Below are 72,089 nucleotides of genomic sequence, written 5' to 3' on the forward strand. Positions count from 1 at the left end.
ATCAAATAGAACCTTAGACTTATCACGCCTACTTTTTTTTTTTTCTTCTGAGTAAGACAACAAGCAATGGTGCTGTGGAACATCATCTTGCAGCGCAAGGAATAAAATTAATTAGAGAACGACTTTGTTTGAAAGCTTCCCATTTCTTAATAGCTAAGCACAAAAAGTCAAGGTCACCAGTTAATGCATAAGAAAACCTTTCATGAGGTGGACTATTTCTTTGATCATTAGACAATAGACATTCTTCCACGGAGCAAAGTAACTACACGTTTGAATTTTTTTTTTCTGGCATTTTGAACTTTTGGAAGGTAAACCAATCTGTGAATTTCTCCCATACTAGGAAAGGATTGCAAAAAAAAGGGTAATCCAATCTTTTGCTGGTCCTTTTGTGCCTTCTAGACAAAACTACTTCAGTAAAGTAAAGAGGCTAACATATATGTTTTTTTTTTTATTTAAACCTTTTTTAGTGTAAGGGGGAGGGCTAGTTCGAGTCCTCCTACTTACACTCTTTTCTCCCGAATCACCTAAGTTATTTCTTTCCTAGTTTACGATATATGTTTAAAAAACTTTACTGTAAAATTTTTTGTTGTAAAATATCTTTATTTGCACTATTTGTAAGGTGATTTTCCAAATGTGACTGAAAAATGACAAAACGGGCTGTGACCAATGACTAGTGAAAGGGAAGAGGTGGTGCCCGGCTTGCCTGCGGAGGGCAATGTGTGGTGTCACTGGTGTGGCAGGGACTGGGAAGCTATGGAAGAGAGGGGAGGCGGGAGGGAAAGGAGGGGGAAGGTTGTGGGGAAAGGTGGGATTGGTGGTAGGGTTACTATATATGTGTGTTTCATAGATAGAAAGTTCTTTATATATAGGTGCGAAACAGAGCAATGTTGTTGGAAAAGCTTCAAATGCAAATAGAGCCATAGTGTGGAAGAGTACTATAGAGATATTAATAGTTGTTCGATCATTTTTTCTTTTAACGTTTGCAAATCAAATATATTCAAAGTTTAAATTTCGATAGATGAAGAATAATATGTAGAATAAGAGAAGGCAAAGTAATTGAAAAAAAAAGAATTTATGCTTTCACTTTTCAAATATGGCAAACAATTTGAAGTACCTGAATGTGTAATATATTACTAATTCGGTCTGTCTAACTGGTGTCCTTAATATATATTTTAAATGTCATATTTTGGAAATGTAACATTAATTAAAGAAAGTAAATAAATACAAGGGAGGTAGGGAAGATTAAATAGGGAAAGTATATACATGTACGAGAGGGTAATAATTATTAGTATGTATATATATATATATATATATATATATATATATATATGAGGTAAATTAGGTGAACATTAGATGTGTTAACGAATAACCTATCAGCACCCGTTATATCCTTATAATTTGCTAGGATGGAATGGAGGCTTATAGTTAACTAATATCTCGATTAGTTATTGGATTGATTGAGTTTAAAAATAAATGAAATGCTGCCATTAGTATAAAGTAATAATTTAAAATTGTATTTTTTCCTAACAAATGAGGTTTTTTGGTGTTTGTCTAAAACTTTACTGCAACTCACTGTAGAAATTGTAGGAAAATTTTTTTGAAGTGTGTACATTTTTGAATATTTTGAAGTGTATAGTTTAAAAACTTTGAAAATTTTTTTAAGGTTACTGTAATTAAAGTTGTAAAAAAACTTGTAGCAAAATAAACTTAGCCAAACTAAATATGCCTTACGAGTGGTAGATGAGAAGGTGTGGCAGGAATCATTTCCTGACTGGCTATGTAGTTTAGCTAGTAAAGATGTAGGAGCACATGCTCCTGTTTTGTAACTTTTGATTTGTCTAATGAAAGTGTTATCGTTTGAAAAAAAAAATAAAATAAACTTAGCCAAAAACTTGTTTGCCAAACAGCTATTAGGATTTCTATACACAATTTGCTATGTAGATGGAAACAACCACACTTATAACTAAATTTGGTACCATAGCGGTTGCACCTGGAACTGCACCATGTATTTAATGGTCGAGATATTCTCTGTAGTTCCAAAGAAATAGGATCCCTTATAACTATTCTTGCTTCAGATTCGATTTAATTTCACTGTTTCAAACTACTAACAATCGGGGCTTTTTGAAAAGTGCTAATTGTGCACATTATAAAAAATTTTAAATTAGAAAGAAAAATGTCATTAAAATTTCCTTTTTTTTTTTATCTCTTTTGTAGTTGATATAATTACCTATATTTGAGCGAAATGTTTTATTTCTATTGAAGAACTTCTGCATTTCTATGTTCTTCCAGCAATCTTTTAGTCCAACCTAACAGCGTATAACGTTTAATACTTCAAATTAATTTAAAATTGTCGTTCACGCAAGCCACGATTGACTTTTCAACAGCAAGTGGTCCAAAAACTCGAAAGACTTGTTTACTAATCCACTTTACCATGGAAAATTAAATTCCTTGAAATGCATCTACAACTTTTTTTAATGGACGTTATAAATTGCTTCTCCTGATCAAAGAAGAGCCAAGCCACAATTTTGAGCTACTCTGCTTTGAATTTCATGGGACTGTCCCATTGCAGATCGAGTCACAACAAGAAAAAAGACTACAAAATGGTACAAGTGAATGATGAGGATAACATGTTGCTGAATCTGCCATCGCATATTATCATCGACATCCTATCCAGACTGTCCACAAAAACTCTCTCCAGATGCCGCTGCGTTTGCAAGCTCTGGCAGAAGTTACTTTCAGAGCCCGAGTTTTCCAGTTTTCGCATCTTAAGACCACCTACTACCAGCCTTATGATACATAAGAACTCCGATTCTTCCTTCAACCTGGTGGAATTTGAAGATGAGCCTAACTACCACGACTTTTACTGCGTACCAGGGACAAAATTCGAGCAACCCCCCAAAGGTCTGAGACAGAATTGTATGTCCATGTTCGGTTCTGTCGAGGGATTGATTTCTTTTCACGAGTTTGGTTTCCAGAATCCAGATACAGTTTACTTATGGAATCCGGCTACGCAAGAGTCCATCACTATTCAGAGCGCTGGAGGTGTAATGGAATTTCCTAATGTAACGAGCTATGGATTCGGATTAAGCTCGAAAACTGGAGAGCACAAGGTGGTTAGGATTTACCAAGAAGTTCTGGAGGAGAATTTGTTGCATGTAACCAGATCTGATTGTCATGTTTACACACTTGGATCAGAAGGGTGTTGGAGATACACAGGGCATGCCCCATTCCTCTATAGTTGTCGAGCGAACGGAGTTTTTCTGAATGGTAATCTGCATTGGTTGATTCGTGATCCTGATGGCAAGGAATTCATTTCTTGTTTTGATCTAGACAAGGAGTCATTTCAGCCCTTTCCAGCTCCTCCTGAATTGGACGAACTAAATCTTGCTAGCTTGGAGCTTTACCAAGATTGTCTAAGCGTGTGTGACAACACTTCAGACTTTGATATAGTCATTTGGGCGATGAAGGAATATGGGGTCAAGAAATCCTGGTTTAAGCAGTTTGTTATCGACAAGCATCCTATTGATCTGGTTGGTCAATACTATGAAGTTGTTCGGATTCTCAAAGTTTTCAGGGATGGAGAGATTTTGCTGATGTGGAGGGATGATCAGTTGATTTCATTTAACTCTAAGACCAATTCTTTGCAACGTATTGACATGAACAGATTCATATGTGCACCCGATGAAAGTGATGAAGAGCGCTTTCCTTGCATTGAAGCAGTCAATTATGCTTCGAGCTTTATTTCCTTGAGGAGATTTGATGTGGAGATGGTCGAAAACACTTTTTAAATTTGAAGTCTACATGTATTTGGGGATTGAAACTTTGGTTTTGGTTCGATCTCTATGATGAATGAGTATGTTAATATGGATGTTTATAGTATAGAGTTGCTATTTGTAATACTAAAGGGGGGGAAATTAAATGTTAAGAGTAATAGCTTTATTATTTTGTAGAAATAAGGTTTGCGAGGCAGAGGAAATAGAGGAACTAAAGATCAATTTTAGTCAGGAGGCAAATAGATGGTTAAATAAATACATTTTGCACCGTTTTAATCTTTTAAAGATGGTTGGAAAGTGAGGATTGGGCTAAAATCAAATGGTATGAGACACCATCAAATAGTATTCCGACACCGTTCCTTTTTTTTTTATTTCCGAGTAAGAAAAATAACTAATATAAAGTTAAAAAGAGTCGTCAAATACAATCATCGTAATATTAGTAGTATTGCGACACTAGTCTGGCAATATACCATATAGAGCAATAAGCAAGGGTTTCTTCTCGGCAATTTAAAATAAGTTGAATAAAGATTTTATTTCACAAGATATATGAGAAGTCTTGACACGGTCTCAATTAGTTTGGCAACTTTAAGTCTTTGAGCTGAAAAGAGTAGAAGGAAGTGTAAGTGAAAGATTTTGGTTTGAACAATCTCACTTACACTTAAAAAAGTTAAAAAAAAAAAATTTAAGTTGAAAAGATCCAGTTAACTGGACCAACTTTAAAATAGAACAAAACATCTTGCTACTTTTATATAATTAAACTTTCACTAAGTAGATGGGTAAAAACTCGAACTATTAAGACCAAGTCTTGAACTTATTTTTTTTTTTTAAAAAAGGAAAAAAAAAAAGAGAGAGATGATTCCTCATTGTGTTTGACGATTGACTTTCTTTGTTGGTTTTTAAATAACAATTAGCCGAAATAAAAAAACTAATACACGAACACACTTAAAAAAGATCCGTGAATACCCTAAATACACACATATTACCATTCTCCCCCTCTACTACCACCATAGCCACCGTCACTACTCCCCTTCCTACCACTTCCCACTCCTAATCCCTCATCTCCACCATTGAACACCCTCCTCTTTCTCCCTTTTCTGCCATCCTAGTTAAATATGTTATAATTTAAAAAGAAAGAATATCAAATGGATGAATTTAAATAGTTATTGAAGTTTACCAAAGGACTAACTCCATTCTATATCTTCAAACTTATAGCACTTTCTCATTTGCACTTTCAATTTCTATTTTGAACACTTTGTACTATGATCTCTCAATTTCTGATACTTTGTAACTTAAATTCTCAAATTAGTCATATTTAAGTCCAATTAATAGCAACATTAATAAAATTAACAGAATAGAGGATCATAGAAATCAATGATGATATTGTGAAAGTGGTCAAAAAGGAGTAAAGGGATTGTAACAAGAACAAAATACATTGTCATTAATTTACACCGTCTGTTAATAAACGATATTAGTTATTGAATGAGACAAACTTTTGACCTATTTGTTCCAACTGTGATTCTTTGCTCCTTTTAACAACTTTAAGTACATTGTTATTGATTTTTATGATTCTATATTTTGTTAATTTTGCAAACATTTTTACTGGTTGGATCTAAATAGGACAAATTTGAGAGTTTATAATACAAAGTATCCAAAATTGAGAGTTTAGAGTATAAAGTGTCTAAACTTGAAATATAGAGAGCAAAATAAAAAAATAGTATAAGTTCAAGTGTGCAAAGTGGAGTTATTCCTTTAAGGAAATACAACTTCTTGAAGTTTTGTTGAGCTGACTTTTCGAAATTTTTGGTTCCGCTATTAACCAATCTTAAGCGTACTTGAGAGAACTTTTTTTAGGTTCAAGTTTCCAATCAGGGAAAGAGTCTAAGCAAGACATTCAACTTCCGACAAATGAGAATACTATTCAAGTAAAATCATTCAACGCCAGGCAAAAGAGAATGCCATTCAAGCAAAATCTAATACTATAGAAATGATAAATTTTCATAAAATAAAGAGCTGAGAAAAAATAACTATGCGATCATAAAGCTCAAATCCATAGGCTTTGTGTTTGGATTGCATTTTCCGTCATTTTTCATGGAAAAAATACTGTAGTGATTTGATATATGTGAGGGAAAAAGGTGATAGGGAAATGTGATCACGGAAAACGACAATATTTTCCGACGAAAACAAGCAATCCAAACAAGGCCAGGCGATTTGATATATGCGAAGGAAAAAGGTGATAGGAAAATGTGATTACGGAAAACGACAATATTTTCCGACGGAAACAAGCAATCCAAGCATGACCTTAAAGTTTCGACTCCATTGGGATTGGACGGCTTATCATAAACTTGTTTTTGTATATGGAATGTACAGTAATTACCTCCAAAAACACCCCGAAAAACAGTTCAAATATACAAAATCTCAAATGCACTTAACATCAATACCCAAAAACAATATAATAAAAAAACTCTCATATCTTTCTTCTTCCATCTACTATCCACCACCACCACCCTTTGCCTCCACCCCTCTCTCCTTCATCTCTGCCACGACCCTTTCCCATTCTCCTCTTTTCTCCCTCTTCCTCGCCCTCTTTATTCCTTCTCCCTCTTCCCTCCTCCCTCCCCTCCCTTCCCCTTCTGCGGTGACCATCTCCTCTCCCTCATAACTAGAGAGGTAGGGAGGGAGGGGAAGGGGTTATCGGGCAAGCGGAAGGGAGAGGAGGGGAAGATGGAGAAGAAAGGGGGAAGGGAAGGGAAGAGAGAGAAGGAAGGGGAAGGGAGGGAGAGGAGAGAGAACGAGGAGGTAGGAGTAGAGGTGCTATCGAGCCGAGTCGAGCTCGAGTAGCACCATACTCGAGCTCGAGCTCGATCAAAATTTGTGTTACTCGAGCTCGAGCTCGAGCTCGATTGAGTAAAAAAATTTGGACTCGAGCTCGACTCGATGAAATAAAACTAAACTCGAGCTCGACTCGTTTGAGCTCGAGTAAGCTCGAGTAAATATCAAGCCCGAGCTACTCGAGCTCGAGCTCGAGTTTTGAAATAAATCTATAATTTTTTTAAAAAATATATAATATATAATATAATATAAATAAAATATGAAAACTCGATTAAGTTCGGCGAGCACTCGAGTACTTATTTCTTGAGCTCGAACTCGACTCGTTAAATTTAACGAGTAGCTCGAGCTCGAGTCAAGCTTTTGATCAAGCTGCTCGCGAGCAGCTTGACTTGCTAGCACCCCTAGGCAGGAGGGTGGCGACGATAGAGGAGGGAGAAAGAGAGGATGGTGGATTATTTTTAACAAATTTATAAAAAGAATACCTAAAAAAATTTTAATTTATAAAAATGCCCCAAAATCTGTCTTCAAAAACATCAAATCCAAACTAACATCTACAATAAAAGATTTTCACATATACTACTTTAGTAAAGATTTTGAAAAACACCACCAAAAACACTTGATATGGAGTCAAAGTTCTACATGTTTTTAGAAAAATCAAAACTATTAAAATGTTCTAAGAGCACCCCTTAAGTTTTTAAAACCACATCAACTTTAGTTTAGGACACTTTAACCCTTAAAATATGAAATCTATACTATTTTAGTTTTTCAACTTCAACTTTGGATATTTTACCCCATCAAGTATGAAATCCAACCCATTGAATTGTCAAAAATGTATTAACAGAATAGTAGACAAGTGATCTTCAGTGGGATGGATTTCATACTCAAGGGTTAAAGTGTCCAAAACTGAAATTTAAGAACTAAAATGAAAGTAAGCCTATAGTTTGAGGGTCCAAAGTGAAATTTAGCTTGAACTCTATACATAAAAACCAAAAGTGCCATTAAATTAATGTTCTTCCCTATCTGATCATGTGGTATTAGTTGCGGAACATAGAGCGTTAACACCTTTCTTCAATTTCTTCTTCCAATCTTGAATCCTCTATTACGGAATTATTTGCTTCTTTTATTGTGTCCATTTCTTTTGTTATTCTAGCAATCTTTTGGTCCAATTGGACAATCACAAGTTGGATATTTAATGAACCATCCATATTTTCAATGAGTCTACTTAACCGTGAAATATTCCTTCAAATTTGTTTTACAAGTGTTTGAATAGTAAATTATTTACACAAATTTATCTACTTGTCTCATAAACATATTTTTTAATTATCTTTATATTACTTACATCACATTAAATAAGTGTTATAGTATATTTTATAAAAAATTATCCCAAATAATCTCCTATCCAAACACAATTTTGTCATGAAACTTCAAAAGGCAACTTGCAACTAAGGTCAAAAAGTGGAGGTCGCTATTTAACACGTATGAAAACTTTTTTCTTGAAGTGGACGACTGTGTCTTCGACCCTGAAATGGATGATAACTTTAGTGACTTGGTCCTCGCGTCATAGTTTTGTTACCTTTCGCGAAGCAAAGTAACAATCCAAAAAAAAAAATCAAGGGAGTTTTGCTTTTTTAAGTTTTGGAATGTGAATCAACCTCTAAATCAAGAGTCTGTAATCTGAAAAAAGAAAAACAAAATAAATAAGATCGAATGGTCTCTAATCAAGATTGAATTTTGGTTTATTAGGTGGGAGTTTAACTTCCTGACTACAAACCCCACGATTAGTGACTTAAAAAATGGTTAGTTGTTTCTTGAAATGATTGCTAGAGTGGACACAGTGATTGTTGTCCAATCATTTACTTTTGAACCTTACACAATTCAAATTTTGAAAGATTAGAATAAGATGATCTGGAATGAACAAGATGGAAAACAAAAGAAATGAAAATTGTGCTTCGACTTTTCAAAGATAACAAATATTTAGACACCCGAAAATCCAAAGTAGTTCGTTATGCATTTATCTAATTATTTGATGCCCTGCATGTAACCAAACATATTAAAGATCTTGAAAATGTATAATAATTTAAAGAGTAAATTTTATATACACTAACAGTATATATATTATCACCGTTAGATTCATGATGCATGTATAAAAGTTGGATTTCAAATTCAAATTTTGCATAGTTATCATTCATCCAAGACTGACAGTGAATACACTGTCAGTGTAGGAAAGATAAATTCTAATTTAAAAAGGAAAAAAAGTTAAATGAATGAATTGTATTAGATATTGAAGTTTAAGGAAAGAACTATTTTTAAAGTTTTTGTCCGGCGAGCTTTTTGAAATTTTTGGTATTTTTGTCCCGCAGACTTAAGATGAGAGAATTTGTTTAGCTTTAAGTTTCTAATCAAGGAAAGAGTCTAAGCTAAGCTAGTAAGACAATCTAATTTATTCAAGAAAAGGCTAATGCTATTGAAATCTAAATTTTGATTTCGAAGAATTTGAGAAGTTTTTCAAGATCCAACTAAGTTAGTAAGGATATTAGTAACGTGATTGTAAGATACTTGGTTTGACTCTTTAATCCTTCTTTTTCTCCCTTTTCCCATTTTAAGGTTTGAAATCATCTCTTGAATTAAAAAAAGAAAAAAAAAAGAAAGAATTTGCAAAGAAATCAAATCCATAGGCTAAAATTTTGATCTTAATGTTTTTGTTAAAAAGTAAACTTTAAAACTATTACAGTATACTAGAAGCATGCCTTTTGTTTCAGAGTAAGTTTTTATTGATTGTTTCCAAAATACCCAACTAGAAAACTCCATTCACCGAAAGTAAAATGCCCGTCGAATACATGCTTTGTTATATAATCACACCAACTTTCAACCCAAAAAAAAAACCAGAATATTATATAATAAAACACAATACTCAAGAGTCTTCAAAATTTTTTACTAAAAAAGTCTTCAAAATATAAAATAAACTTGAGAATTTAGAGTTTTGAACAGAAACGAAGTCTAATACTTCCATATATAAAATGCATGAACGGCATAATAAAAAAATAATCAAAAACAATTAAGAGGGACAATTTAGTAACATTCAATTATTACCAGATTAGCGTGTCAACATGCAAATTATCCTAAACCGGCTTATATCCGTATTGTTAACAAATCCATCCAAAAGTGGGTTAACATCATTTTTCACTTCCATTTTCCCCCAAAAAAACTGTTTAAATAATTCCTCTATCAAGGAACCGTTATCTTCTGTGTGCCCATAAAATTCTGGACAAATTACATTTTATCCCCCTGTGATTTAGTATTTTTTTTTACATAACCCCCTCATGATTTTGATTAAAGTGTCAAAATGACGGAAATAGTCATTCGTAACGGAACTTCTAAAAATGTCAAAATTACCCTTATAAATACATGAAACACTAACCCCGTATGATTTTTATATTTTATCATATAACCCCCTTATGATTTAATACTTTACTATATAACCCCTTTATGGTTTTTAAAATATACACATAACCCCTCTTGGTGAATAAGTAATTTTCAACTTTACATAAGGGCATTTTTGACATTTTAGGTGACTCCGTTACGAATGATTATTCCCGTCACTTTGACACTTTAATCCAAATCATGAAAGCTTTTAAAATCATAGGGGAGTTATATAAAAAAAAAAAATGCTAAACCACAGGGGGTAAAGTGAAATTTGCCCTAAAATTCTAGCAATCTTTTGGTCCAACTGGCAACCACAAGTCCACAAGTCCGACAGTTAATGAAATTATTTATCCAGGTTGGTCAATTGCTTTGTCCAACCGAAGGAGATCCAAAGTCCCTTCAAATCTGGTTTAATCTAGGCCTATCGGGCTGACCTTTTCTTTCTTTCTTTTTTTTTTTAAATTTGTTATTACTGAGGTTCTAGATAAAACGAAGACCTGGAACAGCAAGTAACGTTGCTGTTACTTGCTGTGGAGTGTCATTTTGGAGCGCCAGGAACAAAATTAATTATTTACTTGTCACGAAACTTCAGAAGAGAACAACTTTGTTTGATAGCTTCCCATTATCAGTAGCTAAGTGCAATACAATAGCTAGTGCATATGAAAATCTTTCATGAGGTGGACCGATTCTTTGATCAACAATTTGTTGCTTTTAGGACTTGGTCCTGACGTCATAATTGTTAATTTTCATGAACAAATTAAATACAAATTTTTTGTTTGAATTGCTATTTTTTTGAGTGTTTATAGAAAAATATATTGTAACGATTTGATGTATATTAAGTGAAAAAAGTGATTGAAAAATGTATTCATATAAAATGTGAAAATTTTTCCTTTAAAAATTGCAATCCAAATAAGGCCCTCTCTAGCATTTTGAACTTTTGGAAGGTGAGCCAATCTCTTAATTTTCTTCCATCCAAGGAGTTTGTAATCCAAAAAAGAAAATAAAAGGTGTAATCCTATTATTTGATGCTTCGTCTGTATATATTTTCATTTGGTTTGGTTTTTTTTTTTTTTTAGTGTTTTTAGGGGGGGGGGGGGAGAAATGCATTTTGGGGTTAGACCAATTTGGTCCTTCGTATTTGGCCAAAACAGATAGTTCACAACGTATTCAATTTCAACCAAATTAGTTCTGATATTTTGATTTACACAAATATTGTCCATAAGATAGAGTAATCGACTGAACTGTTTCATAATGGTTGATGGGAAAGTAGTTTTAATGTGTGGGTGATTTGGATAATTTGAGTTTTTCTTTATTTTGATATTTTATGTATTTTTCGATATTCTTTCGAGGAGAGTTTATGTTGATGTGTTTTATGAATACAAAGTATTTTAAGAAATAGGAGCCAATCATAGCCATGTTTTTGGAAAAAATAAATCCAAATAGAGCCATATATGTATAATGTGGAACAATCGTGTGGAGATAGGGATATTTGTTCGATCACTCTACACATTTTGAAGTCTAGAGATATATTCAAAATCCAAATTTTGACGGATAAAAATAACATGTAAGAGCAAGAGAAGACAAGGCATCAAACTGGAACCGGACGAAAAATGAAAAATATGCTTTTTCAAAATGCTAACATTCAGGAGACTTTATGAAACCACTAGTCGTGGAGGTTAATGGCTAAGAAGTTGAACTCCCACCTCACATACCAGGATTCAATCCTGACCGGCAGATTTGGGATAAGGAGGGAGTAGGGGAATGAGTAGGGGTGGCAATGGGGCGGGAGACACCTCCTCCAACCCCCGCCCCATTGCATTTTAATTCCCCCCGCCACCGGCTTCTCCCGTGGGGGCACCTGTGGAGTTAAAAAAAATTTTATTATATAATTTCATTATAATTAAATTTGAACAAATAATCAAGTACTAAAATATCAACACATCATCAAATTATTATTCATTGTAACTTCATAATTGAAACTCATAAAAATAATTAAACAAAGGTTATTTGAATACAATCTAATATGATAAAACAAATATAATTAAAATAATCAAGTTTTCATTTTTGATACAAATACAATCACTAAATTATTATTGTGTTTTTTTTTTAGAAAAAAATGTTATTGTATTAAGTGTAGTTAGGAATTTAACATAAATGTATTAATAAATTTAGTATCAATCATTAATAATTTTTATTAATAGACATGTATAATTAGTAGTATAATTGATAATATCATTATATATATAATTATGTACATATATATATATTTTTTCAAATGGGTGGCGGGGCGGGGGAGTATACCCCCGCCCCATTTCTAAACGCCCCATTTCTAAACGGGGGAAAAAATTCCCCCTACCCCCGCCCCACCCCCCTCCCCAATGACCCCCCGCGGGTGCCCACCCCCGTTGCCATCCATAGGAATGGAGGAGGTAAAAAAACAAAAAAAAAAAATTTAAAAGAAGGAGGCTCTATGAAAAGTGCTGATTGGAGCGCTTACTAGACAAACTTTATATTAAAAAGAAAAATGTCATTAAAATGTATTCCTTTATCTCTTTTATAGTAGTTGATATAGTTACCTATAGTTATCTCTTTTAGTCCAACCCCTTATTGTATTCTAAAGTAAAATTCTTATCTCATACCGGTTGGCAAAAGCCGCTATTGACTAATTCAACAGCAAGTTGTCCAAACTCCTAAGAAGAAGAACTGAAAATTCCTTTATATGCATTCTCCAAATTATTCTATGCACACTATAAATTGATTCTCTCAATCAAAGAAGAAGAACTGAAACACAAGTTTGATCACCATTTTGAGCTTCTCTGCTTGTAGTTTCATGGGACTGTCCAATTGCTGATCGAGTCACAAAAATCAAGACTACAAAATAATACAAGTGAATGGTGAGGATGACAAGTTCTTGAGTCTGCCATCACATATTATCATCGATATTCTATCGAGATTGTTAACCAAAACTCTCTCCAGATGTCGCTGTGTTTGTAAGATCTGGTAGAAGTTAATTTCAGGACCCGAATTTTCCAGTTTTCGCATCTTAATACCACCTACTACCAGCCTTATGATACAGACAAACTCCAACTCTTCCTTCAACCTAGTGGAACTTGAAGACGAGCCTAACAGCCATGATTTTTACTATGTTCCAGGGACAAAATTCGAGCAACCACTGAAAGGTCTGGGGGAGAATTGTATGTCCATGTTCGGTTCTGTCAATGGACTGATTTCCCTTCAAAGATTCGGGTACCAGATTCCGGATACAGTTTACATATGGAATCCGGCTACGCAGGAGTCCATCACTGTTCAGAGTGCTGGAGGTGTAATGGTATTCCCTAACGTGATAACCTTTGGATTCAGGTTAAGTTCAAAAGCTGGAGAATACAAAGTTGCTAGGATTTACCAAGAAGTATTGGAGGAGAATTTGCTGCATGTAATCAGATCTGACTGCCATGTTTATACACTTGGATCAGAAAGACGTTGGAGGTACACTGGGCATGCTCCATTCCTGTATACTTGTCGAGAGCACGGTGTTTTTCTGAATGGTAATCTTCATTGGTGGATTCGTGATCCTGATGGAAAGGAATTCATTTCTTGTTTTGATCTAGACAAGGAGTCATTTCAGCACTTTCCAGCTCCTCCTGAATTGGATGAACTAAATCTTGCTAGCTTAGAACTTTACCAAGATCGTTGAGTGTGTGTGACAATACTTCAGACTTCGATATAGTCATTTGGGTGATGAAAGAATATGGGCTTAAGAAATCATGGTTTAAGCAATTTGTTATCGATAAGCATCCTATTGATCTGGTTGGTCAGTACTATGAAGTTGTTCGGATTCTCAAAGTCTTCAGAGATGGAGAGATATGGCTGATCTGGAGGGACGATCTGTTGATTTCATTTAACTCTAAGACCAGTTCTTTGCAACGTATTGACACAAATAGATTCTTGTGTGGAAGTGATCAATAGAGCTTTCCTGGCATTGAAGCAGTCAATTATGCTTTGAGCTTTCTTTCCTTGAGGAGATTTAAAGTGGAGATGGTTGAGGACACCTAAATTTTGAAGTCTACATGTATTTGGGGAATCGAAATTTAGTTTGGCTTGGGTTTTATGAATGAATAAGTTGATATGGACGTCATAGCTAAAGAGTTGCCATTTATAATGCCTAAGAAAAAGCAAAGATGGGAAATGACAGTGCCATAGCTTGATTATTTTGTTGAAATTTGTTTTGCAAGGCCGAGGAAGAAGAGTAAATTAATAAAGATCAATTTTATTCATGAGTCAAATAGATGGTTTGTGAGAACCCGTGAATTTCCTTATTTTCTAGACTTTATTTTATTTAATTATACACCTTTTATGCATTTTCTTTATTAGGAAAAATTTTCTAAATAATTTTATGAGTAAATAGGGTTTTAAAAGTATTTTTCTAGTATAAGTTAGTTTATGAGGTTTTAAGAGTATATACCCGATGTGGTACCCACTAGTGGGTACGTTCGATAAAATTCGGCCAATTGGGTTAAGTTTCGTATACAGGGATTAAATTACTAGGTGCTAAGAGATAATTAGGACTTACCTAAAAGGATTAATGTTAGAGAGACAAGAGGATAAGGTTAAGCTTAAAAGGGGGCTAGGTGTCACTTTTTTATTGGAGCTTGGATTTGGACCATTTTATCACCTTTACTAAATCACCAAAAATTGACCCAAAATTCATCTTCTTTACAAGCTCCTTGGCCGAATTCCATATGGAGAGAAAAGAAAGAAAGCTTCAACCTTCAACTTCCATTTCTTGCACAAATCTTGCAATCCAACCATCCAAACTGGAAATTATTCCATAAAACCCTCTAGCTAGGTAGGATTGAGGAAGTTGGTGGAGTTGTTTTGGAAGCAAGAGACCTAAGCTACTACCTTTTGTGAGTTATCAAGGTATGGTGTGTAAATATTCATTGTTTGTTTCCAATAATGGTGAATTCATGACTTGTGATGGCTAAAAAGATGTTTTAGTGAAAGCTTTTATGATGTTTGGTGGAGAATGATGAAATTTTTATTTTATTCATGATTTTTCTGTTTTTATATGTTTATTATTATGTGGCTATGGATGATAGTTGGGAATGGTTTAGAATGAAGCCTTAAGGCGTAAATTGTGGCTATTTGCAGAAAATTTCCGCTTTGAAAGGAAATTTTGGAATTAGGGTTTCAATTAACCTCCATTCTGTCCGATACTGTTTCCCCTAGTTAGAGGCTGAATTAGCCTTGGGTTAAAACATGAAAGTTGTAGAGAATGATATTTTATAGTTTCCTGCAAAATTTCAACTCAATCGGAGCAACGTAGCCTATGAAAAAACTGAAATACCCCTGCTGCCCTGTTTCTGTCCGAACCTGATAATCAGCTTCTGTAATTGGTTGTTTTGACCAGGAATACTACTGATTTAGTTGTCTATGTCTTCTTAAGACTTATAGCCTTGTATCTTAGCTTCCAAATGGCTTTGGAATCACTTGAATTGGAATTGTATATGCTGAGATATGACTGAATGAATCAGGACTGCCACAGTAAACTTCGAATTGGAAACTCTGGGATTGTTTTGGTAAATTTGACCTAGATACATTGCAAACTGGACTGAGTGGCCTTCTTCAACATTGTAGCCCTTTTCCTTAGCTTCAAAACGGTGTAAATTACACCTCAATCCGATAAGTGTAGCCCCAGTTGTGTCCGTTCCGCTAAATGACGTAAAACTGTCTTTTGGCTTTAGGGCATAAACTTCATTTTCGGACATTATCCTAGCTTGACTTTATACTTGTACCACTTTGAGCCTATTGAACGGCTATTGAAATGAGATTATTTTGTGTGTGATTTTGGGATTGATTGAGGAAAACAATGAAGCCATAAATGGCTGGAAAACAGGTAAATACAGAGGGTATGCTGTCAAAAAATTTTAGGACTACGTGATTCTTTCAAGTTGAGTTGATCTTGGTAAAAATGATGGGTTTTGGGAGTTGTTTGTAACCCTAGGACCAACTGTTATCTTTTTTGCTCAAAAGTCATATTTTATTCTTTTGTACTAGTACTTAACCTGGAAAGGCGTGTGACATGTAGTCGAGTCTCGTTTATGCATTCAATTTACTGGATTTGTGATTGTGGGAACTATAATTGTTTACCTTGGTTATTCTAGGGTTTCTTGGTGATTAGAGCCCTACCTTGGTTGAAACTTTTGACGTATCCTTGGTTTAACTGGTGAGTGCACCACTCCCCTGAATTATTACTAAACTGGTTGTCTGTACTTGCAAATTGCTATTTGAATGTCTTTCCTGACTGTTTATCTTGTATGAGACGAGGGTGTACTTTATCACACTCGTTCTCTTGCTTGTACTGAACGAACTGGAATCTATTACTTGTACTTGGACTAGTTACTTGCACTTGTTATAAGATCGTTTGGAAGTGTGTCCAACGATCTCCCTGTTAAATTTGAGCTCAACCTCATGGGGAGTTAATTAAATCGAGCCAGCAAGGCCTTGGTCGAGATAATTGCCAATCCATGGGTACCTGTTCCTGGGGAATCTTTGGGTATTGAGACTCTTGATTCCGGTATACTCGAGTATTACCATTCCTGTTCCTGTTTGGCGTTCGGGCCCGGTAAGGGGTATATTTGGTGAATGGAATTTTGGCGTTAAAGTGGTGTTCTACTGAACTGGTTTCTTTATGTGAACGTTGACGGAGAGTCAACGAGGCTGGATCAAGTATTGCAACGGGGAATTGGCTCCTGAGAACCACCTGTATCCTTTGAATTGTGATGATCGTTTATTTCGGTTACTTGATGCGGATATGTGTCCCATAAGTGTTTTCCCATGATTTCTACTGTTATATTTTGGTACCTCATTGAGCTTCTAGCTCACCCCGTTCCATTATCCTTGTTTTCCTTACAGGAAATCACCTTTTGGAAACTATGATGTTTTGAAACATGAGTTGAGCTAGTTTTGTATTCTATTGTATAGCTCCTCACTGGTTGGAAAACCTTAAATGTATTTTAACCAAACAATTCCCTTTTGAATTGTAAATTTGCAACCATGTATATACAAAAGTGTTTAACCATGTTCATGAGTTGGTTTGGTTTGGAAATGTTCTTTTCTAGGGTTATCTAAAGTTGTTGTACTTGTTTGGGTTTCGGACAATGAATGTTATCTTATCGAAGTTCTTTTGAGCGGTTGGTAGGGTTTACGTTCGTTCTGGATCCGTAGCCCCGGCGAGAGTTGGACAGGCGGTCCGTCGAACCCTTTGATTCGCCTTAGGGGGACATGGTTAAATTCAACTCGCCCCATCTTAATCTTCAAAATCGTTGTCACAATTTCTTAGGCAAGATATTGGTTGCACTTGTATTTTGATGCTTTTTTTTCTTTTTTCTTTTTTTTTTATACATCCCATCCTTCTCCAAATCCTTCCCACCCCTATGGTCAATTACAGAATGTGAACTCTAAACCTAACAGTGAGAAGAATTGTATTTGGATTGTATATAGCAACATTTGGTTAATATTTTGAAGTTTAAAAATAGTTGGAGAGTAAAAGTTGACTTAACTAATATAAAATGAAAAAAACAACAAATTTGGGTGAAAATCTCTATATAATATAAAATGAAATTTCAAACCAATCCAAACTTTAATTGTATGTGTTTGAACTCAATATTATGACAAGCCAAACCATTCTTTATGTTTGAGCCCAGTTTCTTTCAAAAAATTATCATACACAAGTCAAATTCAAACATTCCTTTAAATCTTCAAATTAATCTTGAACATACCTCTGTCCAATTTGTTGAGACTTGTTTCCACTCCTACGGAAGGGCCAGAGGAAAATCGAAATAATCCAGAAGTCGAGACAAACTCAAAAGAGTTCCTTTCTTACACAAATAATAGTAGCTACTCTCGTAGGGAACTTTATCAAAATACATGTATTTGTTACTCCAAAGAGATCATTGGTATCAAAAGTTGAAGTAAGTGTACGTGATGCCTTCATAAAAAGGACTTTTAATTTTTTATTTTTGGTCTAATGGAGGACTCCAAGTTTTATATAATGGGCATCAACTTAGCAAAAGAGAAAAATAAATAAGAAATAAGCTGATTAACTTGGGAAAATAGAAAAATGAATAAGAAAGAAGAACTATTCTTTTAGTTACTCAAATGATCTTGAGTTCTGTGTCTATGAGAGGGTGACCCTTATTTATAAGGGTGTATAAAAGAGTTCATATTACATCAACTAACTATAATTTTATAATCATTTTACCTCCTTAAACTATATCACTATTATCAGTTTACCTCCTAAGTAATTATTACATTGTTATTATCAATTTATTCGTTTAGATTATAGTGATACAATCACTTTAGTTCCTAACATTATTTTCTAGGTATTTTACCTCATCGTTAATCTAACTAGTATCGTCAAAAAATTTTAAATATATTTACCCTTTTTATATTTAATTAAAAATAAAAAAGTTGGAACGGTTATTCTTATTTTTTTCACTTTAAGAGATTGAAAAATATAAAAATAAAATGGTTTTCTCAAATTTATTTTTTCATGCTTATTAATACTAGGAAAAGAAAATGAGATAGAAAAGAAGAAGAAAGAAAATTAGATTTTGCAAAGAAAGAAAATAAAGAAAAGTCTAACATTATTGTATTACATTAAGGTTGTCGGGATTAGAATTGGAATTTGGTAATAAACAGAAAAGTGAAATAATTTTAAAATAATAAAAGTATTTAATTCTTTCTTATTTGTAATTTTTAAAAAAAGAATTGAGCTCTCTCCCTCTCCCCCTCCCCCTCTCCCTCTCCATCTTTCTATTCTTTTTTTATATTAATAAGATTGCCAAGAAGAAAGAAATTAATACTTTGATTTTTTTTTCTTAATACTAAAAAGGAGAAGAGTCACTCTAAATTTTTTATTATTTTTATTATGCAAAGAGAAGGGTATTTTCTTCTAAAATTTTTTAACTTGCTAAGTTGGTTTAATGGTATGATAAATTACCTTAAAAATAACTCCAGGGGATAAATTGATAATGAGACTATAGTTTATGGGGATAAAGTGATAATAATTTTAAGGGTTAAACATGTCTTTTCACTTTAATTAACAAACTCCGTTAAATTTGAGCATTAATCTTGGGGATAAAGTAGGGATGGCAACGAGGCAGGGTTGGGGCGGGGGATGGCTGCCTACAAACTCCCCCCGCCCCCGCCCCGCCCCGCTTCTCCCGCGGGGCTAATAAAAATTTGTTATATAATTTTATTATGGTTAAATTTTAGCAAATAATCAAGTACTAAAATATCAACACATCATCAAATTATTATTCATTGTAATTTTACAATTGAAATTTATAAAAAAAATCAAACAAAAATTATTTGAATACAATCCAACATGATGAAATAAATATAACTAAAGTAGTCAAGTTTTCACTTTTGACACAAATACAATCACTAATTCATTATTGTGCTTGTGCTTTTTTTAAGAAAAAAATGTTATTGTATTAAGTGTAATTAGGGATTTAGTATAAATGTATTAGTAAATTTAGTATAACCAATTAATAATTTGTATTAGTACACATATATAATTATTAGTATAATTAATAATATCAATTATATTATATATACTAATAGACATTATATAATACATATAACTAATAATATCATTATCATAAGTTTGTAACTAATTAAATTATATATTATATATAATTATATACATATATTTATTTTTTTAAAGCGGGTGGCGAGGCGGGGGTACACTCCCCCGCCCCCGCCCCCGCCCCCGCCCCGTTTCTAAGCGGGGGGAAAAAAATTCCCCCCTCCCCATTAGCCCCCCGCGGGGCGGGTGCCCGCGGTCACCCGTCCCCATTGCCATCCCTAGGATAAAGTGACTAAAAAATAACGTTAAGGGGAAAATTGATAGTGACATCAAACGTTAAAGGGGTAAAGTGATAATAACCCCAGACAGTGATAAGATCTTTCCGAAAATAGTAATGGGTATATCATCTCAAAAATAGTGATAAGTCTATCATATCGAAAATAGTAATAGAAAAACAAACTACAAGAAGATATATCAATGTATCAATGAATATTGTAAGGGATATAGTGATGTATTTATTTTTTTGAAAATAGCGATAAATTTATCACCTTGAATAATGATAGCATAACCAACTACAAGAATATATATCAATGTATCAATAAATCTTGTAGGGAATGAATATTGCAATGTATATCTTAAGAAACTAAATGAACATCATACTTATCACTTCATTAATTTCATAACAAACAAGAGTTGTCAAATACGGTCATCCTAATATTATTAAACCGGAGCAACTTTAAAAGAAAACAATATCTTGCTTCTTTTCTATAATTAAACTTTCGCTAAGTAGATGGGTAAAAATCAATGCTATTATGAACAAGCCATATACTTATTACCCAAAAAAAAAGGGAGAGGGAGAAGATTCCTTATTGTGTTTGATGAACAATTCATAATGGCATCTTCTAGCGTTGTTGCCAATAGTGCATCTTTCGTGTCTTTATCTACCACTTTCCTTATCAGGCCTTTGCTCTCCATTTCAGTGTTGATTCTAGTCCATCCCTTGTTGCAAAGCCTTGACGACAGCCGCTCTCAGTGTAAAGTGGAGTTAGCCCTTTAGGGAAGAGTGTTACAAATTCAGAAGTGCAAAGTGGAATTAGCCATTTAAGAAATACTCTACTTCTTGAAGTTTTTGTCGAGTTGACTTTCTGAAATTTTTGCTAATAATATAATTATTATAATTAATAATATTAAATGTACTATATATAATTATAACATATATTTATTTATTTGTATGCGGGTGACAGCGTGGGGATGTACTCCCCCATCCCCACTGCCCGCCCCATCAACCCCCGCGGGGCGGGTGCCTGGGATCCCTGCTATTTAGAGGTCATTCTTTATTCATCGTGAACTGCCAGGCAGGACACATAAAATGAGTGATGTCCAATGGGCAAGGACCTCCTGCAAAAGAAAACTCGAGAAGGCTTGGGCTCCAGTGGAATTCGGTATCCATTTACAATAATGTTACCATACTTGTCGGGCTTTGGCATCAAAGGCCTTAAAGAAGTTAACTCCATTGCTATGGGTTTGGCCAGGTTACAAAATAAACCGTATAGTTTGACCAAATCACATTCTTACCCTTTGAATAGCATAATATTTATCAAGTACACCATCATGTTAATGAGCATTACGAAATACAAGTTACATTAGGAAAGTAAATTACTAGAAGCCCCAGAGTAACCTTTTGCAATTCAAGTTGATGATACTAATTTCAAATTAAACTACTAATCCTCACCTGTACGTTCAGCTAAACCCTTTTCTTTTATCGTCAATGTTATATTCAAATGTGGTGAATCGTGGTTCAACGTAAGGAGAATTTGATTCAGGGGAGGATAGTAGCAATTGATTTGAGTCGTAGGCTAAAGAGAAGCAGAGAAAGAAACACATCCTCTTTATTTTATACATTCTTTTTCTTTTTTCCTTTTTAAATACTCAGCAATTGGTTGACCTTTTTAAATGGCATCAGGGGGTTTTTGATAAATTTTTGCCTATTCAAATGGTAATATCACAGTTTGTCAAACTTTAGGATTTTTTTTGTAATTTTGACGAATCTAGGGAAGGTATATGCACTTTAAGTTGAGCGGCATCTTTGTCATTTCACAATTTTGGTTGGTTGGGTCTTGACGTTGTTACTACCAGTGGGACAACGGGCTGCAATGGTTCCTGGCGGTTTTGTGCATTTTGCACACCGTGTAACTTTGTTTGTACACAGCATAGCTTTGTTTGCACAACGTGTAACTTTAGTACAAAATTTTGTGGGTCTCACACACGTTGTGAAAATCGATGTACGAGAAATGATCTGGACCGCACATTTTTTTTTGGCCAAAATCTGACCGTGAACAGCTCAAGAGCGGTCCTTCTGATGACGGCTCCTGCCCCTCATCCCTACCAGTGAAGGTCAATGTTGTTGGATTAATTCTCCGAGAATTAATTAATCAGAGTCTGGACAAACATTAGCCCAACATCAATGTAATTAACCCTTTACTCAATGCAGAGCAACAAACAAAACTTTAGAGCCATTTGGACTAACTATATGGCTACTGGTAAGAGCCAGTAGAAAGGGTGTTCGGATCCTCTCCCACTATTTCCCCTTCCTTCCAATCCTCACCTTGTGGAGGAAAAGGTAAACACTAGAATTCTAAAGTGACAAAACAAAAATTTTCATCTTTCACACCTGTAATATTGCAAGAAATTCTATTTCTTTTCCTTATTTTATAACAAGATCAACAGTAGTTCTCCACTTACCTCCTTTGATGACTCAAATCCGTTACATATCAATTACATATGAAGTATCTTACAATTACACTGCTCTTCATTGTCATATTACAAGAAATTCTTGTTTTAGTCAATGTGGTTGCAAAGTATGTCAAAAAGAGAATGACCTGATGATATCCAGCCGTAGAAAATACTAACCTACCATATTTACATGAAGACCTGATGATCTGATGATCTATAAAAATATTTGTAAACAACCTCTGATTTCGAAAACATGTCCTAACTAGTGATAATAATAGAATCAAACCGATTCAAACTTTTTTGATACCAAAAAAAACTCAAAAGATAAACCTAGAACATCAATTCATGTGTACTATTCGAGCTTGACTTCCAATGAAGTAAAGGTGGGATAGAAAAGAGAGCTAAGGCTATCTGTTTAGGCCTACCTATTTGTCTAAAGTCTTAATTGGTAGATTTTTTTTTAAAAATATTTTTTGGGTACTTTTACATGTATGGACAGGAAGATAGCTCTCCTCTCCAAGGGGTGTGACAAAACAACGTGCCCCATAAAAAGTTCTTTGACTCCAACTATAAAGGGTCTTTATCCTAAGAATGCAAAGCAAATAAAGAAGGTGAACTTTATTGTACTAGCCACCTTCTATTGATTCTTGGCGGGCAAGGAGGATTGTTGAGGGGTCCTCTTCAATAGCTCCACATCTTGATTTCTCTTTGCCTTTTCTGTTGTTCCCCAAAAAATTCTGTATTACGTTATCCTTTTTTGATCCACTCAATCAATGAAACGTGTAAAATAATTCTAGCTAGTCTAACAATTATGAAGGATCATTAGGTTTGTCTATGTATAATCTTCTTTCTCTTTCTCCCACACTTTGGTGAGATTTTTTTTTTAACCCTCCCTTCCCTCTCCGCTCCCAAATTATTGTGATAACGGAGAGAATTCTAAGAACCATTTCCTGACCATCCATCGTAACTGTAACTAGTTTGAAACGGATAGTCAAAAAGAAACATATTCTTTCCCCTCAACGTTCACCTTTCAAAGCTGAAAGCATGAATTGATTCTAGAGTAACATGCAGCTGCGAAAGCCTTTACTGTATAACGATAATTTCATTTATTAAAAAGAAATTAACATATATCGACAATACCTACGCTGTAATTCATCAATCTTTTCAGATTTTGCGTTTTTGTTTCTTCTATTTGCACAAAAATAGAACAGATAACGAAAGTCTGATGAGTTCAGCTAATTTTCCCAATTATTACGAGGAAATCAAACATAACTTTTGAAACACTTCTGGAATTAACTGATTGATGTGTTATATATAAGAGTGCAAACTGAAAATTGTTTGTCCATTTTGAGGCTTTGATTAGTACCAACCCTCTTTTGCAGTTAAACTTCACCTTTATTTATTTATTTCTCTTTGAAGCAAGGCTTCTGGGAAGACATAATTAATTGCCAGTAGACCACTTGAAATTTGAAAACCGAGTGAAACAAAGATGTAAATTTGGCAATTCTACTTGACAAAAAGTTGAACCCTACAAATTGCCAAATACCCCATGTAGATAAACAAACAAATTGGACATAGATAGGACAATAATACTATTGCATGGTTCACTAAATCTACTTTTGACAAGTACCTTTCTACATTTTTCTTAATTAAGTACAACTTCTACCTAGATCCATAATGTATGAACTCAAATTCATGATCCAAAAAAAAAAAAAAAAGGATAACAACTAACTTTTCCAAATCATAATTAAGCTAGCTTCTTTCATAGATTTGAATTTTATTCTTCTCTTGTCCTTTTCGTCCACCCCTATTAGGCTCTTTTCTCAACATCCATAGTGGTCCATTAGGTAATGATCCCTTTATTACAGCCAACAATGGGGACAAATAGCCCCACAGACATCTTTGTTATCATGCCAATGAAATACAGGAACAAAGCTCCTCCTCTCAGTCATCTGCACATGCAGGCCATTCTGCACTGATGGATGAGATTCACAATTCTAATCTTTTTTCATCCCTTTTTTTCTTTTTTGAGGACGAAATCAAACAAAATAGCAATTATTCCTGTATCAGTTGCTTGTGAAACAAAGGAAGCAAGACATGGATCTCTAAGACAGCTAGAGGACATATTCCATGCTTGTTACTATATACTATTGAAGACCATTGTATTGTATGGCTGACTTGTGTTTCCTTGTGTGGAACACAAGAGATAAATTGACTATTTTACTTGTTCCTTTTGAGTTTTATCACAAAAGCAAGCACCCTCTTAAGCACTTCATCTCACATAAAGTGTAAGATCCATTTTCAAGAACTTTTTTTTTAATTGATCAGTGCTAAATTTTCTTCATTATATTCTCTTCTTTTTTTTTTTCAAGAAAAAAAAATCCATGACCAAAATAAGTGAAATCAGCATGATCTCCAAAGTGCATGGTAGAACTATATTCTTGTAACAACTTCCAACAATTATATTTGTTGTGTACAAAAAATGACATGCTTCAAGGAATTGAGGCATCAACCATTCAATCAAAGATCATTATTCCTTTCTCAAACTTCGTATACATTTTGAGATACAAAATCAAAGCAAATCATTTATCAATTTAATTTGAACGCAATTTGGACTTTTTTTTTTTTTTGTTGAATCACAATTTGATTTGCTAGCTATCTCATCTTATATCACTTTACATAGTTGAGGTCCAGCCTTAATACACACCAATGTCAGTGTTAGGAGTAGTGGAGCAAAGCAAGAGAGCACCTGTTTCTGTACAAAAAACCCTTTATTCTTTGGTCCTTCTCTTTGTCAGAGTTCTTATCCATCCATGTCTCACCTTCACTCCGTCAATCTTGGTTCCCACATGGCATACATTTCCTTTACTGGACTTCTTCCATCTGATGAGCTGGAACAAATGTCCAATCCGCTTTCGCCACCTCATCGAACCACGTGGATTTGGATGCTCTATCACAGCCTTGACCCCTAGATCACCAGCCCCTTTGCTCAAGCTTTGCTGCAATGACATGTTGCTATGCTGCATAGGCATCTTTGGGAGTTCTTTGCTCTTCTCCCATGAAGCAGCACCATTGTCTTCAAACTTGATGGATATGAATGAGTCTGCAAAACCCCATGACATATAGCTAGAATAATTTAATATCACATGCCATTATTTATATTAATTTTCACTTTGACTAAAATGGTCAACTAATTAGCACAGTATAAATGAAACAAAAGCTGTTTAAAAATCATCTGCTGATTTAAACACATTTACCAAGATGTGATTCTGAGAAGCCTTCATGTAGTTAAAATAATAGTGAAAAGACAGTTTTTGAACTCCAAATGCTCTTACTATGACACCAAATGCTTTAAGACAATTAAGTATATGACCTAATGTTGAGTTTAAATTACTAGCAAGCCTAAAGATAAAGCATAAGGTTGGAAAATCCTTCTTCCTCTTGCCATACTGTAAATCTATCAATCCACAGGAACTTTGGTACACAAATCTAGCTGATCCTCAACTAATATGCAGTACTTGTCAAGTAACCAAATTAAAGGAGGCAAAAAAAAAAAAAGAAATCAAGAAGTGAAGAAGAGTGATAGAAATGATATAAAAAGAACAAGAAACTTCAATACGAATTCTGGCGGAAGCCTCACCTTCTTGACTGCTTGAACTCTCACAGTGGTATTGGTCATCTGACTTTCTGTGCCTAAGATCAAGGCGATTGAGCAAAGAACTGAGAGCAAAGATCCTTGGCAAATTCATGGGATTTCTCCTATGAGTAAAACTGTGAGTTCTATGATTGTTGCTGTTGTTGGCTTGGTGAAGCTGTTCCTGCTGTGAGGCTAAGACCAGCAGCCTTTCATTCAAGCACAGAGCACAAATCCCTATAACCACTTCCCTAGGATGGAGATAACATGTCTTGTTATCTCTGTATTCATTCATTTTTGATCTTGAAGTAGAAAGAAATGTGGGATTTTCAGGAGTCAAGAAGAAAGCAAATGCAAGAGAGCAGAAAGTAGGAGAATATAGGAGGAAAGATCTTGTGTATGTTCTTAGAGAGCATATATATGTGTATGCGTGTGTTTGGGAGGTTGGATGGTGGGGTTGATAGATTTGGTGTATAAATAATTAGTTTGGGTAATTAAATGATGGTTTACATTTAGCCATCACACTAATATCTTTGTAAGTAGTGATTAGCTGGTTAAGTATCTACCAAACCACATGTGCCACAAATCTTACCAATATGGTATGTTTTGGAAGGATAATGTGTAAAAATGTGCTACTTTCTATCTTAATGCGCTACTTTATCTTTAGAACTATTATCTTGAGAGATTGTTTTAGCCTCTTGATCCTTGTATTTTGTGTGTGGTTGAGTGTGTGTATATGTGTAATGCAATTTCTTTTCATATCAGAAAGATTTGTTTGTTTGCAACATGGTCCACAAGCACACTCAGTTATATGTGTAGCTTACAACTCTAAATTATTGAGGTTGAACAGCCATTTCTAACCAACCAAAAAAAAAAAAAAACAAGGAGAGAGAGAGAATTGATGCAGGAGGCATTTTTGGCTAATTGAGGCATTGGACCATTTCCACTCATTGATTAGCTGACCCTTGATTTCTAGTGGTTCTCAACATTGTGTATGGATCAATAGACCTATGCTATTCATCTAGACTCCATGTTCTAGAGCTAACCTTTTCCTATCTTCTTCTACTTCTTCATTTTTTTTTTTGGGGGGGGGGCATGTTTTTGTCCCTTTTTCCACCATTGTGTGCTCCCTGAGTTATAAAAGTAAACAAGGAGAGATTCTAATATGACTAGGGTTGGTCTACATAGTTTCTACACATTAGTACCTTTGCATTGAGGAATCCAAGTCATGCATGTGGTTTACCAGGGCTATAATTAAATCATCGTCCTGGCTTGACCGTTTAATGATTATGGTGGCTTTCCAAGAATGTGCACATTTAGGTTTACTAGGAAGCAAACTTGAAGAAATGTCCTTTTTTTTTTCATTAATAATGGTGGGTTTTAATTTTTCAAAAATTACTTCCATCTTATTTTGATTTTGAATTTATGATAAAATGTGAAAATCTATTTTGAGTTTTGCTAAAAGAAACAAATTGTTAGTTAGTATAAGTACATTATAATACCCTATATCCAACTCCTAAATGTCAAAGTATTCATCTTGTCTAGGAGTACTTTTTTAGTAAAACAATTGCAAAGCATGAAGGAATAGCGGAATACGTCCATGTTGAATGCCAAGGGTTGATGGTCTCCATCTAGAATGGTCAACTTACATGGTCTTGTGGTCATTCTTATCCCATTTTATATTGGAAATATATTTATGCAAGAAATCTTCTGGCATAGTTTATTAGACATTATAACAAAATGCTTCATACTAAAATGAATTGAAAAATCAAGTCAATTATCATGTTAAGTTAAAAAAAAAAAAAAAACTACTCTGTAGGACGTGAAGTGATAAATTCACCCTCACTTTAGCTTTATTTCGCTAGTTTCCTTCCATTCCTATTACAATTTTTAATCATTTTTATTATGAAAAGATGAAAGAAAACTAATGAATCTTATATTTATTGAGCTTATCTCTCTCTTTTTTTTTTTTATCTACGATGGTAACTATTTAACCTACTCCTACTCCTTTTTTTTTGGTAATATTCACTTTTCTTTTTTATATATTTTTGTTGTCATATTCTGTGATGCATTCCTTAGTCTATACTAATGCTCTACAAGTTTGAACTGCTTTATCATATCATATCATACTTTCACCATAATTAATATACCAAATCACAAACTGCCAAGGACTTTTGCTATCTACCAGACTCTTCAAGATTTTATTGCAGTGTCCCACTTTCAGATCTTTTCCTCAAACTCGACTCCACCAAAATTATTTTTTAAAATATTTTTGAGTTTTTATTTTTTTTTTAATTCCACCACAACTAGTTGCTTTTACTTTTCTAAAGTGTACACAAGGAAAGGTGGTCTTAAAAAGAAGTGGTAGATAAATGGAATAGCTTTTGAGATGTACTTTGAAAAGCAAAAGCTTCTCTAAGAATTAAACACATATGAAGACAACTCTTTAGTCCTAGCCCTCAACGGACAAGGGGCCAGAACGGGTTTGCCATTGGACCCATTTTGTGCAAAATGCATAAAATATAATTTTGTATGCACATGGTATAACTCACTTTTAATAACATGTAATTATAGAACAAAATTTTGTAGGCCCTACACATGGTGTGAAAAATGATATACAAGATGCAATTTGGACCTTACATTTTTTTTGGATCAAATCTTGGCCATGAACCTTCAGGAACGGTTGCTTCCTGCAATGGTTCCTACCCCTTCTCTGCCCTAAATTTCTTAATTCCATATTTAAATGATATTACAAGTTGGTTAATTTTTTGTTTTATGCATTGTCAATGTATACACGAGCGGGTTTAAATGCATGTCACATAATATAATTTCAAATTTAAAATTAATTTTTTTGCATAAAATTCTCTTAATATCCATTATGTCATAATCAGCATAATTTAAAGTAAAATTTGTGGTTTTTACTCCTTCAACTATCTTGGCCATCAAAGGGTGTCATATTTCAACAAAATAATCCAACTTAACAAATGCAAGTTACCTCTAAGGTTTAAAAATGCAGTTCTACAAATATAACTGTAAAAATTGGATAGAGGTCTATTCTAAGTAATCAAGCGTCTCGTGCTGACTTGTGCAACGCAGATCAATTTACACTACTATTTAGAAAGTCCTTAAACTAATGCAATCAAACACTTTTGGCCTCTCATTGATTTCAAATTTTAAATAGTCCCTTAATACAAAGTGTCAAATTTTGAGTTCCGTCCATTTCAACTGTTAGATTCATCAAATTTTGCCTTCAAATCCATCAGTTTGACTGTGGAAATAGACTAAAGGATCATATTTGACACTTGCTAGTGTTCAGGGGCTAATCTAAGAATCAAAATAAATGAAGGGCAAAAAAATTAATGATTAGAATAGTTTAGGAACTCCATAAATGGTTTATCCTAAAATTTAAGACAGGATAATAGAAAAAAAAAAAAAGACATCATGGTAGGTGTCAGAAATGGAAAAAAAAAAAGGGGAAACATCATGGTAGTTGTCATGAGTTCAATTCAGTTAAACTACTTCTTGACTTGTGCCTTAAATTATATATTGATGTATTGGTCTACGAGCAATTTCAGACAAAATTTGTGGCCTCTCCCATGCCTTTTTTTCCTTCCCTCTCTTTCCCCTCTTTCGTTTGTTTTAAGCTTTTGACTTTTCACTGATATAACTAGCCATAAGCGTGTAGCATCACGTATTAAGACTCAAGACACCAAATAGATAAATAAATATAACTCAATACATTTTTCATTTTTTTTTTCTAATCCTATTGAGTATTTGAAATGTGATGACATACGTAGTGATGTCGTTTTAAACTAGTTCTATCACCATGGATTCTGTACAGAAAGCAACACGAATTCTTCAATACTTCTAGTACTGAAAAAAGATAATGTAGACATATATGGTGGTGGCATTAGGATGACATAATTCTGGTATGCATCTCTGAGGAGATCTGTTGCATAATCTGACGGGTTTGGCTGTTATATTTCCTGCGCAAATTGATCAGACCAATAGGAATCTCATGAAAAGTTTTATGTCGTTTCGAAACAACTACTTTGCAGGTTTAACAGTTGCTCTCGAATCAATGAAAGAGTTCTACATAAACATACAAGGGTCTTACTTGGTTCCATTTAATACACCGACTAGACCTTATTTAGCATGTAAATTAGCAAAAAAGATCTTTATATACCCACATAGAACTTTTCTATTAGTTCTGGATTAATTACTAGACATGCCAATATTAGTTACTTTGAGCAGAAATAAATTTTTTGAGAATTTGATATATGGCAAAGGTTTATCATAAATGGCCAAGTGGGAAAGGGATGAGCAAATTAAAAATAAACTAAATTAGGTTAATCAATTCCAATAAATTCGAGTTGAATTCGATTTTGGTATTAGATGTTCAATTTCGATTTTAACAAAAAAATCACTTTCGCTTTTTTGCATATAATATTTTTGTAATTTATTCTTAATTTCTTATCTGTTGGGATTTATATGCCTTATGTTACAGTTTAAAACTTATTATGTAATACACATATACACATACCCATTGACTATTTTTATTGACTATCTCTTCAATTATAAATAATAAAATTAATAACTTTCTAACCATGGAAAACAAAACATTATATAATTCAAAGTAATACATGTAAAATTACTTAATTACTTGTTACGTAATATGTTTGTATGTTTAATTTGCACGATACACAATTCGTATAGATACATATATAGGACCTCATTACAAGTTACGGATATTTAGTTTGTAAAGTAATTCAATAAATCACACACCATAAATCCAATTTCTTTTTTTTTTTTTTTGGTGCTTGTTATCAATTATCACAATAGATTTCCGGTTTTAATTCAAATAATTTTCAATTTAGTAAAAATGAATTCGATTTTGATTTCCAGTCAAAATTTTAGTGGGGTAAAAATCAATATTGACTCATTTTGTTTAACCAATTAATCAATTAACCAACCGACTTCACCCACAAAGTATGCATCCTTTGCATGGTAAATTAGAGAGCATGATGTCTATAAATATCCTTGTTTCTCAACAAACATCTCGATATTGAATGCCCTAAACCATCAAACTATTTGTTCTTATCCTAAGATTAAAACTACTTGCATCTGACTTGAGCATCCAAATTAAAAGTACTTGAATCTAACCTGAGCACTCGTGATTTTTTTTTTTTTTTTTTGGTAGTAAAAACTTGGTATTGATTTGTATGAAGCTATCATATCTTTGCATATCAAGGTAAGGTTGCCAAAAATTTTAAAAAGAAGGAAACATTATAGTTTATTTGTTTTATCTTTGTTAGCCAACAAAGCAATGTTGGATCATGCTAGGGCAGCTAGACTGAGTGCTCTGTATCATTCAAGAATAATAATTCAACCTTCACATGTAGTTCGATCTTGATGCCAGCAAGCAGCAACTTTTCTTTAACGTTGAGGACAACAGAAAAGGCAAACTATTGAACATCCAAACTGGAAATGTTATCCAACTTGCTACATTTAGGAATTTAGTGCACAAGAAAAAGTTATTTTAAAGGTTAAAAAATAATACAGAAGCATGAATCTTTAATCTGTACTGCATCAACATTAAGCAAAATGATAAACAAAATTTTACATTGCTGTATCAAGATATCAAGATCTGCTAAATCATGAAGAATACAGTTTGGCCAGATCCTCAGAGAATGCCTTTCTGATGGATTCTCTCTTAATCTTTAAAGCTGCTGTCACAAGGCCAGATTCAGGAGTCCATGGTTCTGAAAGGAGTATAATTTTTGCAGGGATCTCGAACTTCTCGAGGCGTGCAGCCTTTGCTGCCTGTATTGGACCAGACAACAGTTAAGAGTCAATTTTTCAGGAAACTATGTTGAATACTAAACAAATAAGCAGGCAAAAGAGATCCTGATCTCCTTGCAGCAGGCTCAACAGTTTCTCATCTGGTGCATTTTCCATTTCTCGTTAAGGTTTGGATGACAATGTAAACCATGTTATCTAACACTTAATCATTAGGATAGTTTGACTTTTAAACCTCAAACATTGATACTATGCTTAAAAAAGCATCCTAATCAATTAATACTTCACAGATATTGGCAAGATGTTGACCTCAAAAATGGAAAACAAATAAAGGTCTGTGCCAAGATGGGAACTTATTTATATCCATGTTGCACTCAAAGCTCAAGGAGCAGAAAAAGAAGTACCTTTACTAATGAACCATGCACTTCCTTTATAGTTTCTTCTTTTTGGCATAGGTCTGAAAAGTTGGTGTACTCAATCCCTTTCTTGGATGCCCATTCTTCAATGGCAGCTTGTGAAGCAACCACTAAAGCAACACAGTAGCTATGGAAAGGATCAGCATGTAGCATAATATTATCGACATACGGGCTAATGATAAGAGCAGCCTCAACCTGCAGAGCAAAGCACCAATAACTGAGCCAAATTCAAACTATACAATAACATGCATAGGCGAGCATCAACATTGTTACCTTTCCTAGGGAAACATACTCTCCATGCTGAAGTTTGACTATATCCTTTTTTCGATCAATTATCTCAAGGCAACCATCAGCATGAAATTGCCCAATGTCACCTGTGTAGAACCACCTCATGCCTTTCTCATCAACCTGTAAGCAATGAAAGTTTAGTTGAATTGTTTAAATTTTAATTAAAAAAATAGTGCAAAATTTTGCAATTACCTTGTATACTTCCCTGGTTTTCTCTTCACTTTTGAAATATCCAACAGTAACATTTGGCCCACCAATAACGATTTCGCCTCGAGGCTTTGGAGAATCACTCGTTAGATATCCACCCTCGGGCCAGTCTATCAACTATAGTTCAAAAGTAGAAACGTGACAGAAAGCATTTACACGAGGAAGTTAGATTAAAACAAGCAACTTCAAAAATAAGTTCCCAAGGAAAATAGGTAAATACTAAGAACAACCATTTATTTGGCAGCATTTTATATGGAGAAACACAACATTATTAGATTTACACAATGCAGCCTAGGAAATAAGATGTTAGTCTAACCCCTTCAAAAATGTACAAGCACCTATACAGAAGTCATAAGTCCTATAGGCTTTGGTAGCTTACATCATAAGACACAATTCAAAAACAATACAGATAGCTGGAAACTGAACGTCTCACACACTGCAAATATATATAACTACTATAGAATATTTTTTTCTTTTTTGTTAGATTCACCAGGAAAAGTAGGCTATATAATTGGCAAGCTAATACTTTTGAAAATATGAAGTGAAATACTTTGTACTTTACCTTAACATATGAACAAGGCAGTGGGGCACCCACACGACCAACAGATGTATCATCCTCCTCACTGAATGTCCCGCCGGCACAGGTCTCAGTCAGACCATAGCCCTGGCCTATTGGAACACTGAAAAATACAATTGTCAGAAATATAATATGCAAAACTCATGCACAAAAGAAAAGGAAGGAGGAAGGTTAACATCTGTACAAATAATGTCATATGATAAGGATCAGCATAATGATTCTCAAACACAACTAAAGGAAACATAGATACAAATCTTTGGAATGCCATCATGGTAACAAACTGAATTTATTACTTGATCCAAAAGAAACAAATCATTATGTATTCATTTGAAGTATTACATTTTAGGGAAAAAATGGATTTACAAGTAAAATGCATTTAGATGTATAGAAGTATATGGCCGATGTTGACCAATGGAGAGGATATATTTAGATAATGACCAGTTAATAAAAGACAATAAGTCAATTTGGCTTAGCATAAGAAGTACGTCAAGATCATCCCTTTAAAGGATAGAAAGCATGGAAACTACTCTAGTCTCCTCTTTCTGGAAACTAATTTGTCATACGCATGTGGGTTCAAGGCACAAACATACACAGACACACAAAGAAAGAGATCCACTTGTACAACGAGAATGAGCATTAAGATGCTGAAATATTGAGAATGGAACTTCAACTTCTAGGTATGTCATTATTATGTTGACATCAACAGCATGCTAATAAACTAGTCAAGCACGGTTATCAAGATTACATGCATTTGTCCACTTAAGGTTTAAATATGGTTCATTACATAGGAGATCAAAAGTGCATGTTGACATAACCATAGGAAGAATGCATAGATCTCAGGCAAATCATTCTTTCTAATCTATATATGAGTTGAAGGTTTTGAACCAAACTAACCCCAGACATATGTTGATGAATCTTTGAGTATCACCCGAAAGCGGAGCACCTCCAGATAGTACAAAACGGATACGGCCACCCAAAATTGCTCTTATTTTTCTGAACACCAGAAAGTTCCAAAGAAGCCTCTCCAGACCCCAAGCTCCCCACCAACTTCCATTTACTGCAGACAGTCGACGAGCATATGCCAAATCAAACAGTTTCTTTGCTAGTCCACCTGTAGCATCTACCTGAAGATTTGGCAAAGCTCAGCAACTAAACGACCAACTTGCAAAACAAAAATTAAAGCCTGGTAAAGCATTTTACTTGTATTAGCTAAGAATTACAGACCTTCTTGCGAACACCATCTCGAACACGATCAAGAATTGCTGGGACACAAGCCATCAGTGTAGGCTTTAAAACAGATGCATCCCCTTTTGTTCCCTTCTTTATCTTATTTGAAGTATCAGTAAGAGTCAAGGGAGAGCCATACCCTATAGAAATTCCAACAGCTGCCATAATATTCTGTAGCATAGAGAATTTTTTCTCATAGTAATTACCTCAACTATGTTGTCACTAACTCAAAGTAATAATTAAAGCAACCAAACTAATCACTTACTAATTATCCCTGATTCAAGGAAGATAAGAATCTGTACCTCAGCAGCCAGTTCAAGAATATGGGCTAGGGGTAGGTATGCCATGTAAACGTCCTTTGTTCCAAGGCCAGGAACGATAGTCATAACAGCAGAGCCTGTAGCTAAAACATTGCCATGTGTCATCATTACACCCTGCATAATAGGAAGTTACTTTCAAAATGTTTCAACAATTTGTACAACCTTGCAGACAAGCTCAACAAACGATGACAAGATAACTAATTACGCAAATCTTGAGAACAAACTTTTCTTGTTACAAATCAATCATAAGCAAATTTCACTATTCATCTTTTTCTGTGTCACATCTAAGCCAGAAAACAGGAACATCTTCAAATCAGGATCAAAAGAAAGATTCAGATTGGCAAGCACTCCTCTACCAGGTAAAAATTCAAAGAGCTCAAATCAATATTCCAGTGATAATATGCACACTCTTAGCTTTTCAATGGAGGTGAACTATTCAATGAATTCATAAAGAGTGATGAAAATCAATTCTAAGTACCAAATACAAATCATATCACAAGCAGACATTAAGAAATTTCTCACGTACAAAACCAGATAATCACACTTGCATTCATTTACCTAATTAAGCAGATGTTCCTATATATAGATAATTAGTGCAGACAAGTCTTAAATGCACCTTAGGCAATCCAGTACTTCCACTGGTATACATTATGACTGCAATGTCAGCTGCAAGAGGTAATTCTGGATCAACAGGATGTCCTTGACCAAGCCTTAGTAGATCAGAAAAGGCTATAAGCGTCCAGCTAACACTAGCAGAAACTGATGCTGAATTCGATGGAAGCTCATCATCCATGCTGATTATACGTTTTACTGTGTCAAGTTGCCCGCTTATATCTATAAGTTTCTTCAGTTCTTTGTGCCCACAAACAACAGTTGTAACCTCAGTCTGACCAATGGATAGAAATTTGAGTGAGAGGATATGACTTTCACAATGATAAGCAAATGAAACTGGTACATAAACCTTTAAAGCATACTATTCTATGACAACATTGAACTTCACTGTTCACAAATATGTTCAAATTTACAACCATCTTGTAACCAACTCGTGGAACAGAATATTGAATTTGAAATTTGAGAGTCTGAAGTGTATTACAAGATACGCAACAAAGTCTTCTTATTACCACAAGGCAGTAGATAAAATCTGATTTCAGTGCATATGGGAAGCTTTCCGAGTAAAGATAATTAACCACCAGCAAACCAGTCATAGAATAAATGTGAGCCTAAACACTAACTGAAGACACTAAAAAAAAAACTTTCGTTGTTCACACCAGGACTAATGCAAGGTATATAGTACCCTAAAAAATCTTTTCAAGCCCAAAAGACACAAGCTACAAAAGTACTCTTTTAAGAAAGTCAATAATACCCTAACAAAATCTTGACCTTACAAATGAGTTGACTTTCGACAAACTTCTGGGAAAATAAAATGCAGTTGCAGCCACATGCTTAGAGACAGGTAAAGCGACAAACTGCATGCAGATAGAGTTCAGGAAAAGTTGATCACTCTACATTGAGCTACAGTTCATGAGTAGTGTTCAAGGTCACTCATGCAGCAATACAGCCAAGTTATTTAAGGAGACTTGTAACACTATTTCCTTTCGCTAGTTACCTAAGTATTCTCCATTTACCCACCTCCCTTCTGTTTTAATGACTTTGGAGGACAAAAACCACTATTAGATCAGGAATCTAATTTAGGACTGGGCACTGTTCATGTTCCTTAATAGCTTTACATTGATTATAGTAGTGATGAGAATGTTTGGATAGTTTCCTGTTTAAAATATTATTTGGAATAATTAGTGTAGCACTTTTTGTGATGTGATATATGTGAGATAAAAAGATTATTGGAGAATGTGTTTGTTATGCAAACACAAATATTATTTCAAATAATCATACATCCAACCAAACACTCCCAGTATATTAGACAAACAACCAATGCATTTACTGTGGACAATAGACGTTCATATTCATGTGAGCATGTAAGTGTATAACGTATGTAACTGTGACTGAGGGTTTAAGCATGTCTTGGAAGATGGTAGGCAGTTTGAGCAGGTCTTCAAAGGTAAATATATGATGGAGTGGAAGAGAGACAGAGTCAGACCTCATTTAGTGAATGACAGAGAGCTTCTTCCCCCAGAGATGCATAAATGGTCACAACAGTCACATTCTGCCTGAAGCAACCCTGATTCAAGAACATCCGAATTATAAGTAGCAAAACATTGGACAGTTGAAATGCAATACTACATCCTTTTGAAGAAAAGAGAGAATCAGAAAAGTGTATGACAGATTGTACAATCAGTGGAAGTTAGATGCCTACAAGTAGTGATTTTGGATAAACAATTTGGTAGTCAGTGGTCTGAATAGTATAATAAGATGTCTTTCAGAGTGTAGCATTGTTGGTATTGATTTTAGATCCAGCAAGACAAGCTCAAACCTGCAGTGCAATGAACCACTCCGCCCGTGTATCAGCAAAGATGGCTACACGTTCTCCCTTTCCATGACCAAGTTGTGCTAAACCAGAGGCAAAATTGCATACAGCTTCAAAAGCTTGGCCATAAGTTAACCACTCATAATCACCCAAATGAAGCTTCTCAAAGGACCTTCCATCTTCGGATGTCTCAATCTCTCTGGAAATTAACTTCCTAGTACCTAGTAGTCTCTTGTCAAAATGCTGCTTGCATGCTTGCTCAAAAAGCTCCGCAAGAGTGGTGATCCCTTCCCAGGCTGTTTCCACAGGAGATGGAAACCGACTGTTTCGAATTGCGTAACCAGGTTCCCCACCGACATCAACTGGCACACCTCGTTTTTTCTCACTCTTTGAACTCCTTAATAGAAAAGTAACCACAAGAGGAACTAGGACTCCAACAATATAAGCACTCATCTCTCAGGTTTCAAAAACCCCTACAAGAAGCAACCAATATATGGCTAAGACAAATTTAACATCATCCAATTACCAATTGCAATGTTATACATCATGGTACATTTATCACCCTTATGCAATTCAAAAGCTTGGATAGAAAAGTAATTCACAGAAACCAACAGTTTGGCATCATCACTGAATACTGGCTCAATTATGAAAGTAGTTATGATCATCACAAAATTAGCTCTTTTATCAGACAGTTAAAGTAAAATAGTTTCCAATGGTTCCTTCTTGTTATTAAAGATACAAGTTTCCGTTAGCTTTAATTCTCTGATTGAATCAAATTAAAAACACACACACACACACACAGAGTTCAATAATTGCTGGAAATCCAATACTGGAATAGAGACAACCAAGAAAGATTGGGTGCCAAGGGGGAAGAGCCAGACATCAACTGGATGCAGGAAACTGCACGGTACAAACACAATTGCAACACAAAGCTGACAAAAATAGAACAACATTAATGCCCACAAAGAACATTCTTATCGACCATGGTCCCATACAACCACAGACACTGTCACACACACGCAGAGCACACACACAAAATAAAACCTCAAACTGTTTCTCTAGATGCTAGTACATAAACTCTCATCTAAACTTACTACAATACCCACAAAGAATCAATTTTTGCACCAAAAAAGAAAGAAAACTTCAATTCTAAATATCAGCATAATCCAACAAGTAACAAAATAAATGAAAACGCACTTGATAAAATTGGCACATGCATAATATCTGTAGTGGAACAAGTAACAAAAAATGGCAGACACTCAAAACTTTACATGCCAAAATCAAGGAGAAAACTGAAACTACTTCAAAAAATTTTTAAATTTAAAATACCAACAAGAACCCAGTTCAAGAAAGTCATAAAAATGTATAATCAAACGCCAATCAAGACTGCAGTGTCATGCCTTGTTAAACAATGAGCAATCAACTCAGATGATGCTATTCTGCACTAGAAGAAGGTGTAGAAAACTGGGTTGAGAGCAATGACAATTGAAAGACGTCAGAGAAGGCTAAAAGAGGGACCACAATGGCTTAATCAGGGACCGGTAAAAAAGGCCGTTTTGGTTTGGCGGAGAGATCAAGGCACCGCTGGCCGCAGGGGCTTTGAGTGAGGGACTTTGGAGTTTCAGAAGGTTCCAGTCTGTAGCAGCTAGCGTATTTCTTCTAATATTTTGTTTGTTCATTTTTTGTTTTTGGGATTTTTTTTTTTTGGCAGAGAATTTTGTTTATTTGAACCATACACGTGGAGATTGAGATGAATGCAAATGCAAATCAAGACAACTGAATTAAATGGGAGCTATATTTTGACCACCAAGGGAAAAAAAAATTAAATGAGAGCTATAAAAGTCCAATTTTTGAGGTTCATATTTGTTAATCCTATTTGGCAATTTTTGTGACACAATCCGGCCTTTTACCAAAATTGAAAAACAACAGATCAAGAATAACAATTCTTTTTACAGTTTTCAATGTATAATTACTCTAATTTGGCCCAAAAATTTTCAAGTGAATCAAGTTTGTTTTCTAGAGGGTTAATTACAATTAATCCCCTTAAGATATACCTCATTTTTCACTTTACCCCATAACTTTTAATTTTGCTCACTTAACCCCCTATAGGACCAAATTACCCTTCCATTATTTTGACATTTCATTTACCTTTTTTCTTCTCTTTTATTTATTTTCCTCTTTCTTCTCTCTTTCATCCTTCCCAATAGAACACTCCATCTCAACAGAAATTTTTATTTTGAATTTGTAATTGCATTTTTTGGCGAAGGTTTAAAAGACATCAAAAATTAATTTTGATTTTTTGTATGATGCGACGTGTCACAAATTTCAATTGATGATTATTAATCAGGTCACAATTTCATCTTATGACATTTTCTTGAGAATAAAATGAGAAACTAGAAAGGAAAAAGGAAAAATCAAAATTAAAAGAATTGAAAGGCTAAAAAAATTGTATTTTAGGAAAGTGATTTGAATATTTTTTTTAATCATTTAAGGAGAAGATAGATCTCTGCAATTCTTCTTTTTTAATTTCAATCATTAAGATGAAGATTTTTGTGGGAAAGAGGAAGAATTAAAGAAAGAAGAAAGAGGCAAAGAAAATAAAGAGCACACAAGGGCAAAGGAAAAAAAAAAGAGAAAAATAAGAGTTTAGAATAATAGAGGGATAATTTTGTCCAATGGAGATAAAGTGAGACAAAAAAATGGTTAAGGGGTAAAGCGAACAATGAGGTATACTTTAAGGGGATTAATTGTGATTAACCCTTTTCTAGATAAAGAAAACAATTCATGATGTAAGTCCAACAATGACTTAATTCAAAATGTCAAGTCAAGCAAAATACAAGATACATTCTCAAATTCAGAGTTTAGAGGGCAAAATGATTATTGAAAAGTCAATCAATGAATTATATCAAATCCTAACAAATTTTGAACTTCATCCAGTGATTTGTTAATCTAGGTAAGCAAATTACACTTGAAGAGTTAAAGTTTCTTTTTGGACCAAGTTTGATGTGTAGTTAGACAGTCATAGAAATGTTGGGACAAAACATGTTAAAAGATTATGGAAATAAATCTAATTTAATCTTTAACAATGAAATGGGATTCTTAAAGAGTTCAAACTATAGCAGCATTTGGCAGAGGTGTAAATATAAGAATCGGATAATTTAAAAAACCTCCGTTGAGGTTTCTAATAATTTCACTTAGCATCCTAAGTTTTGAAAAATATCACTTGCCTCCCTTATTTTTGACTTTTTGTAACATTATTCAAAATATATTATTAAAAACTCATTTTTGGATGGAGAAGGTGTTTTCACTCCAAACGTACCATTCGTTGTCATTTTTTTAATTAAAATTATATTAAGAAAGCTTAAACTCAATAGACAAATTGTGTGAATGTGCAATTTTTGTGGGATATAATATAACAGTAGGAGTTTTAGGGTATAAATAATTTATTTATAAGAGTGTATTCAAGGTGTTTTCAAGTCCCCCTAAAAAAAAGGTGTTTTTAAGCCAAAAAATATTATTAAATTAGTACAAAATGTTTGCAATCAACATGGAACATTTTTCAAATTGTTAAACTTTATGAATGCTAAAAAGGACACGTTTAAAATTATGTTTACAAACTTGTTTAAGATGCTTTTAAAGATCGAAAGAAGTTATTCTTTTGCTAAAAAGTGTTTGTGAATTTCTAAATATTATATTTATTGTGTCGATTGATGACATAAAAACTATTCAAAAAAGTCTTTAAATATTATTAACATCCTATAAATTTTAACTACAAAAACCATATTGGCTAAGTTTTTAAAAGTTTAAGATATTAACAAGATTTGCAATGAAAACAAAAAGGTACACAAGAAAAGGGCAACATTGGAATGAAAATATATTCTCTATCCAAAAATAAGTTTTTTAATAATATATTTTAAAATGGGTTTATAATGTTACAAAAAGTTAAAAATAGAGGAGGTAAGTGATATTTTAAAAGTTTAAGGGTGCTAAGTGAAATTGTTAAAAACGTTAGGGGAGGTTTTTGAAATTATTCCTATAAGAATAGAATCAATATTTTTTTTCTTTGGAGCATTTAAGGAAAGGGTTAAATGCACTAAACCCCTCTCAACTTTACCCTTAATTGAGTTTTACCCCTTTGAACTCATTAAATAAACACTTTGTTCCCATATTTGATATTTTAAGACAAAACTGCCCTTACTATTTTATTTTATTTCTTTTTTTGTTCATTCATTCTTTTGTTTTTTCTTTTCCACTACTTTTGTTATTTTTTATTTTTTACTATTTTTTCACTTCTCTCATGTCACTATTTTGCTTCACTTTCATATTAATATTACTAATTTGTATGCTTATTATAAATTTGTAATTATCTTTTGCTTATAATTTCATTATTTTTTTATTTATTTACACAATTAGAAAATTCAAGACAAATTGTATAGCAAGAAAAAATTATAGACGCCTATCATAATCAAAATGTGTATACAACTAGCATTAATTTGACTATTTAAAATGATATTAGTAAAGTAGAACTTTAAATTACTTAACATTAAAAGTATATCCCAAAAAAGAAAGTAACTAATATTTTTATTTACTTTTTTATGTATAGTTGATTAAACATTATGTTATTACGATCTAAATTGGTTATTGTTGTTATTAAAAACTATTTTATTCGAAACTCCAGACGTATTAATTTATTAATGTATGAAATAATTTATGCGCATAGATAATATATACTTTATGATAGTATAGACTTTATGATCATTATTACTTCCAATAACAAAAGGTAAAAAAATTGAAATAATTAATGAATAAATTAAAGAAGGTTAAATTTTATATATAGAAAATAATAGCAAAAAGAAGAAAGTAGTTGATTATATGAGAGAAGAAAGAAAATTTAAAAAATACAAAGTAAAGGGGCAAGTAATAAAAGGACCACAAAGGGAAAAAGGAATAAAAGTATAATTAATATTAAAGGGGCACTTTTGACCTAAAACATAAAGCAGGGAGGCAAAACGCTTATTTATTGAGTTGAGAAGGGTAAAGTGAACTTAAGGGTAAAGTTCAAGGGAATTTTATGCTTTTAACCCTTAAGGAAATAGTATATTATTTTTTACCTCAAATTTGTTTTTCTTGTATTCGATATGCAATAGAAAAGCATCATCAAAATCTTGCTTTCTTTATGCATTGACTTCAATAATTGGACCTTCTTCGCTTTTTGGAAAATTTTTGAGTTTTCTTGAAATTGCCTACTCTATATTTTGGAAGATTACTCTTTAAAGTCTTCATTTTACAACCTCCTCGAGCAAATAAGAATCTAATATAAGTTGAGCCTCAGGTTCTAAATTCTAATCTCCCTATCCCCTCCATGCTTTTTAAATCTCACCCTTGCCCTGTTTTGAAAAAAATTTATAAAACCTCCATTTCAGGCATTGAAATTAGTTGTATATGCTATATATTCCTCCAAATTTCATCTCAAGTTACACCAACATCCAACAATTGTTGAAGCAACCATGAATTTATTTGGACTCAGCAGAATGATCACTAGAACTCGAAAAGTGAATGCTATTTATGCTTAATCATATTTACAAATCTCGATTACATCTTGTCAAATATTAAACTTTCCCTCTTGTAATTAGGTGAAAAGGTTATACTGTTGTTTTCAAATTATACTTGTATATAATCTTGCACTTTAAGTCCCAACTAAGGGCATGTTTCAATAATATTTTATTTTTAAAAAAATTTTGCGTGCATCACAAATATATTGTCCAACCATCTTTTTATATTTCTAACCACCTTTTCGTCTCACGTACATCACATCACAAAAAATATTATAAAATTATTCCAAATAATATTTTCAAATAATCTCTCATCCAAACACACGTAGCATTTTCGAGAAGCCTCATATGCAGGGAAAAGTCCAAAATTGAAATACTCAAAAAATGAGTTTTTTTTTTTCGAAACTACTAAAAAAAAAAAAGAATTTGTGACGTTTATTGATATAGGTCTGAATCCTTTATGCCTAAAATCCGAAACCTGGATTATTGGACCAAACATTTGTGTGCCACTTAAACAATTGCATATCGGAAAGAAATAAAAATAAATAAATAAATAAAAAAGAAGCATTTGCAGATAGATCTCGTTTGGTGACTTCAAACTCAATAATTATGAGATCAGAATATTAGTATCGCACTGTAATAAAACAACTGATTTAGCATTAGACCATTTTTGTTGGAGTTTACCATTTTCTTCGTACCATGCACATGACGGAACAGCTTTTGAAGGTCAGTCATTTAAATTATGCTTTTTCATCAAATCACCTCATTCAACTCTCAATTAACTGTGGTTTTAGTCCACAACTTTGAACGGAATTTTGGATATCCTTCCCAAGAAAAGAAAATGTCTGATTTTAAAATTATTTACAACTTGGAACGGAATTTTGGATTTCTCTTCCATACTTGCGATTATAACAAAGCTGTAATGACACTAGAAATCAAATGCCAGGATAATCACCAATCCGGATATTACCTTTGAACCTTAAAAAATTGATGACATATCAAAACAGCAGTGGCTTGTATGCATTGAGACAGCAGCTATAGAGAGAATGCTATGGACTCCTACAACAATACACTGTTCTGCTTGTATTTGAGAATCAGGCATTACATATACGGCCACCATTCATTTCCAAAAATCAAGGCAAAAATTCAGTTATCGATGGAGAAAAGTCTGCAGTACAGATATAAAATCTCAACTTGGTGCTGATCTTCCATTCACATTCTCTTCTTGATTACCGTGAGGTGCTGCACCTGAGAACATCTGCATCATAGACCGTAGAGCTCCAGAAAACTCCTCTGGCATGTGTTCACCTAAATCAACATTAATGTTTCCACCCATTCTGATTTCCGCCTCATCGTGTGCATCAGTCGAGCTCGTTCCTTCGTGACCACTATGAAAATTCTGTCCGGGGGACAGATTTGGAGCCATATTCATGAACATGCTAGTGATATCAACAGGAAGGCCTGTAGCGTTAAATGGCATGGAGGTAAAGGGTGGAGGCACGCCATGGCTTCTTGATCCTGCTGCAGGGTGGTGATTTGAACTTGAATTCTGAAAATAGAATAAAAAGGAAAATATCACAATTTAAAAGTTAATCTTGAAAAGGACAAAAGCAGTTGTTACTGATGTAGAAATCGGAGAATAAGCATAATAATCTTGTGATCGGCTGATACAAGGAATTCCCAGAATCAGTATATATATGTGTGGAACAGATAGCTAGACAAACTACCAAAGTGAGACCTTCCATAACACAACACTTGAGACCACTTCTTTAGCATCCATAAAAGATGTATATACCCATGAGCTTATACATGCATACCCCAAACAATGAGTGCAACTTTCTGCTACATGATGAGTATAGTAGGCAAGCTTATTTTCCAAAGGGTTTCCACCACCCAGCACACCTAGAAGCCAAACGAGACACTGGTACACTATTTTCATCACAACTTGAAGGTTGTTAGAGAGATGCCACCAGTGCAGAGGCCGCCAGCATCAAGGTGCATGTATTGCAGCTTCTTCAGATTCAATCTAACATTTCTACATGCAAAGGCTTGAAAACAGACCAGTTAACTTGAAAAACACCTATTGCTACCAAACCTATAATTGAGCAATGCTCATAAGATCTTCAAGAAGTCATCACAAAGGAACTAATTCCAACTTGTATCTTATATACCTATTGTTCCACAAATAAGTGAAATCACAACATATCATGCTTATACGGAAACAGTGCTCTTTTATGTCTTTCCTCAACACTCTTTAACTCTGTACGAGATCGAAGCACTTTCTTCTTATCCACATTCAGGTCAATTAGGATCAAACGTATAGAGAATAGATGGGAAGACCTTTGAGTGGCATCTGCTTGACTGTCTAGCACATTGGCTGGAAAATAGTGGGATCCTTTAGGAGCATATTACACCTCTCAGGAAAAACTCGGAAGATTTTAATGAATATGTAACATGGGGCTGTAGGAATTTGGAAACATCTCAATGGCCATAAGTGATATTTGACTTCAGACCTTGACCATCTATTGAGACGCACATTCCTCTTCAACTAGAATTCCATTTTCATCCTACCCCCTTATTCCAATGCTGACCTTCTCATCTTACTTTCCATCCTTGTTCTCTACCCATTTATAGGAGTTTCTTTGATTTTTTATTATTATATCCACTAATACTACGTGATTTATCTCATTCACAATTTACTCAATGAATCATCCTTCTGCACAATTTGCAGTACAATAACCCGCAGAAACTCTCAAAACATCCAACAGTAATACAATGCAACAAGCAACGCAAAAACTCCTGTAATTAAAACTAGCCCATGCTTAAGCACTAGGATACCCCCATAATTAAAACTAGATAGCTCCATAACCCCTTCACCCCAAAATTAGTTACAACAGCACTACCTTCAAGCAGTGAGAACTACCCCAAATATTAACCAGAATCCCCAAACTCATGATCCCAATTTCCACAAATTATACGTACTAATGCACAGTTACAGGAAGCACTATGACACTCCTCCAAAATTCGAGAAATCTTGAGAAGCTTCTATTCATTAATCATGAGCTCTAGCTGGAAACAAAGCATAGCAAAAAATACTGAATCATGCAAAAAATGATCCCTATACAGTATTAAAACTACTTGAAACAATATCATAGAGATTCCACAAAGAACAATTTAGACTTCCTCTTCATCTTCACTGAATCTGCATGCCATGGCATCAGATTCAACATACTGCCACAATATAGCTGTATGGCATTATACGACTGCATATTACCTGACTTTGCCCTGCCCTTTGTTGTTCTTCTCTCAATTTTTGCTCTGCCACCTACATTGAATATGAGAATGATATTAACCACAATTAGAATGATTCACAAGACACACACACCCTTTCGACAAACAAGCTCAAATTCATAATCATAGTTAAAGGCACAAACTAACCCGAATATTCTCTTTCACAGAACTATTATTAGGATCCAACTGCAATGCTGCATTAAGAGAATCACATATTCCAAATCGTTAAATTTTCAAAAAGTAAGATCTAGTTATTCACAACCGTGAAAGCAAGTGCCTTGCACCACCAATCTTATAAGACAAACTTTTTTTTTTCTATGGTGCAGATTCTGTAAGAGCAAGGGTGCAGATTCTGTAAGAGCAAGCATACAAGTAGTAATTATCTGCAATAGCCGTAGTTATATTAATCTAGATAATGGATGGTTCATCAACTCAAGAATACAAGAAAGATATTTCACAAAACCTACAGAATAACTACAAAAGCATAAAAATTGCCACAACAATCACATTTTTATATTATAAATCCAAGCATAAACATAGAATTCTTTTCTTAATTTCTAAACATAGAGCCAAGAATCAAGATTAGAAAGTCATTTTCAACAGCATGTTGAACAATTTATGCACTGAGTTTCAATTAACTACACCATTTTGGTTACATTCATTTATTATTTGTTGGTTTAGCAGGCTTAAGCAGGGATTGACGTGAAAGCTCTATGATGCCAAAAAGTAACAAAATCATGTAATAGGATAAACACATGAAAAAATGAGAGACTTTAAAAAAATAAAAATAAAAAGTGAAAGCCCCAGTAAGATGAAAGCAGAGGTGAGAGGAATGATCTACAAGATAAATTTGATGGGCAACTGACCCTGGTATCTAGGAGCACTTCTGAGTATTTCACGGTCCTCTAAAACATGGAATGGAACTCCATTTATTCTATAAATTCATCAAACATGTAGTGTACAATCACCCTCCCCTAAAGATGAACTGCACTTTATTGATCCCTTAAATTAAGGCAAATAGCCCAAAATGTATTCTTTTCTCTGATCACCAAGGTCTCTCCTGTTTCAGAATTTTACCTAACCTTGTCAACAATTACGAGTAGTTAACACTTGTGCTTTTGTGATTGAAAACATAATTTTTTTCTTCAGTAAAAAGCCACGAGCTCCTCTACACCTAGTTCATAATTGTAGAGTTTTAACTGTTGTTAAAAGCTGGGTTTCTTCTTTGAGTTCCAGCTGTTGGTTGAAAACAACACTGGAGTTTCAGCTGTTGTTCTAAAACTACATTGAATGCCCCCACTACTTTGTCATAGAGATATCCCGTCTATATAGTATCCAATGGATATCCCGCCTATGTAGTCTACTGGAGAGTTGAAACCTGAGAAGATCTCAATATAAAATATGGAACCTGGGAGGAGTTCAATGAAATTTCAGATAGGAGGTCCTTGTAAGAGAAAAGACAAGATCCATCCACATAATTTACCCTACCTCACCTGTTACCATGTCTCCTTGTAATATAAAAGACAAGATGCGTCCACATAATTTACCCTATCTCACCTGTTACCATGTCTAGACATTTCAACTTTCCTGCATCCTACAATCTCCTAAGCTTCATCACAGATATGTTAAGAAATAAAATTATCAGCACATGTAACAACAAACAACAGAAATCACAAAAATACTCAAAGCAGATCAAGTTAAAATCTGGGAGCAATCATTATATTTTCAACCATCACTTGGAGTAATATAGAGTATTTAGATCAATTCCAAACCAACCTTTGATAAATCCTTTATCAATAGCATCCCTGTACTTTCCTTGAGCATAATAAGCAAATCCTAAACGACTGTAAGCCTTGCTATAGTTTGGGTCAATTTCAATTGATTTCAGGCAATCATTGATGGCTTCCTCAAAGTGGTTGATCTGAGTATAAGCAGCAGCCCTGGTAAATTTAACAGATTCATCGCAATTTTCAACTAAAATTCAAAGTTGCCATAATTGGCTATACATCTGCCATTTGCAATTGTTTACATCATTAAAACTTTAAGAACCTCAAAGTCAATAACTCTAAAAAAGAAGCTATTAGTAAATCAATTGGCGACTTAGCAAATTATTGTATAAAACGACCAAAAAGAAATTAAACAGCAAATGACTAAGGATATAGTAACCTGAATAATACAACTACGAAAGAGAAATAGAAACGGTAGAATCGGAACTGGCTGAAACAAACTCAAATCATGTTATTCCCTATATGGAGTTCACACAACAACAGATCATCTACAAAACAAAAAGAAATGGCCAGGAAGCGCCACTGCACCACCACAAAGAAAGCAAAACAACTGATAGTGTGCAAAGGGTATGTTTTCTGACAACTTGAAAGATCACAATAGAACAAATGAAAACCCTTGCTCCATGAAGGTATTTTACATTAGTTAAACAGATAATTGTTCAAGTCAAGATCTGAACATTAAACCTAAACGCTCCTTCAGCAACATTACCTATCGAAGCACGTTATTTTTTTATCAACTAAGCATGTTAGGATGCTTCACCCAAAGTTTACAGATTGTATGATGATATATGAACATAGAAGTTTGGTTCACAAGCAAAAAACTCACATGGTAACTTAGATTGTTTAATAACAACCTATAGACCTTTAAATCTGCACTCGTCAGAATTTAGTTGAATGCTTTAATGCAAAGAACACCATGGTTACACATCCAAAAGTAAATAAATAGTATACCTGTTACAGTAATAAACAGCATTATCTTCACAAAGTGCAATGGCAAAGGTATACAGCTCTATGGCATCCAAGTAAAGCTTCAATTGCATGGCTTTGTTACCTAGACACACACACACACATATATATATCATTAAAAAATGTCAAGTCCAATATCAAAAGAAAAAGACTTAGTAAGATTTAGTATCATGAACATCAGAAGATAATTATGCAAAGTAACACCAGAGGAGTATCTTTAAAGTGAAGGATACCAGGAGACTAACTAATGGTTAGAACAAATAAAAAAGAATGACTATCTATAGTAAAATGACTATGTATATGAAGTAATGCCAGTTCAAAAATGACCCAGAAATTTTAACACCTATTTTAAGTCTACCTTGCAATTTTAACGTCTCAGCCAAATTTCTTCCATCAAAAGTCTGGCAACCAGATCTTTGCATTTCCTGTTATTACAAGCATTTTCGCACTCGATCAATGCAAGCTCAGCAACAAATAAAAAACCAGGAAAGCAACACTTAATCAAACTTCATGCAGATCATTTTAGCTTACACAACCACAATAGCTACAACATGTGCAATGAACTTAATGGGCCATAAGGTGGAAAAGTCCCCATGCCGAGGCCTAAAGCCCCAATTTTTCTTATTGAAAGGAGAAGAGATGGTGTAGAGCTCATATCCCATAAGGTGAGACAAGCCTTCTTGCTTAGACCTTAAGCATTTAATTAATCTTCATCCTTCATATTTTAATGACAGCGCAGAATATAGTAAACAAAGAAATTGAATCAGATTATGAAAATAATGTGGGAGAGAGAAAAAATATTACCCTAGAAATAGAATAAACCACAGTAGACAATTTAACAAGCACCTAAATTTAATTTATGAGCATGATCACGCTGTTCTATTGAACTTATTGCGCATTAAACGATCAAAATGGCAATAGAAGAAGTAACTTTGTTTAGTTAATTCATCTACAAAGTTATGTTGCTAGGAGGAAAATGACTCCAAATCCCATTTTGAGACTTTAAGAGTTCCTCCAGGCAAAAATCTTCAGTAATTGGGGTTGGAAAGCTTCCTTCAGTGCCTAGGGAGTCACTACAATTAAGTAACACCATGAACAATAAGAACTTATCTTTTAAATAGGGGTGCCAGAATGATCACCTATTCCTGGGCTAGCCCCTAACCAGCCTTAAGAACACCATGTGACCACAGAACGACAATATACACTATGTTGTCTTTTACCCAAAGAGAAGAGACAAAGCATCTTATAGAGAAGCCGAGAGAGCAGGATGTTTAAAATGGTAATGTCAGTCAACTGAAAAGGAATGATGCATTTCTTGAGGAAAGTGATCTCATGGAAGGTGAATTGTGTAGGAACTAGGTTCCCTGAAGAAGTATGCATAAGCAAATGTCGTTTCAGGAAAATAAGGAAAAGGATTTATCTTTGGCCTGAAAACGATAACCTCAAATAATAAGAGGTCCTGCTGAAAGGTGAAATGCTCTAGATATGATTGAGATGAGGTAACCCTGGTAAGTGGGACCCTTTCTGACTTATAAAGTAGTGGCACATGGTAAGCAATCAAAAAACAAGTAAATGAACATATCCAGCAGCATTAAATTGATAAAGTATGACCAAAGATGATAAGGAGGTAAGGTAATCTCTCGCCTCGATCAGAGGTTAGTGCAAGTCTACTTACAGTACAACACCAAGCTGAAAAAACCTTTGCTCCTAACTTGCAGACCATAATGCCCAATAATCAAAAAGAGAGTAAGATAATCCTTGAATTAACTCTTGGTACTATCTAGGAGACATTATGTTATGTTCCTGCAAGAAGTGGCCCTGCACAGGGTAGGATTCAGCATGTATATCCACGGCTTAGCCAGTACGCAGATATGTTAGAGATCCTTGAGTTGCTAGCATGGGCACTAAGTAAAACGTATGGATAAAATAAGCTTTAAGTATTTAAGATTCATAAAGAAAGAACGAGTTTTTTCTATATTTGATTTGTCTCTCCACATTTCTCTTCACAAGTATTGCTCTGAAACCAACAATTTTTTCCTGCCAAAGAAAATCAAACCTCTGAGGTTTTTTAAAGCATCTAGAAAACCCATATTCCAACCAAAAAGATCCAATATGTTTATACTTGGCTTCTGCTCTCACTTTCTTCACCAAGTCAATTAACAAATAACTTCCAAAAAAAAAAACACTAAAAGAACAGGGAAAAAGTGTTACTAGAACCCCGTCATCTAGCAAAGAATAAAAATAGAAACAATACAACCATAAAAAGGCACATTTGAATACTAAAATCCAGCATTCTCTAGCATCTGCATTTGAACAATGTAATGTATTGCAGGACAATCTTTGAACTATATGCAGTGATAAAATCAGTTTATATAACAACTTTGAAATTGCATTGGAGCTTGACAAAGTGACAAACAACATACACTGGAACAGTCACTGAGCAGCTAAAACGCAAGCTGTAAAAGTGGTATGCCATATCATAGTTTTGCTTCAGAAATTATGAAAGGCACATTTTTCAAGTAAATCCAAATAAACTATGAAGCAACTAAAAGACAAATACCTCCAATGCTTTGTGAAAGATATGTGTGGCTCTATCCAACTGGGCCTGATCATCATTTCCATCAGCCGTACTTTTGAAATAGCGAATTTTTTCCAAAGCACCAAAATATTGCCCAAAAAGCTCATCCTTTGATGTTCCTAACATAACATCATAAAAGCTAGAAATTGTATCATACAAAACAAGGTCCTTAAGATGTAAATCTGGACACTGTCTCCAAATATTAATCTCATATACAAATAAGGAACACTTGGAAGTCAGACATGCATAATGCCGGTCCAAAAAAAAAATCTTGAACTGAAATTTAATAGGGATAGGAATGTGAACTGTCTTGATGCATGATCTGGAATATTTTAGTGCCACTGACATGTTTCTCGCATCTTGCATTCTTGTAAATATACTTCGGCAACTCAACCTACCAGTGAAATAAAATTTTTTTAAATATGTTTTTACTGTAGGAAAAATGTTGATGGCTTTCAAGATTTAATTTAAGGCTTTGATCAAGTAAACTTTTAATTGTTTTTTCAAGATAATAAGAACAAAATCCTCCAAACCTTTTATAAGAAGGTCATATATTGACACCACAATGAACTAAGGAAAAGGGAAAATGTATTCGACTCTAGATAACCCTTATCCAAGAAACTACATCTTCTTTATTCGAGACTAACAATGTGTGCCCAGTACCCTGCACAATTTAGGCTACTATCAGCCTAAGAACCCATCTCACAAGCCTGTAAAGAATCAAATGCCCCATTTTAAAAGCAAAGGTAAAACTTGAATATGAAATGATAAAAGAAAGATTGGGGAAGATGAGAATGAATTGAAAAAGTAGCAAACAAAAGATAGCCCTCCAAGAACCGATCACCTAACCACACTTACCATTGCAATCACAGAATGCATATGAGAAACAAAATTCAAGAGGATAGTGGCAAGCGATCTCAAGATATCTAGACAGTGATGGATCTGCAGGCCTTCTAGCTATATCTACCATAAGTTTGATATGGTTTAACTTGCTTTATGATTTAGCATTTCTTGGAGTAAAACCAAAATTCAAGTGTTCAAGCAAAAATTGGCTTCCTACTCTTTTAGCTTTTAGTTTCCCTAGTTCTCAAGCTTGCTTGGTTATGATGTTTCCTTAGTTCCTACTAGCCTTAGCCTCCAATTGTTGTGTACTGCACTTATCCCTTGTAGTAGAGTGGTGTAGAGAAGGAATGAAGTAAAATTATGTCCACCCAAGTAAATGACATTGTGTTGAGTTTTGAAGCAGCCTTACCATAACAGGTCATTTACAGGGAAATCTAGGTAGAATTCTTACATATTATATGCTGGACTTTCTCCACCTCTGCCTTCCTAACTTGCTTCTTGTAAATTCCTACTGCTGCTCTCTTGTTTTCTAAGATTCTAGAGGTTCCTACAACTAAGAATTATCAAATCAATAGTCAGTGCAATAGCTTGTCCAACGCTGCATCAATGATTCTGGACAAGAAAGCTTTTACATAGTTCGTCTAGGGGCATGCAGGTCATCCAATGTAACAAAAGGATTAATGACGGCATTTTCTTGACCTGGAGACTATAAGTTCTCTAACAGTCTAACTCGCTCGATTATTGTAATTAACAGTCTAATTTGTAGGTATGGCTCACGGCAAACCTTATTCAGATCAGTCCAGTATTAAAAAATTATCTTCAAAAGTACAACTGCAATTCACAACCATTTTAATTGTGGTCCAATATAATTCAAAAGATTTTGTACATAATAGGCACCAAACATTTGCAACTCCTTTCTAACTAATATCTGAGCAAATTTACAAGCTTGAAGAAATAAAAATTTATGTCAAACAACCAGAGACTTGAGAATGCAGTATTTTTACACAACATAAACCAAATTTTGGGAGGGAAAACCCAGCACTTAGCTATTCTAGGTTTCCACATTTTGTCAATCAGGATAGAGAAGTCCAAAGATCACCTACCATGTGTCTGATCCTCTTTGCTCCAACCATCAACCTGTTTATGGACATGAAACAGAATCAAACTCTCGAAGGCACTGTTACAACAAACCTACCAGGAAATAAGGTTTAGCACAAAGTTTCTTTTTTAACCAAAATAATTTTTTTGACCAAAAGAATCTGATGACAACATCTAATGGGCTGCTTCCTGAATGTACTTCTCTCTATAAATAATGAACACAGAATATTGATTTCCCAATAAGTTGATTACCTAGAATAATAAAGAAACTGGAAGTACACTTAGCAGATAAGTGTTTTGGAAGCCACATTTTAAATTTTCATATAATGTAATAGAAACATATGTCAAAAAGTTAGACAAACCATTTAAAAAGAGAACAGACCACGAGAATGTCATTACATGGCCCAAAGAGCACAATTTCCCATATATCATAAATTCCCAGTATTTTCTCCTAACTTACCGTAATACCATCCCAAAATATTTTCCCATTGTCTAAGTAGCAGGTATAATCACACCAACATATATGTGCCTAGAGATATGCCTATATGTACATGTGCACGCGCGCATGTATGTGTGTGTCTGCATGAGAGAGAGAGAGAGATAGAACCTGTATGTGCGTCTACAGAAACCAAAAATACAATAACAGACACCCCATACAAAGACCAAAACTTGTGAGATATCAAGAACAAGTTTGTTTTTGTAGACATCCCAAAGCTTTTAATAGATTTCAGTAATCCACTTATATCAAGAACGCAGATATAAAACAATACCAGTAAACCAAGAAAACATGATCTCAAAATAATAATAATAAGGCTATTCATTTTTTCTCCAATAAAACAAATCGAGTACAAAAATGGGAGCACAACTATATCTTACTTAACATAACAGTTTTGGGACAAGGCTCACATTTTAGGGGAAAAAAGTGAGGCACCGTTTTTTGAAGGAAAGAAGGACAGAAAGGAAAAGAAAGGAGAGTAGAGGAAACCTGAATCCGTCCATCTTGTTTGGATTATGGAAGGAAAGGAAAGGAAACTAACATGCATTAGTTACATTTTTATCCATAATTTAAAAGTCTAATGTATAAGCACATGATAGGTTTTTTTAGGAAATCTTAAAAATTTTATTAATCTTTATGTCCTTTCCCTCTGTTTCTGCCCACTTTTGGATGGAAACCAGGCTGACAAAAAATAACTAAACCTTATCCCTCCATTCTCCCAATCCTTTCCTTTCCCTTCTCAAAAATCATCCCAAGCATCAAAAACTTATCGCTCCATTTCCTTTCCTTTCCCTCCCATTCCCTCAAAACAAACAGTCCCAAAGGATTATCAGATGCTGAATTTTGGTTTAAAAAATGCCAAAAAAAATAGGCTTAGACACAACACCACGTACAACATTATCTGAACTATAACTTTAAAATGCATTTCACTATGTATAGGGACAACCATGTATAGGAAAAGAATGTTTTGGTAAGTCACCCAAATCCAACAAAACCAATAAAACGAAAGATGCTTGCACTAAAAACGAACCTGAGAATACGAAGGCTTAAGATGATGAGCATCACCAGCATTTCCTGCCGAGGATGTGGATGCACAATCTCCTGGAGACACCTCATGGGGAAGATCAGCATTGCTGTTACTCCTTCCAACTGTCTCCCAGGAACTGAATATGTCAACCAATGATTCAGAATTTAATTGATTTTCAGATGACAATTCAATCTTGAATGCCTCTGACAAACATTCCTTGGCTACGTCAATACCCTCAGCATCAACACCAGAAGCGGGTTCAACTGCATTGATAGAGACAGATAATACAGAATGGTAGCCTCAACATAATAAGAATATGAATACCAAGTACAGAAAAAAGAAAGATAAAAGAGGATAGCAATGATTTGCATCTGAACTACAAAAACATCTTCAAAAAAAAAATGAAATTAATTAAAGGCCAAACATGAGGGGGGGTGGGACAAAGGGCCCCCCTTATGTCTCCAATAATTTCTTCTATACCAACGTATAACAATTTCAGGAAAATTACAAACAGAACTTGAAAAACTAGTCTTGTCATATCAGGCAAAATCAATTACCAGCACTGCATGAAGTGATTAGTTATGTATGTAGTAGAAAGTCACATTCTACTTTCCTAATATATATCTTTGCTATTACTTAAAAATTTTAATCAAATTTCTTTATCCTATTATCACAAAAATCAGTTTTTTGCCAATTAGTGTCTATTTAGAAAAAATTTAATACCATCTAGCCCTATGTATTAACCATTTATAGTGTTAGTTACATATAGATAGACCCACACACACACATGTACATGTAAGAACACAAAACAAGCCTAAATTCTCATCTTGCTAAAATAGGAAAAGATGCAAATGAATATGATGTCACATTGACCCAGAGTTGAACAAAGAGAACAGGTAAATTACCAGGGGGATCTTATCTTATTTTGTTTTTAAGGCTACCAGTGATGACCTTAAAACTTAGCATTCCAAATTTTTATCACTCATTTTCACATGAACAATCAGATTGGGGTCGGTACTACAGATTCTCAAAGTGGACAAATGCAGTTGCAGATGCCTAATCTCAGATTATCAAAGTACACCATTCTCATCTAGCTTAAAGATTTATCTAACATCAGGAACAATTGCAATAAATCGCCAAGATGTCCACATGGACTTTCGGAATAATCCTTTGTATACCGTCAATGTCAAAAATTATTTACACGAGTGAATTGAGATCTTTGCCACATGTCCTTTATCTCTTATGTACTTAAGTATTCAGATGCACTAACCTAAAAATAACAAATAAAAAAAATTCTTTGAGATGGTATAGAAGATTTATCCTAAGATAAAGGACCTCATTAATGGTTATTTTGCTCTGAGAAGCTTTTCCATGGAAACATTTTATAACATCAATAACTTTCTAATACTTGGTTCGTAATCTGAAAAACATTTCCAACTTAACTTTGTGGATATATTGTTCACTCTTAAAACTTCCCGTACAAAAGCTTAACTGGATTACTGACAAACAAACATAGCAAGAATTGATAAACACCACAGGATTTGAAGTTAAAAAATGTTTTTAAGTTGTCGCAACAGAAAATTCTGAAAAAATTAACTCCACCAAAATTAAAACAAATTACTCCTACCTAACATCTTCAAAAAATAAAAATAAAAATAAAAGATCACCAATTCTAAAATTTAATAGTCTTCTATCACAATTCGTACCAATATTAAAGTTCTTCAATACCGAAAGTATCCTAATTACTACTGCCAATAAGATTTCTATCAACAATAAAAAATTGACGTAATTGCAATAGATGTTTCTTTATATAGTTCCCATTTTCAACTTAAACAAAAATAAAGAAAGAAAAAAGAAATATCGTCCGATACATTTGCACTACTAGTTCAGGAATAATCAGTAAAGCAACAAAATCAATTCCACAGGGTAGTTAAAAAAGGGAATTGAACAAGAGAATACCACAGTTGACTGACTGAAAAAGAACATATTGAAGTAAAAACGGAGAGGTAAATGTAGAAAAATTACCGGAATCGAGGAAGCGAATGAAAGATTGGGCGATACGGCGAGCGAGAGGAGAATCCGTCTTCAATTTCGCCATGGCTAGCGGTGGAGGAAGGAGAAAATGTGAAAATCGTCAAATTTCCGAAGGGCAGCGAGGTTTATTGCATACCGGGGTAATTTGGGAGTTTCAAGTTGAGAGAGGTTTTCCCATCTTTCTTTGGGTTGATTGCGCTAATGACTAAACCGGCCAATTTCTCCAAACATTTTGTTCACTTTACCCTCTTAATGTTTGGTATCATGATCAATTCCCCCGCTTATCTTTTAATCACTTTACTTCCAAGATTAACAGTTAAATTTAGCAGAGTTTAATAATTCAAGTGTAAAGATATGTTTAACTTTTAAAATTATTATCACTTAACCCTTATAAACTGTCGCGCCCCATTTTGCGAAAAATAAGTGAAAAGGATCTAAAATGGGACATTAAAAAATGCGACAGTTTGGGTCCAAAATTGACTCTAAAATGATTTTTAAGAAAAAATAGGAATCGCCGCTTGGTATTGAATTTAGGTATACCAAATCACTCAAAAATATTTTTAATAAAAATAAAAATAAAACCCTTTTCAACAATTCCAGATCTTTGAAAAATAAGAGAAAATGAGTTCGGAAGTCACGGTTGAAAAAAGGAAAGACAAAGATTCAATCAACTCAACTCTAAGGCACCCTTTCAATCTAATTTAAACTAGTTGCTAGGTTTAGTGAAAATTCTCCTAATCTAACCTTTAAATTTATCACGTTTGGATGATTCCTACATGGATGCAAATTTAAATTTATAGAAACTATCAAAAGGAGCAAAATATCCATTCAAGAGCTTAATTGATACCAATAGCATTAATTGTGAAGGCCAAAATAATTCCTTGAAGAGGGTCATAAGTATGCGAATGATAAAATTAAAAGAAAAGAAAAGAAAATTAAATTATATACATAGGTATAAGTGATCAAAGGAAAAGGAATACAACATAATGAGTACGGGAGACAAAAACTCGTGACATAATTTTCTTATACAGGGATTAATGAGATATTTAAACTAAAAAAGTTATAATAGCTCATTTTCCATATTCAAAGAGTAATGCTCCTAATCTAGACAAACAAATGAACTAACTTATTTTTTACAATTTCTTAAATGAGGTGTCATTCTAAATAATATGATTAACACATATAGAGAGTAGGGGATAATATAATATGAAATATCATGCAAATGAGAAAAGATTCTAAAATAAAATAAAATAAAAATATGCATTAAAATGTAATGAATGTCATACAAAAATGAATCTAACGCATGAATGATCAAAGGGTCTAGTTTTGGACTAGCCAATTTCTAAAAATCCTTACTAACATTGGACTAGCAAATAAGCGGAAAGAGAAGTCACAACTAGCGTTGGACTAATGTGGTGACGTCATGCATTCATGATATATAGTAAAACAAATAAGGCATACATTAAAGCAGTTAAGCACATAAGAGCACGTAGCACGTAACACATAAGCATCACATCTAGATGCAAAAATTCTAAAAAAAAAAAAAATGAATAAAACACATAACACATAAGCCACATATACACACAAAATCTACCTATTACAACGGGGAATCTAATTACAATCTAAAATGGAAAAATATGATAAAATAAATCTATTTATCCTATCTATTATATTGATCTATCTAATTACAATTTTTCAAAAAATATTACCTATCTATTACATCTTGAAGTATTTAAACACCTCTCAAATAATTACAAAATTAACTAAACAAACATAAGAAATTTTGAATGAACATTTGAATCAAATAAATAACAAAGTATATAAAAATATGTAAATACATAGGAGCACGTAAGAGCACATAAAAGCACGTAATTAACATTTAAATAATAATAGGAGTACCTCCCATTTGAAGTGGTGACTAAATGGAGTCAAATTACCCTATTTATATTCAAAATAAACAAAAGAATTATAGCACCAATTTAATTGAAAATAATAATAATGATGATAAAAATACTAAATTCACATTAATATGTCAAACATAAAGAAATTTAAGAACATTTAAAAATCACAAGTTAACTATATTCAAAAGTAACATAATTAGCTATTAAAGAAAAGAAACAATTACAATAGAGAGAACCAAAAATTCACTAGGGGTTGAATTGCAAAAATTGAAAAACTTTTGAGGTCAAAAATATAAATTTTTTCAAAGTTTAGGGGTCAAAATTAAATAAAAGATAAAGCTCAAGGACCAAAATGCAATTAATTTAAAGACCCAAGTGAAAGAAATTTAAAATTTTCTAAGCAGTAAAATTACTCAAAGTTGAGGGGCTAAAGTGCAAAATTTGTTGGGTTTTGAGCCATTTATTTTTACTTGCTTGGCTCTGGCCCAAAAGAAAAAACGTGGGCTGTCTTCATGAAAAATAAACACAGGACTAGATGAAAAAACCCCAAAAAAAGAAGATCCTAACCCAACCAAAATTAAAGAAATTGGCCCACCCGAAATAAAACATTAACCCAATCCATTTTCCTTCTTTTTCTTTCATTTCTTTTCTTTTTTGCCCTTTTTCTTTCTTCCTTCTCTTTTCTTTTTCTTTCTCCCTTCTCCCCTCTTCTTCTCTTCGATGAAGCTGAAGTTTCCTTCCTACTGGCGGCAATGGCTGTCGCTGTCGCTGCCGGCGCCCACCACCAACAAAGTTTTTGATCACCAAATTTTATCAAAATACACACCCCCACTCAATTTTTTGCATAGTATTTATTTTTGGCCTTAATTTTTACAAAAAATGAACCGAAAGTAGCGAAAATAGCAAAAGACAGCCTAGTTTTTATTTTTTTAAAAGGGTTAATTCCACTTTGTCCCCCCAAACTTTGGACAATTATCCACTTAAGTCCCTAAACTTCAAAATTGGACACTTAAGTCCCTAAACTTATAAATACCTCCCACTTAAGGAAAATTGTTAACAAATCCTGAATGTTGTTGGTGGTCGAAGTGTCCCATTTATAAGGATTTAGGGATTTAAGTGTCCCATTTTATAAGTTCAGGGACTTAAGTGGGAGGTATTTATAAGTTTAAGGACTTAAGTGTCCCATTTTGAAGTTTAGGGACTTAAGTGGATAATCGTCCAAAGTTTGGGGGGACAAAGTGGAATTAACCCTTTTTAAAACACCATATCCTTTACCAAAATCATAAAAATTATACTACAAAACTCCTTACAACTTTTCCAATACAATTATGATTTTAATTTGACAAGAAAACAAGATAAAAGGGCTATATTAAAGCAAAACAACCCCTAAAAATTCATTTTTTGTTGCCTTTTAGACTACAAAATCGACACAAAACTTAATTAAACAACCTCCCCAAACCATTAACTAGTCATGATTATTCATTTTAACAACAATATATGTGCAAAATTAACATTTTAATTCGATTTTCCATTTAAGCATTTTCTCAAACACTTGGCATGCATGCACAAGAATCATTTCCTTTTCCTCAATCTAGTTCCTGCCATTTTCCAAATTTTCAGCAACATATCAACAACAACAAAAGACAACAAAAGCAAGAAAACTAAATAATAAAATATGGGTTTAATATGATTAACAAAAATTGTAAAATACCTCAATCCAAGCAAGAGTTTCTCAGCCAAATGGTTGAAGGAACTCCCAAGCTTCAATCCTTTGTTGCTTGCTTTGTTGTGTTTGAATTGTGTGTGGGTGTGTTGTGTGAATTGAGAAAATGGAAGGATAGAGCCGAGAGGATGAGGGAGAGTTTCTTATTGGTGTGTGTTTGTGTAGTGGAGGTGTGCTGGAAATTTTTTTTGTTTTGGGAAAGAGGAGGGCTGAGAGTGGGAATTGACAGGAGAAAAAATTGGAGTCCTTCTTTTTTGTCTAGCTTTTTGTCCAGTTGAGAGACAAGAGAGAGCTGAGAAAGTCTAAAAGAATTTGGTGGAGTTTTTGGTTAATAAAAAATGATGAGTTTTCCACCAAATGAAAAGAAAAATGCATGGAACATTGAATGCAAAAATGGATCAATAGTGTACTTGGTGAAAGAGAAATAACTAGGGGAAGATTTTATCTTCTATTTTTCTTCTTTTTTTGTTTCTTTTTTTTCCTAAAACAAACCTTCAAAATGAGAAAAATATACATTAAAATGCAAGAAAATAAATAACCCATTAAATAGAAAAAATTCAAGAAAACATTAAAATTTGACAAAAATTTGGTGTTTACATAAACTATAGCTTTATTATTAGTTTACCCCATAGAATTATTTTTTAGACAATTTATTCTGGGGTTATTATCACTTTACCCCCTAGAGTAATTATCAGTTTAAATTATTCATCTAATTACTTTTGATTTTTTATTTTTAACTAGCTAACGTTATTCTACTTTAAAAAAATTATGTTGAATAAAAAATAAATAAACTGAATTTCAAGTAATCAAAGAATATCTTTTAAAGTAATTAGTTTTAAAAAATGTACACGAAATGCCAATTTTAAGAATGTATGTCTCTTGCCTTTATCATGACATGTTGTCAAGCAGCAAAATCTCTTGAACCTCCTTCTCTAACATTCACGTTAAACTCGTTGGCCCTCGGGCATCCTAGTAACACGAATCGCATATCAACCGCTTGCAGCCGTCCCAGGCCAGCCAGACGTGGAGTTTTTGTCAAACGATATTAAAAGAATGTGGAAAGCCTTAAAGGTTTCCGAATCATTTTAGGTTGTTCAAGAGTTTTAAAAAATAGCCTAGATCTTGTATATGAGAGTTTTGTATTGTATAGAAGATTCTAGAAACTAAATATAGGAAGACTTAGTGTAAAATTCTCTAGAAACTTGTAAAGCTTTTTTGGCTTGCCTATAAATAGGACAAGCATCCTCATTTGTTAATGATCTTATACAAGTGTTTTCAAGAGCAATTTAAGCTTTCCTTAACCTCCAATACTTCTCTTCTTTGCTCACTAATTTTAGCTTCTTCACAATTCTGCGCACTAGAGTTCGGCTAAAGTAGCAAAATGATCATAGCTCAAGTCTTCAACAACAGCTAATGTAGCACGGTGCGAGTGTTTATAGGAAATTGAGCAGCCCGCGACATTAGGCACTACCAAAACATGAACCGGTAATGTATCATCTTTCGTGGCATCATCCTATAATGTCCATATTTCCCTCTAACATAAACAATTAGACTACAAAGCATTGTGATATGACTAAAGATAGATACTGAAAAAAATTAAAGAACAGGATACAAACTTGAAAGAGTTCAAAAGTTTACAAAACACCAAGAAATTGTAGGACAAGCTCCAAATAGAACAGTAGAACAATACCTTTCAAAAATAAATTGCTATAGCAATAACTCCTTTCCTACATCTCCATTGTCTTGGTATTCCTCGAATCCCCGCAATATATCTGCCTATATTTGACATAAACTTCCTCACCCCCCTCGAGCTTGTCGGCTATATGCTTTGATTCCAAATCTGCGAGTGCGTTGCGTGTCCTTTTTACATGGACGGCACGAAACTGGGAACATCGGGTCTGTACCTGATGTATCCGTCTGAGACAATTCAAGAAAATCATCATCAAATAAAAAAAAGTTCAAATCATTTAAAAACTTTACAATGTCTTTCTTGTTTTACCTACAGAAGGGCACAAAGCGAGCCGATGTCTTTGCTTTCGGCTTCCCCAGATTTGTCTTTTTCTTGTTCTTGGTCAAACTTTTTTTGTACTTCTGATAAGCGACAAAGGCATCCAAGCAATCACTTTCGAGGATTAATTTTATGTCACTTTCTCCCTCCTTGGTTACAAGGTGATTATATGCTTGCTCTACAAAGTGGGCCGTGGCTCTAAATTTGAGTAGCGTCACATCACCAACTGTGGCCTTCTCAAAATCTTCCAGGAAGGTTGTTACCACCCCTCCCCCACTATCTCTAAGGAAGGTTGTTACCACCCTTCCATACCCATGTCCTCTAATTTTTGAGGAATCAAACATGACATCGGTGTTAAGCTTATAAAAGCTGCAAGAATAATCATAAAAATCAAAAGGAAAGAAGTAGCGCTAGTTACCAATTTATCCCTAAATACATCTTTAAAAAATCAGAAAAAAATGGAAAAAATTTGTAAATAAAATAGGAAGGCATTGAAGAAGAAGAAGAAGAAGAATACCTAGTGGGAGGCTTCTCCCAAAGGTCCGATTGGGGGAGTCTGTCTTCCCCGATGGTGAAAATGAAGCCCGAGCTAGAACTAGAAGCCATGCCTCGAGAATAAAGCGAAACATACAAACATAAATCATAGAAGATATTTACTAGAGAAAGTGATACAAGAGCAGGTTCATTCAATGATATCAAAGACCCAACCTTTTCAACTTAAATATAGCATTATAAAAAGTAAAAATTCTTTTTGGGTGTTTTTAAAAATTTTAAACATTTTTTCTCCCTCCCCACTCAATGTCCTGCCCCCCATCCTCTCTTTCCTTGCCAGCCACCTCCCTCCTCCTCCCCTCGCCCTTGCCCGCCACCTTTCCCCAACCCAAGTTGTATAAAGCCAAGAGAGATAACGTTCTCATACCTCCTAAGTATTAATGAAACTCTAAAGTTACTTCTGAATGTCAAATCTTTTGACCCAATTGAGAGAAATTATCCCATTTTAATCATGTCAAACTCAAAGGAAACCCAGCTGAAACAGTAAAAAGTTTGACGCAAATAAGAATAGCAAGACTATAGAAGGGACGGGACACCACAAGTCTTGCCACCTGGATAACTGTGTCAATGTTTTTCCATATCACCTATAGAAAGTGAAGATAACCCATCCTAAGTGCTCCTTTCTCCTTGAGTTCAGAAGCAATACTTGAAATTACATCTAACTGAATAGCACGTGCAGATCTTGCAACCCAAGAAGTTAAAAAAGACGAACAAGCCATCTCAACCTCTTCATTCCCTGAAAAAGAAAACAACAGAATATAAGCATGTGTGACCCCCAAAAAGAACACAAATCTGCATGATTCAAAAGTATATCCATCCCTAGAATTTTAAGTCAATATTGGAAGGTGAAGTATGAGTTTTTGTTTCCTCATTATGTTGGAATTATACAACATAGTTTCTAACAAGTTGAAAACAATACTTTACAAAGAACAACAAACTCTTACGGTAAATTGGTTTTAAATCAGCCTTACGCGTCCCAACAAGAACATAGAAAGTTACAGCACATTGCCAACAAATCTAGTGTATAAAACCCGTTAAACATTTTTTTGCAACTTTTCAACCTACTTTTTGAACTATTTTGAGGAATTAGTGATAAAAAAAAAGAACTAGTATATTTCAACAGTGCATCTATAATTGTACATAGTTTATCACCTACTATCTACTTTGCCCAAAATAAAAAAAATCTTGGCAGGTGGAACAAATATGACCATCATAGATCATGTTTGCTCACAAAGGTGCAAAAGCACCCTCATCGCCAGGCTTTCTACTTATCCTGAAAAATTGCAAGTTGATTTTGACAATTAATATTCCAACTATACAAATGACAAAGATCATTATTCACGGCATACAAGTAAAAAAAAAAGCAACCCAGGATGCTTAAAGTTTCGTTCTGTAATATTGATAGGGATAAGTAGCAAAAATCCACTAAAATTCATAGGAGGCGTGGGAAGGATGTGTCGAATGCCCAAACATTGATTTGGCATGCTCTTGATGACAACGAACCAACTTGGAAGCTGGTTTGAATCCTATGGAGTGTGTTTTCTGATTTTCACCAGTAGGGGTATTTTAGTAATCTGGTTAGCCACAGGAATTTTAGATTTATGAAAATTTTCTGTTTAGCAATAATTTTTGGTAATTAGTATTTTAGTAATGGGGAAAGCTTAGCTTTCTAACTTTCTGCTAGAATTCTATTCTAGTCAAGAGTTCTAATTAGGATTGGAGTTGATTTTGTTTTAGTATCTATAAATAACTACTTCTCCATAAATAGAAATCAGATTATTGTCATTAATAAAATTTTCCTGCAGACTCAAGATCTTATTTAGAGTTGTGTGATACATCTGAACTTCAGGTGTGATGCCTAAAGATTCGTAGGAGCGATTCCTAAAATTACTAATCAATTTTCCACCTTCTTAAGTATGTTCTCTCATTCTATTCCAAACTGCTATTACAAGTTTGGAGGAAATTCAATGTCTAGGCTTTTCTATGAAGCTGTTGTGCCGACCAAGGTTTTGTGTTGTGTTAAATATCCTCACGATTATCCCGCCAAATCTGATTCTTAAAGAAACCAACATTCAGTTCTGAAGCATTATTCACATCCATCCCCTTCTTTCAAGATGCCTAAAGCCAAGGAAATTTATCAATAGCTAATCAAATTTCTAAACCATAAATTCTGAATTCTCCAAATGTGCCATTGATTTGCCTTACCGATTACATCAATTATTACGCATTATCGGTTTCTTTGATTTAACAAAGTCCCTTGAACAAAAAATAATAGGGCAATAGTAAAAAAAACCGCGACAATTGGTAGAGTACCCTGATTACATCTCATAACTATGGACTAGTTGTGTCAAGAGTAGATCGCCAATAGATGATCAAGGTCTAAAAAGATGCAAGAAAGCTTCTATTTTCTAAATGGAGGAAGAACAACATTGGCAGCCAACTAGCAATCATGTCTGCAGAATATGATACTCAGAAATCAATGGCGAGTACAGAAAGTTACGTTATTTGAAAAGAGATACTTTTCTATTACTCCTAAGTGCATTTTGCAACCACATTCTACCTTTCTAGATACCCCTCTCACACACATCGTAACATCAAAAATATTGCTACAGTGAATGACACAAAAAAATTTCAAATAATCTTTATCAAAAGAATTTTCTTTCCTCGACGTTATGCAATCTGCTGCAATGTCCCACTTCTACACCAAAGTATCCAAACAAATAAAAGCATCCACGGACATTCCAGAGATTTCATAATACTGGAAATTAATAAAATAAACTATGGCGAAAGTTTTTAACAGAACCGGATGCAAATTATCAAAAAGATATTGCAATTCACCATCCAAATAACAAGTATTCTGATGGTCCAAACCAGCCATGTACTAGGAAAACGCATTTGCAAAATATATATGATAAACAATAATTCAATAACCTGCGCTAATGTAAATGACAGATATACATAAACATCACCTGAATTACTAGAAATATCAGTAAGAAGGAATGGAATTTCATTGCTGAAGATTTGGATTCGGCGTTCAGTGGATGACATGGTGGCAACGGACACAAGTGATTTCATTGGATTGGTAGCTTCCATTGGAACTAAATCCTGCAAAATTAAGGGTCTATATGGATTAGATATTTCTCAAAAACTTTATGGTAGCATTGGTATTTCAAAAACTTTAATGTACCATTGTAAAAATTTAAAATTCTTTTGGGGTGTTTTTAAAATTCTTTTGGACTCTGGTCATCATCCACCATGACGCCGTCCGAGTATGGAATTGGGTAGATCCTATTTGCAACCATGAAATCTCTGTCTAGAATCAAGTCAAAGTCATCCATTTGGCTTGCCATGAGGCTACACCATTCCTTCTACAGCCCCAACTCCAATTTTACAATCGCCACACCCAACACTGGCTTGGCTTTAGAGTTAACAGCCTTCAACTTGAAGTCCAACTCCTTCAACTGTAACCGGAACCGATTTATCACAGGTTACGTCACGTAATTGTGCGATACTTCCGTATCCACCATCGCTAGTATCTGGTTACCATTCAACGAAACCTGCACATATATCATGCCATTATAAGGAGCATGACCATTAGTACCCGTGATGGCGTTTAAGAACTGCATGGGTTAACCAGTGCATCCTGGATCTCCAATTGATTACCATCATCAGAATATAAGCATGTGTGATCCCCAAAAAGGACACAAATCTGCATGATTCAAAAGTATATCCATCATTAGAATTTTAAGTCGATATTCAAAGGTGAAGTATGAGTTCTTGTTTGCTCATTATATTGGAATTACACAACATAGTTTCTAACAAGTTGAAAACAACACCTTACAAAGAACAACAAACTCTTGCGGTAAATTAGTTTTAAATCAGCCTTAGCATCCCAACAAGAACATTGAAAGCTACAACACATTGCCAACAAATCTAGTGTATAAAACCTGACAAGAATTTTTTTGCAGATTTTCACCCTAATTTTCGAACTATTTTGAGGAATCAGTGATAAAAAAAAAGAACCGGTATATCTCAACAGTGCATCTACAATAGTACATAGTTTATCACCTACTATCTACTTTGTCCAAAATAAAAAAGACCTAGGCAGGTGGAACAAATATGACCATCATAGATCATGTTTGCTCACAATGGCACAAAAGCACCCTCATCGCCAGGCTTTCTACTTATCCTGAAAAATTGCAAATTGATTTTGATAATTAATATTCCAACTATACAAATGATAAAGATCATTAATCACGGCATACGAGTCAAAAAAAAGGAGACCAGGATGTTTAAAGTTTCGTTCTACAATATGGATAGGGATAAATAGCAAAAATTCACTAAGGTTCATAGGAGCCGTGGGAATGTTATGTTGAATGTCCAAACATTGATTTGGCATGTTTTTTATGACAATGAACCAACTTGAAAGCTGGTTTGAATCGTATGGAGTGTGTTTTCTGATTTTCACCAGTAGGGGTATTTTAGTAATTTGGTTAATTGCAGGAATTTTAGATTTATGAAAATTTTTTGTTTAGCAATAATTTTTGATAATTAGTATTTTAGTTATGGGGAATAAGAAAGTTTAGTTTTCTAGCTTTCTCCTAGAATTCTATTCTAGTCAAGAGTTTTAATTAGGATTAGAGTTGGTTTTATTTTAGTATCTATAAATAACCACTTCTCCACAAATAGAAATCAGATTTTTGTCATTAATAAAATTTTCCTGCAGACTCAAGGTCTTATTTAAGGTTGTGTGATAGATCTCAATTTTAGGTGTGATGCCTAAAGATTCTTAGGAGTGATTCCTAAAATTACAAATCAATTTTTCACCTTCTTAAGCATGTTCTCTCATCCTATTCCAAATTGCTATTATAAGTTTGGAGGAAATTCAATGTCTAAGCTTTTCTATAAAGTTGTTGTGCTGACCAAGCTTTCGTGCTGCATCAAATATCCTCACGATTATCCCACCAAGTTTGATTCTTAAAGAAACCAATATTCAGTTCTGAAGCATTATTCACATCCATCCCCTTCTTTCTCGTATCCACCATCGTCAATATCTGGTTACCGCTCAATGTAACCTTCACCTACATCAAGTTATTGTAAGGAGCACGACCATTAGTATCTGTGATAGCATTTAAGAACTGCATGGGGTTGACCTGTGCATTCTGGATTTCCAACTGGTCACCATCATCTTTTGCTACCAAGGCACTAACGTTCTGATCCTTCTTTTTGGGGCAATTGCGAGCTAAGTGTGGTTCTCCGCAATTATAGCAGCCATCCTTTTTTGGATTGGGTGATTGTTTTTCCTTAGAAGAGGAAGCACTACTAGGTTCGATCGTTGCCATCGTCTATTTCTTTTTTTTTTCTTCTTTGGGAATTGGCCACCTTTCGTTTCCTTGCCCTGCTCCCCCTTTTTGTCGTTGTTGGATCCCATGGACTTGAAATCTATCAACTTCTCTGCGGTAATTAGTGCTTGAGACACTGTCTGAACATTTTGTCTCCGCAACTTCATTTGTGCTCACGGCTGTAGTCCACGGATGAAGGTGTTTTCTTCACATCCAACATCAGGGCCTAGAACTCAGCAACGTACTCGTGTACGCTCTTATTCTGCTTCAAGTTCCACAATGCGTTTCTAACTTTCCACGAAACATTCGTAGGAAATAATTGCTTTTTCAACTCTTCCTTCAGTACATCCCAAGTATTAATCTTGGGTCTGGTGGGGTCTGGTGGGGTCTGATAGCACCGTTTTTCACCATAGCTTTGCATCGTCGCTAAGGTACATTGATACAATTGATACCATCTCCCCTTTAGGAATGTCAATAGCCTTGAAGTACTGTTCGACATCCCATAAGAAGTTTTTCAAATCTTTCGAACTTCTACTACCCTGGTACGGTTTCGATTATGAAACTTTGACTTTTCCCTTCGAAGATTTCTGAACGGTCTATGTGTTACTGGAGTCTACTGCCTTCTTTAACACACCAATCTCCGACTGTAAATCTGAGATCTCTGCATGGGACGAACTCACTTCGTTCTGTAGTGTTTCAACATCCCCAACAAAAGGAACGGTTTGCCTGGTTTCTTCCATCTGCACAGTCTGGGTGTTGATCATCCCTCTAATCTACAACAGAACTTCCACGACGTTGAATGCCTCCGGTACATCTCCCAGACACTGCATCAAGTCCTTGAGAGCAAGTTCTCGACGTTGCAATTGTTCTTGGACAGAATTTTCATGTCCAACCATCATTACAAACACAATGCACACAATAAAAATACGGTCTAATTGATATGAATCGTGCTCTGATACCACGCTATTACGAGGTGTCTGCTCTTACTAGCCAAACACGCACGTAATGGCACTTGTAAACTGCACTACCAGTCAGACTACGCAATCACACTTACACTCAGTATTCAAACGCAGAATACTTAAGCAAAACAAAGGAACAACACACACAAGTTACAGCCAAACGACCAACCTTGTATTTCACAACAACAATTACAAGGACAATTCTACAAAACTTGGCGTGTAGAACATCTAAGCATGTTTTTCACTATCTGAGACTCTCTGCCCTTAGTCTCTGTCTAAACGGTTATTTATAGGCATGTTTACGATTGACAAAACTGAACCGTCAGTCCAATCCGAACGTGCATGATCGTAGGAAACCATCAAGAACGTGGCTAAGTTGGCTGGAACCGTCCGCAACTCCAACAATGGCTAGCAATTGCCCGACGTTCATCCTTGGCACGTGGAGCAACTGCCGCACGATTCCGCTCGCCCAGCCTCAATCTATCGGCAACGTTCTGCACCCAACTTGCCCTGACACTTAGCAACTTAGGCATTGTGGTTCCTAGCACTTGAAACCACTTGAAATAACCCACAAAATCATAGTCGTTCCGTGACCTTGGCCCTTATCCCTTGGTCTTGACTTGATTTAGTCACAGTTATCCCTCTATATAATAGTCCTGGTTGAAAACTTAGAACCGTTAGTAGAGGCACCATTTTTTCCCTCACTAACTTAGAGACATCTGTTGCCTCTGAAACTTTTTCAAACCCATACTTGGGTTAGAAAAATATCATCAAACATGTGTCCAATCGTTTCCAATCAGTTCACCTTCGGCCTTCCCAACTAGGTCGTCGCCGGTCGAAATCTGCCACGACCTCATGCGTTCCGTCTGGATCGCGCTCTAAGGAGCTGACAAACCACCCTCACCTGAAAAGGTTGACGCCCTTGTCAACTTAACTTGCTTTCGAATGTTCTCCAAGTATTTGGCTATTTTGTCTTCGAACTGCCACAAGATTACATCCTGTTCCCAAGTAGCATCTAGTGTCGTCTCGCCCTTCTAATGGATCAAGTAATCTGCCCGTCTATTCTTTTTGCTTTGCTCCATCTTTCGGTGATCCAACATAGCCTCCACATCTTTCTAGAATTACTTGTGAAACACTGGCGGGGGCACCATCCAAATAACAAGTATTCCGATGGTCCAAACCAGCCATGTACTAGGAAAACGCATTTGCAAAATGTATATGATAACATCAATTCAATAACCTGCGCTAATGTGTATGACAAATATACGTAAATATCACCTGAATTACAAGGAATATCAGTAAGAAGGAATGGAATTTCACTGTTGAAGATTTGGATTCGGCGTTAAGTGGATGATATGGCGGCAACGGACACAAGTGATTTCATTGGATTGGTAGCTTCCACTGGAACTGAATCCTGCAAAATTAAGGGTCTATATGGATTAGATATTTTTCAAAAACTTTATGGTAACATTGGTATTTCAAAATCTTTAATGTAGCATTGTAAAAATTTAAAATTCTTTTGGACTCTGGTCATCATCCACCATGATGCCGTCTGAGTGTGGAATTGGGTAGACCTTGTTTGCAACCATAAAATCTCTATTTAGAATCAAGTCAAAATCATCCATTTGACTTGTCATGAGACTACACCATCCTTTCCACCGCACCAACTCCAATTCTACAGTCGCCACACCCAACATTGACTTGGTTTTAGAGTTAACAGCTTTCAACTTGAAGTCCAACTCCTTCAACTATAATCGGAACCGATTTATCACACGTTATGTCACGTAATTGTGCGATACTCTCGTATCCACCATTGCTAGTATCTAGTTGCTATTCAATATAACCTGCACATATATCAAGCTATTGTAAGGAGCATGACCATTAGTACCCGTGATGGCGTTTAAGAATTGCATGGGTTGACCAATGCATTTTGGATCTCCAACTGATCACCATCATCTTCTGTTACCAAGGCACTAACTTTCCGATCCTTCCTTTTGGGGCAATTGCTGGGTAAATGTGGTTCTCTGTAATTATAGCAGCCATTCTTCTTTGGATTGGGCAGTTGTTTCTCTTTAGAAGAGGAAGCACCACTGAGTTCGATCGTTGCCACAATCTGTTTCTTTTTCTTCTTTTTCAGAAATTGATCACCTTTCATTTCCTTACCCTTTTCCTTGCCCTTCTCCTTCTTCTTGTCGTTGTTGGATCCCATAGCCTTGAAGTTTATCAACTTCTCTGCAGCAGCGAGTGCTTGAAACACGGTCTGAACATTTTGTCTTCACAACTCTATTTGCGCCCACGGCTGCAGTCCACTGATGAAGGTGTAGAGTCTATCTTTCTGGGACATATCTTTCACATCTAACATCAGGGCCTGGAACTCAGCAACATACTTGTGTACGCTCTTATTCTGCTTCAAGTTTCCACAATGCATTTCTAACTTTTCACGAAACATTCGTAGGAAGGAATTGCTTCTTCAACTTTTCCTTCAGTACATCCCAAGTATCAATTTTGGGTCTGGTGGGATCTGATTGCATCGTTCTTTACCACAGCTTTCCATTACCTCTAAGGTATATTGATGCAATTGATACCTTCTCCCCTTCGAAATGTCAACAGTCTTGAAGTACTGTTCGACATCCCACAAGAAGTTTTTCAAATCTTTTGAACTCCTACTACCCTGGTACGGTTTCGATTC

The 72,089-nt window shown here is 34.5% G+C and overlaps 5 protein-coding genes across 5 annotated transcripts; 2 read left to right on the plus strand and 3 right to left on the minus strand.

The window, feature by feature from the left end:
- Positions 1-2,555: 2,555 nt before the first annotated feature.
- LOC113749863 (F-box protein At3g07870-like) lies at positions 2,556-4,002 on the plus strand. The gene has a single exon (XM_027293731.1). The coding sequence runs from the start codon at positions 2,601-2,603 to the stop codon at positions 3,786-3,788; it is 1,188 nt and encodes a 395-aa protein (XP_027149532.1). The 5' UTR covers positions 2,556-2,600; the 3' UTR covers positions 3,789-4,002.
- Positions 4,003-13,092: 9,090 nt separating this feature from the next.
- Positions 13,093-13,719, plus strand: LOC113750730. The gene has a single exon (XM_027294675.1). It carries the CDS (start codon positions 13,093-13,095, stop codon positions 13,717-13,719), a length of 627 nt encoding a protein of 208 aa, XP_027150476.1.
- Positions 13,720-24,868: 11,149 nt separating this feature from the next.
- On the minus strand, positions 24,869-26,414 carry LOC113749509. The gene is made up of 2 exons (XM_027293265.1): positions 25,994-26,414; positions 24,869-25,456 (listed from the first exon to the last, which is right to left on the minus strand). Exons 1-2 carry the CDS (start codon positions 26,280-26,282, stop codon positions 25,125-25,127), a joined length of 621 nt encoding a protein of 206 aa, XP_027149066.1. The 5' UTR covers positions 26,283-26,414; the 3' UTR covers positions 24,869-25,124.
- Positions 26,415-31,389: 4,975 nt separating this feature from the next.
- Positions 31,390-38,872, minus strand: LOC113748881 (long chain acyl-CoA synthetase 9, chloroplastic). Its single transcript, XM_027292461.1, has 12 exons — positions 38,644-38,872; positions 37,250-37,716; positions 36,917-36,997; positions 35,438-35,707; positions 34,804-34,935; positions 34,499-34,672; positions 34,169-34,398; positions 33,260-33,377; positions 32,683-32,814; positions 32,476-32,610; positions 32,191-32,397; positions 31,390-31,810 (listed from the first exon to the last, which is right to left on the minus strand). Exons 2-12 carry the CDS (start codon positions 37,694-37,696, stop codon positions 31,643-31,645), a joined length of 2,094 nt encoding a protein of 697 aa, XP_027148262.1. The 5' UTR covers positions 37,697-37,716; positions 38,644-38,872; the 3' UTR covers positions 31,390-31,642.
- A 4,871-nt stretch (positions 38,873-43,743) lies between these two features.
- On the minus strand, positions 43,744-57,084 carry LOC113750229 (small glutamine-rich tetratricopeptide repeat-containing protein alpha). Its single transcript, XM_027294213.1, has 10 exons — positions 56,907-57,084; positions 54,885-55,144; positions 53,364-53,397; positions 51,400-51,536; positions 49,198-49,264; positions 48,825-48,924; positions 47,863-48,026; positions 46,234-46,280; positions 46,070-46,120; positions 43,744-44,344 (listed from the first exon to the last, which is right to left on the minus strand). Exons 1-10 carry the CDS (start codon positions 56,977-56,979, stop codon positions 43,985-43,987), a joined length of 1,293 nt encoding a protein of 430 aa, XP_027150014.1. The 5' UTR covers positions 56,980-57,084; the 3' UTR covers positions 43,744-43,984.
- Positions 57,085-72,089: the final 15,005 nt, after the last annotated feature.

The sequence above is a fragment of the Coffea eugenioides genome, chromosome 10 (assembly GCF_003713205.1).
Source record: "Coffea eugenioides isolate CCC68of chromosome 10, Ceug_1.0, whole genome shotgun sequence".
NCBI classification, from domain to species: Eukaryota; Viridiplantae; Streptophyta; class Magnoliopsida; order Gentianales; family Rubiaceae; genus Coffea; species Coffea eugenioides.

Excerpts from the sequence above, each read along its gene's own strand:
- LOC113748881 (XM_027292461.1), bottom strand. The coding sequence starts at position 37,696 with ATGAGTGCTTATATTGTTGGAGTCCTAGTTCCTCTTGTGGTTACTTTT. Across the intron at positions 32,815-33,259 it reads TGCCTTGTTCATATGTTAAG|TTGATAGACTGGCCCGAGGG; the intron begins GTAAAGTACAAA and ends TTTGAACTATAG. Across the intron at positions 32,398-32,475 it reads AGTATGTTTCCCTAGGAAAG|GTTGAGGCTGCTCTTATCAT; the intron begins GTAACAATGTTG and ends TTTGCTCTGCAG.
- LOC113749509 (XM_027293265.1), bottom strand. The coding sequence starts at position 26,282 with ATGAATGAATACAGAGATAACAAGACATGTTATCTCCATCCTAGGGAA. Across the intron at positions 25,457-25,993 it reads GAGTTCAAGCAGTCAAGAAG|ACTCATTCATATCCATCAAG; the intron begins GTGAGGCTTCCG and ends GGGGTTTTGCAG.
- LOC113750730 (XM_027294675.1), top strand. The coding sequence starts at position 13,093 with ATGATACAGACAAACTCCAACTCTTCCTTCAACCTAGTGGAACTTGAA.
- LOC113749863 (XM_027293731.1), top strand. The coding sequence starts at position 2,601 with ATGGTACAAGTGAATGATGAGGATAACATGTTGCTGAATCTGCCATCG.
- LOC113750229 (XM_027294213.1), bottom strand. The coding sequence starts at position 56,979 with ATGGCGAAATTGAAGACGGATTCTCCTCTCGCTCGCCGTATCGCCCAA. Across the intron at positions 51,537-53,363 it reads CAAAGAGGATCAGACACATG|GAACATCAAAGGATGAGCTT; the intron begins GTAGGTGATCTT and ends ATGTTATGTTAG. Across the intron at positions 44,345-46,069 it reads AAAGGGCAGGGCAAAGTCAG|AATTCAAGTTCAAATCACCA; the intron begins GTAATATGCAGT and ends TTCTATTTTCAG.